This window comes from Oryzias latipes, chromosome 14 (genome assembly GCF_053564925.1).
Source record: "Oryzias latipes strain Hd-rR chromosome 14, Olatipes_Hd-rR_3.1".
In the NCBI taxonomy this organism is placed as follows: domain Eukaryota; kingdom Metazoa; phylum Chordata; class Actinopteri; order Beloniformes; family Adrianichthyidae; genus Oryzias; species Oryzias latipes.
The window spans coordinates 6,079,540-6,151,628 of NC_136250.1; the positions used below are offsets into that span (position 1 = coordinate 6,079,540).

A 72,089-nucleotide genomic window follows, 5' to 3' on the forward strand; every position below is an offset into this window, starting at 1 on the left:
TTCAAAAGAGATTACTTATCAGTGCTTTTGTCACAATGTCTTAGCTTTTTCCTTTTTTGCCTTTTCTTTTGTAGTACGGAACAAGTACCTGTTCAAGAAATACTGCTGGAGCTTTCAAGCAAGATTAACACACAGCAGCACTGCAAATTTAACATCAATCGCGCTGCTGTTTGGGAGGGAGCCGTGCGGGGATTCCGAAGGGTATCCTACAACCCCAACTCAGCGATCTGGGTTAAATTTTCTGATGACATGGGAAAAAATGAAGAAGGAGTAGATTTGGGTGGACCAAAAAGGGAATTCCTGAGACTGCTGATGGAAACCATTGTTGTGTCCCCTATGTTTGAAGGAAAAGAAAATAGCAAGAACCTGGCTTTAAACAGCACTGGTGGGAATAATGTCTCTGTCTGTCTATCTGAACTGTTACGTTAACGGTTAATGTATTCTTTTTTTCAATTTTTTTGCAGCTTTAAGGGAGGACTGGTACTACACAGTTGGGAGAGCCATAGCAGTGAGCTTGGTGCATGGTGGTCCACCACCAAATTTCCTTTCACCTACTCTAATTTCTCTTTTGGTTGATGGTTCTGCAAATCCGGCCCTAGAAGAAATAGCTGACACCGAATTGCTTGAAAAAGTGAAAAATGTTTTTTTTTTTTTTTTTTTTTTAATTGTTTCTTGGTGGATTGGTTAACAGGCCTTGTTGCTTTAAGTCAGAGATCTAAATCATTTTAGTCTAAGGTACTCAGCACTAAAGATTTAGTGCATTTTTTTTAATGTTATTTAATTTTAAGATATGCTTATTTTCATTTCAGTAGAATAATTTACAAAGCAATGTATCTTTCTCAATCACTATATTTAACAATTGAGTGCTGGGAAAAAATTACTTTGAGCTTTATGTCCTAACATTTCAAAGCAATCTATTTAACGATCTATATACCTTGTCTTTATTCAGTTTAAAAAAAAAAAAGGAATGTCAATGTTCTTAGATTAAGTTAAACAACTACTTTGTAGCCAAAGTAATACATTAATTTCCACTCTTCATAATTCTAGGTGTCTGAGAGTACAAACATAGAGGAGCTTGAGAAGTCCCAGGCAGTCTTGCTCGATTACTTGGCCAATGCAGGATGTCTGAGGCAGATGCAGTCATTAAGACACAGGGATCTGTTGGTGCAGGACATTGTCATGTTTCAGGTCATTCACAGGGTTCAAGTCCCATTTCACAGGTATTCAGTATCAATAAGTTGTAATCAGAATAATCAGACTATGTACAAAATGCACCAAAGCTGACTTGTTAGCAGACAAAAAAATTTCAACGATATCTAAAATTCTGTCTCATTTTCAGGTTTTGTGAAGGACTGACAACTCTTGGGGTTCTACAAAAAATCAGGAGACACCCAAACTCTTTTCGTCCCGTTTTCTGCTATCAGCCATGCGTGATGACGGCTGATCAGATGGAGAATCTCTTCAGCATCCGCCTGTCCCCAGAAGGGAGCAACAAGACAGCTGCTGAGGAAACAGTTGTCACATTCTGGAGAGACTATCTCCTGGATGCTGAAGGTAAGTGACACCTTTTTGTATATATTCTATTGCTACCTCTTTATGATGCTTTGTTTTGTGTGCAGAACAAGAAGGGCCATCCAAACTGCAGAAGATCTTGGCTTTTGCAACTGGAGCCTCTGTTGTGCCAGCCATCGGCTTTTCCCCAACTCTTTCAGTGCAGTTCATGCACAATGAAGATGATGACTTTTTCTCATCAATGTTTCCTATTGCAAACACGTGTGTAAACTGCATCAAGTTGCCACTGTATACATCATACCAGCTCTTCAGGGAGAAGTTTGATTTTGCTCTAGGGAACACACATGGATTTGGAAGAGCATAAACAGGCCTGCGCTAACAATTAGTTTGTGTCCATCTTTTCTGGTTGCAATAGTTGAGTTGCACAGTGTTTTGAAAAGTGCTAAATGACAGTTTTAAATTTTTTAATTGTGCTGTCTTGTTTTTATAATAAGTTATTAAATACTTTAAAAGAAAGTCAGCTTTTATGTGTTTTTAAATATTAACATTGGAATTTTCATCTTTAAATATAGAGTTCACTAATTACATTTTTATGTTTAACCCTCCCAATTTAAGTATGAACAATTGATATGGTACGTTATGATTGAGTTGATATATGTACTAAGCCGCTTTTATCTGAAATTGGAACCAATCAGTTTCTTATAGTTCATTTTTATATTCACCTAGCCCACTAGCCCAGCTCAGTTACTACTTGCTGCTGTCTACATTCTCAGAAAAATAATTTCAAATACTTTTAGGAAAAAATTATTTATTGAAGAATGTTTTAACAAAACAATTTCATTCATTGTAGAAAGTTCACAAGTGAAGAAAAAATATCTATCCCATAGTTCCCATCATTTTCAAGAGGATTAACTTGTCGAAAAAGGTTCATTGTGGTCTCATTCACCATAACATTAATGTCAGGAACTACAACATTGTTATTAGTTTGAAGTTCAGGCAATGGTCCCTGTTCATCAATGCCATAAAAGCCAGCTTCAAAAACGTCACTCAGAACTGGATGAATTCCTACGCTGTTAATGACACCTGTATGCCATAGCTGAAAAGGTGTCTGGCCACCTTGTGTGGAGAGGCCATGGTTGTTCCACTGACTAATGAACTCTGTTAATGCCCTTTCAATTCTTGGCAAATAAACATAATGCAAGCAAAACAGATGTTGCTCATTCAACGAGTCCAATATACCCTGTGACTCCATGAAATTAAATATGTTAATAAAATGTCTGGATACTACACTATTGAGTTCAGCCCATAGTCTCTCAATCCTTTGGTTGTGGACCGAAACACCTGTAATAATACTGTTTAAGCCACGTCTTTCCAACATAAACCGGGCAACTACCACATTCTCCATGCCATGGTCACACCTAACTCTTAAAGGCAATCCAAAGTTATGTACCCCTTCCAAAAATAATGGCAAAACGCTGGAAGCTCTGTTATTAAACAAACATCGCAAATATATGATGGTCCTGCTGAAGCCATCCACGCAGCCATGGAAGACCAATCTCCATCTGACTAGCTTGTGGTTGCCATCAAAATGCCTGGTGGGAAACAGGAATAATAAATGCGATAAATCTTTCACATAACCACACGAGGGATGTTCTCACACATATGTTTGTTTACAGTCAGTCAGTCAGTTGAATGTTTATTAACAGTTTCCCATAAAAGGATTAGAAATGAGTATTAAAAACAGAAACACTTAAATGTATGTTGTCAAATTACCATAAGTGGTTGGTCCCTTGAAAGCTATAAATCTTGCGGTGGATTGCAGTACGACGCCTTAATGCTCGGCCCATAGGATCTACCTGACACAGGCTCTGTCTGACCCGCCAACGCTGAATCCTTAGACCACGTGCTCTCAGACTTCCAAGTATGTATGTTTCACCTGCATTTGGAGAATTCGGCGGCACATCAGTCACAGTCCTGTTCAGGTCTTCATTTGACAAGACTGTAAATCTTAATGGCCCAACTCCAAGAGTCTGTCTCTGTCTATACAAAGTCCTTCGACTGATTCCAAAGCAATTCTCTGCCATGTCATCCCAATAGATAAACAGTGGTAAATATGTTCGGCACATATGGCATATCTGGGCCGACCAGGACGACCAGTAGTGACTGTGGGGGGCACAACATTACTGGTGACATCAGGGGATTCCTGTCTAGCTTCATGTTCAAGCACCAAGGAACGAAAGCTGCAGTACAGTGATTCTAGAAGATCTATGACTTCCCTATTGTTACGGTCAAATCTAGATAACTGAACAAGAAATGATGATAAAATTCAAGTATAATCATCAAGCTGCCTATAAAGTCTCTACAGGGTGAAATCGTTGGGATCCTGCCTTTGGAGAGACTCGATACATTGTAGGGCACTAATGAAAGAACGTTCCACCTCTTCTTCAATGCTTCTGGATGTAAAAAATATTGATACAAATAAAAAAGAAAAAAAGAGGGCCAAACGAGCAGACATTATAGAGCACTGCCACTATCCGCCTTGGTGTTTAACAGCAGTAAACACTGATTTGCGTGGTCAAATTAGCCCCTCCTAAATTTTTAGTGCACTCGTATTCGCAGCGTTACGAGAACTGAGTCCTGTTTGGACGGATCCGTCCCTGTGTCATACCAGGATGCATTGGGTACGACCCACAATGCATTGCGTTTGAATTATTCGAAGATGGCGGACGGTTGCGCAAGAAAGAGGACATAAAAATGTAAGTGTATTAAAAAGTGTCAAGTATCTGTTGTAAAATATATTTGTAAATATGTAATATGATACTTGTAATATGTTAGATTCCTCAATCGACAACCTACATTGTTTTGAAGCTCATCAATTTCGGTAATGCTAAAGCTAACGCTAGCGCGAATTAGCGTCGAAGGCTAAAACAAACGCTGCTGATATTACATCAAAAAGCAGTGTGTTCTAACCGCAGTCATAAGTTTTTTTAAACGCTCGGCAAGCTCGTGCCGGATGGGAGAAAGAGATCACACTTGATCAGATTTGTATTTATTTATCATTAAACTGTAATCACTGTCATATTGGGGTAATTGTTTTTTTTTTGTTGAAAGAGGAGAGTAGGTAAGAGCAAGAAGGGACGAAGAGAGACAGGAGAGTCTGTTAAGCTTACATAAGTTGACAATAATGTTCAAAAAATGTAACGTCATCGTTGTTTTTGCAATTTGTTTAATAAAAAATACATGAACAAAAATCAATTATTTACATGTATTATTTAAATCTGAGCCATTTTTAACAATCTCACAAGGATTTTCATATATCAAATTTTCATATTTATAATTTCGTTTTATATGTTAACATTTATTGTTATACATGTTAACAATAATTGTGGTCCTCCAGAGTCATGTGTGTCACAGTTGGAGCTGAAAGGAAAGCAGAGATTTTTCCTCGCAGACGAATGCCACTTTGCTCGTCCTGCATGTTCCTGGTGTCGTCCTGCTGTGCCCCAACAATGCAGAGATACCCATCATCACCCAAAAGGATCCTTCAGGTGGGTAATGTTTGATTTACATAAATTGGGCTTTTACGTAGAACCCATGAATCATGGATTGATCCTGGATTCCCAACAAAAATATCTATACTTTTGGCATTAGAGTCACATACAGCCTGCATTTGAATGGAATAAAAAAGCTTCCTGTTACAATAACAAGCGGCATTTTCCTTTAGGGGCTTCATTCTTATGTGGCAGCCATCAATGCTCCCCATGACCTTTTGGAAGGTGGAAGACCAAGCGAGCTGCTAAAAAACCAGAGGTGACTAATGGTTCATTCACACTGGGAAGCTGGATGACCCTGCTCATCAGCTGGAGGATGCGGTCTATCGTCCTGTGGACAACGTCACTCACAGTGGACCATGCCATGTCAAAGGTTCTGGCTACCACACTGTAAGATGTGCCACACCACACCAGCCAGAAAAGAAACACCAAGATCTCAGTCTCCTGTGACCCCCCCCCCCCCCCCCCCCCCCCCCACAGAGTGCGAGGAACCCAAAGCTGCTCCACCAGATGCTCGATGGGCCTGCGGGACCGTCAGAGTAAAGGGCCAGGACAGAAACCTTTGTTTTGGCAAAGCAGTAGAGACGTGGAAGATCCTGTAAAATGCAACATTAATTATTTCATTGAGGAAATTAAATCTAATTTTTTGAATGTTTCTATTTATTTTAATGTCTTACATTTTAGTTTATGAAGTATTTATGAATGCTGGAAAATCTCGTGTTTTTTTCTAGCTGGGTTTTTGGATTTTCATTTACATTTTTAAAAATGAAAGTATTTTTGTATTAAACAAGTGATATGGTTTGACTCTAAATAAAAAATACTAAACTTTGAACTCACAAGTTCAAGTTGTTTCATGTAATTAGATTATACAACTCATAATCCAGTGTTGAAAAAGAATGTTAAACACTTACCCAGCAGACTGTGTAACCTTGAGCACGATTAGTAACAAATGCTTAAGTTTAACTAAAAAAAAAAACTTTAAGTTTAACTCACAAGTTGTTCATGTCTGGCCTGGGCATCCAGAGGAAATCTTCTGAGACGTCTGCTTCTCCTTGCTGTCCTGTGATACTGCATGTCTGCTCGTTTTTGGTTTGATCTCACGAAAAACGGTTGAATTATTGCCAGGAACACGGGCAGATTCATATTCAAATCCATTTTCAGTAAGGTGTAAGAAAACTACAGAAAAAAATGCCTCCACGCAAGAGCCTGTAAATCGTTCAGCGGCACACAAATAAATATTGCCATGGACTAATAACTTGGGGTTTAATTATTTATAAATCAGCCACGTTTTCCATGTTCAGAACACAGCAGATTTGAAGTCTTCGTAAAATGTTCATATTTATTATGTTTTTACTTTGACAAATAGTGTCATTCTCCACGTTAAATAGAAGTAGTTCGTCTCCAGACCAGGTGGTGGCGAAAATGCGTCACTTTGTTTTCTGTCAAGTGCCTTATGAACAACACCCGAAAGAAAAAAGTACTGAGCATGGGTGTCTGAATTGCTTTTAAAATTCAGAGAACTATATAGAGAACTATTTAGTGCTGCACTAAATAGGGTTTTAGTAGTTAAGGATTAGGGCAGGAATTCGGACACAGCCCGTGTTTTGACAGCTGTGTACGGGGTACTATCTCCAGTTACGGTATAATCCGTATCAGCACGATAATGTTGTAGTAAAAGATTCCAGGACGTTTTGCAACTGTAGCTGCGATTACAGGCGCATTGTTTACCCTTTTCTGAGCCTTTAGGTATGACTGTTCATTGTAAGTGTCATCTATTACAATGTGCACATCTATCTCAGAACATGGATGTATTGGTGGAGCAGTCCGCTGAGCCCGCTCATGACTCGGAGTGGACTCTGGAAGTCGAAAATAAAAATGTATAAAAGAAAAACAAAAATGTCACCCAGACTATGCTTTCCCTCAGGTGCACACAATCTCTGCCTTAGCCAGTCTATTATAGTTTAAAGTTGTTACTTTGGTCAAGTTGTTTTAGGCTGCTGATACACATCACCATAGCAACGCTTTTGACTGCCATCTCGCGATGATCAGCCAACTTCCGTTTCTACTGAAATACCTTCCGTTTCTATCGAAATTTTCAGTATTGAGTGTGATAGGATTTCGGTAGTGAGTGTGAGAGGATTTCGGTAGTGTGTGTGAGAGGATTTCGGTAGTGTGTGTGAGAGGATTTCGGTAGTGTGTGTGAGAGGATTTCGGTAGTGAGTGTGAGAGGATTTCGGTAGTGAGTGTTAAAAAGGATTCAAATTCACTTCTTGGCTTCACGTCTTCTTTATTCCAACGCCATCAACAACCGAAAAACACGTCTACACTTCCCCTCCCTTTTCCCTTTCACAATAACAGCACATATGTGCAACTACCATAAAACAAGTAAAGACATATTTATTTAACAGTTCCTGTATTTATAACTTAACAAACTCCCTCTTTTTTTTTTTTAAGTCTTAGTTTACCAGGTCAAATGAACAAAACAAAACAACATAATGAACTGTTTTCATTGAACTTGCTGTTACTGCATTTAACATTAACCAAGTTCCCATTGTCCTTCACTCAAGGCTTCAAGTAACTTGCATGCAGATGCACCCATTTTGGTAAGGCAGTCTGCAAGTTGTGCTTTCGTGTTGTACCACAACACGCGCTCAACTCGCTGTGCTTGGATGAGCTCCTTGATGGCACTGATTTCCAGGCGAAGTCTTTTTTCTGAGACAGATTTTGTAGATTTCAGTGCGTCAGCCAGTGAACGACTGTCTGTGACACAGATTATGGATGGAGCATGTTCAGCACTTCCAGTTGTTAGCTCAGAGAACAGTGTTGCTAGAAAATATGCATTGTCAATTCCATCAGACATTGTTAATGTTTCTCCAGCAAGTGTACTCCTCACAATTCTCTTCACTCTTTTTGACTGCCATGAGAGCGGTGAAAACTTTCCATGTTCACCCATAAGAAATATCAGGTGTCCTCCTTGAGTGCCTCCATCTGAAAGATTGCCAAATGAGGCATCGCTGAACACCATCATCTTGAGGGCTGTGTCCTTGCCAAGATGTTCAAAGTTCAGAGCCACCTTCCTGGATTTCAGTTTGCACACAGTTCTATTTGCTTCATGGATTGTGTGCACAGTTGCATCTTTAAAGCCTGATGCCAAAGTGCTTGCATCAAACAAGACATCTGGCCTACTCTGCCTTGCAACCCAGAGAATTTGTCCAATCTTGGACCTGAGTAGATCTTTTTCTTTAGCTGACAGAGGTGAGTCTTGCTGTACAGCCCGCACAGCATCCAAATGTATGGGCTGCAGATGCTGGATGTAGTTTTCCTGGTGTAGTTGAATTTTTTCTTTTAGAGACACAAAATCTATTCCCACGTAGCAAAAGCTACCATGCTGCTCAAGTCCAACTTGAAAAGCTGATCTTAGTTCAGGTATAACGGTTGTCGAGAAGCTTTGCGTACCCCCCCATATGAAGTCATCCACATGACAGGCAAGTACCCCAATTACAGTTTTTTTCTCATCAAGCCAGTAAAAGACAGCAGGATCTACCTTTGACACTTTTCCTCCAAGTGTCTGCATAATCTCCTTCACCCTGTTGTACCAATAAAGTGATGCATCAGCCAAACCATACACACATTTTTTAAGTTTCCATAATGTGCCTTTTGAATCTGCCTCTGGTGGAGGTCTAATGTAGAGGTCACGTGAGAGTTCTGCTCCTTGGAGAAATGCTGCTTTTATATCCATGGAGTTAAGTGACCACTGTCTTTGACAGATTACTGCCACAAGGAGCCGAAGAGACTCTGATGCACATGTTGGTGAATCTTTTTGCAACTCAGACACTTGTAATTCTTCAAATCCTCTTGCCACTAAGCGTGCTTTTGGCATCAGTCCAGTGTGTGTCTCTTTAAGCGTACACACCCACCTGGTGGAGATGTATTTCTGTCCTTCATCCTGAACTTCTACAAACACATCATTGTCTCTCCAATTTTTTATTTCTTTTACTTTGGCTTGGTCAAATGTTAAGTCTCCTGTCATAAATATGTCATCATTAACATCTGCTGCATCATCAACAGCAACAGTTGGTTCTATCTGAAGGCTCTCCAGTTGTGTAATGTCAACTGAACATGTGGTACCTGCAACATTACTGGGCTCCATGATTACAAGATTATACCAGTTTTTATATTTTCCTGTAGCTTTTCCTCCACGCCCCTTGACTTGTGCTGTGTATATAACACCACTGTCATCATCTTTGTATTTCAAAACTTGTCCTTTTTTGAGCTGAACATCATATTCTCCTTCCACAACTTTGTGTTGCCTGGTGTTGTCATTGGTGTTTTGTTCTGCTTCATTTTGTATCACAGATGTGCCTCCTTGGTGATCTTGACTCAACATTTTTGCTTTTTTAAGTCTGAGATGATGTACTCGGATGCATGTTCCTCCATGTCTGACAAACACCACAGCACCATCCTGGCCAATGACAACTCCTGGCCCTTTCCATTCATGGCAGTCCACTCGTTTATAGTAGACCTTTTCCCCTAGTTCATATTTTTCATCTGAGTGGCGTATTTGTTTACGCAATGCTCTCCGTACTCTTTCAGAACATTCTGCTTCTGTAAAGGCCTTCCTTGATGCATGCAGAGCAGAAATGTGTTTTGCAACCCACTCACTCTTTGTGGTGCCTTCTAAAGCTGGAGGCTTGTCAGTAAGGACAGAGGGCAGGTTGGGATTCTGTCCAAACACCAGCTGATAAGGACTGAAGCCATGTACATTCTGCATTGTGTTCTTGGCCATAAGGGCCCAGTCTAGTGCAGTATCCCAGTCACAAGTATTGGAGGTTTTTACTTTCATTAAAATCTCAGTAAGTGTTTGGTTGTGTCTTTCCATAAGTCCATTGCTCCAGGGGCTATATGCTGCTGTTGTTTTAATTTCAATGTTAAAGTTTTCTGCCATATCTCTCATTTCATCATTGTTGAATTCTCCTCCGTTGTTACTGAACAGTTTCTGAGGAGGGCCATGCACACTTATCGGGGCATGAATGAAGTGCTTCACTATCTCAGATGACTTCTTTGTGGTCAGAATACTTCCAGCACTAAATCGTGTGAACTGGTCAACAATATGAAGATACCACATACCTGGCTGGAGTTCATGAAGATCAACTGCAACAGTTTCATTGTACTGAGATGCCAATAGTAAACCAACAACAGGTCTTGGTTTGGTTCTGCTATACCTCTGACATGGTTCACATTCTTCAACAATTCTTTTCAGGATGATTTCACATTCTTTATCCTTGTTGCCTGAGCTGATCAGAAGTTTCTGAAGCCTTTCTACAGAAGCATGACCGAACTGTTGATGAAGCTTCATCAAGATCTTTTCTTTTTCTGCTGTAGTCAAGTTTTCTGAGATTGCCAGTATTTCCTCCTCATACTGACTCTCCAGTTCTTCATTTGTGTTCTCTTGTTGAATAACATTCTCATTGGCTATCAAAATGTGGTCATTGTCAATAACGTTTTAGTCTTCAAAATCCATAATGTTCACACAGTAATGACCTGAGCTTGTAAACTCAACTTTTACAGGGTGGTTAAACATCACTGCACGGTCATTTTCCATATCCAGCACAGTTCCTGCTCTTTTCATAGATTCTTATCTCAGAAGAAGGGGAATCTTGGCAGGAACAACTTCAGTTTCAATATGACATTTTGTCTGCCCAATTTTAGCAGGAATCTTTAGTCTTTTGGTGGAGTTGACCACTTTTCCATCTCCAAATCTGAAGGGTCTGCAACTGTGCATTTCCGACTTCTTTAGATGTTTTACTCCATTTTGATTTAGCTGACTGGTGAAGTTGTCCAACCATTCTTGTCCACACACCGACCGTGTGCATGCAGTGTCAATTATTGCAGAACCAAAACACTCTGTGATAAAGATTTCTGCTTCAGTGGGTGACTCTTTTGTGTACAACGTAACATTGCACTCTTTTACATCATTTGCTTTATCTTCAGTCAGTTTAATTTGCTCACCTTTGTGTGGACAGTCCTTGGCCCAGTGGAATGTGCTTTGACAAATGGCACATTTGGATCTGCGACCATATCTATCCAGAGGATTAGTGCCCGGCCATGCTGTCTTCTGCTTATCATTATGGGACCATGGTTTGTTTAACTGTCTTCTCTGTTCAGTTATATAGGCAGCATCCTGGTTAATTCCCACCGTTGAGCCAGACATTTTCCCCTCCAAAAATCCTCTTCAGTGCAGACTTCATGGCGGCAAATGTCAATTCTGCACACGCTGTTAGTGCTAATTGTCGATCTTTCACGTCCAAACAAGCAGTGTCCAGTAGTTTGAATGCTAATACTGCATCTGGAAGTTCCATACCGCTGTTCAAAATCAATTATATAATCCGTCATGGACACGTTACTGCTTCTCGTTATCCGATCAAAACTCGAGTGAGCCTCGTAGATCCTGTCTTTTTCTTCCTTGAGAAATAGATCATCTAGCTTCACGAGTAAAGTTTCCATGCCTGTGTCTTTGTTCAAATCCTCCACCGATATTTCCATCGCCACTTCTCTCGCTCGACCAGAAAGCGCCAAAGCAACGGCGAGCGCCTGCTTCTTCTTTTCAAGATCTGTAACTCGGGTCCACACCGCAACTTCTTTTTTTCAGCTTTCGTACAGTTTTTCTTCGTCAAAAGGTGGCGGGACTCTGTAGTTGCTAACCATCCTCTGCTACCAATGTTAAAAAGGATTCAAATTCACTTCTTGGCTTCACGTCTTCTTTATTCCAACGCCATCAACAACCAAAAAACACGTCTACACTTCCCCTCCCTTTTCCCTTTCACAATAAGTGCACATATGTGCAACTACCATAAAACAAGTAAAGACATATTTATTTAACAGTTCCTGTATTCATAACTTAACAGTGAGTGTGAGAGGATTTCGGTAGTGAGTGTGAGAGGATTTCGGTAGTGTGTGTGTTAGAGGATTTCGGTAGTGAGTATGAGAGGATTTCGGTAGTGTGTGTGAGAGGATTTCGGTAGTGAGTGTGAGAGGATTTCGGTAGTGAGTGTGAGAGGATTTCGGTAGTGAGTGTGAGAGGATTTCGGTAGTGTGTGTGAGAGGATTTCGGTAGTGAGTGTGAGAGGATTTCGGTAGTGTGTGTGAGAGGATTTCGGTAGTGTGTGTGAGAGGATTTCGGTAGTGTGTGTGAAAGGATTTTCACATGTGTATGTGAGAGATTTCACATGTGTATGTGAGAGATTTCACATGTGTATGTGAATGAATATATTTTCAGTTGTATGTATACAAGCATTTCACTAGTGTGTGTGAGAGATTCGATATGTGTTTATAAATGCTAATTCTGAATAATGTCCTACACGGCACCTCATATATTAAAGTGCTTTTGTGTGCTGATTTTGCTGTCAGCGTGTTGCCTTTCAGCCTCAGGCTTCAGACCGTTGTCGGAAACCGCAGTTATTTCCAGTCCGGTCCCGGTCGGGACGCAAACGGTAACTTATCAAGCGGGACACCATTGCTATGGAACAGGCTAGAAGCCGTTTATTTCTTTGCTTGTGTTGCGGAGTGGGGGCGTGTATGATGGGGACCGCGTGTGCTGTGTGTGTGTGTGTGTGTGTGTGCGTGTGTGTATGTGTGTGTGTAAGGAGAGGAGAGGGGGCATTGATATGCACAGACAAAAGCTGCACACAGAAGGACTTAAAGAAACGTTTTTGTTACAACGGCGTTGTTGACCGACACTTTGTCTCACATAGAAAACCACACAGATAATTCTGCCATTTTTAGCAGAGAGGTTGGCCACAAAAACACAATGAACATGCTCAAACCACCTCATGTCTGCAACATTCAGTCTTGTCAAAGAGCGAAACACCTACACTCTGTTTTGAAGAAGGTGTATAAGGGTTGACTCGTTTTCACTTATCATTGGTGATTTTGACCTTTAGCCAAGAACTAGAGTGCAGTTGTAAGTATAACTATGGATTTGTTTTTTCCTAAATTAATACATTACATACAAGTTTTACATGTTGATACGTGTTTTTATTTCCAGTCACAATGATTCTCATCTCCTTGATAACAGGATCTTTTGGAAAAGGCAAAAACGGAAAGGTTAAATTCAATCAGATGAAAATGGATACAGACATTTATTTAATTAATGGAACAATCAAACTGAACAATGTCTCAAAGAAAGATCCTGGAGTTTACACCCTTGAGGAATATGACTCTAATGGCACGAACGTGAGAAAGTCCAGCGTGCGAATGAAAGTACTCTGTGAGAGGAAGGAACATTTATCCATCTCACATTCGTATGTAAGTTTGTTTTAAATTAAATATTTAAGGTTCAAGGACACATGAATTAACTCAATTGTTTTGTCATCTCAAATTATCAACACTTGAAAAAAAACCTGAAGACAAGAAAAACTGCATTTCATTTATCATTTCATTGGAAAATGTAAACTAAAAACTGTTTAGCCTTCCTACTGCAACTAAAATGTGCATGCTCACACATATGTTATTGTGTATCTGTAAGTGTGTGTTAAGGATTTTGAGTTGAAATTATTTATCAGGTTAAATCATTAAAGTTTAATCCAACTGGGAATTTTACAAAAGAATGAAGGGTTACAGTATATAGACAAGAATATTTATTTTTATATACTTACTTATTTTATTTTATAGCCAATTTCTGTTTTTTAACCAGTCATTCATAAATGAATAGATATTTTTTAAATCAATTTTAGGAAACTAAAGTGAACTGTTTTATAAGAAACACAATAAGACATTGACCTGTAAACAAGACACTTTCTACCATAATATACAACATTCAGATTTTTAAGGCTGTTATTCTAAGTTTGTTACTTGATTATGTTTAATTTGTTGCAGCTCCTGTGTCTGTGTTAACGGTGTCTCAGCAGTGTTTGTCACCAGAACAGCAGAAAGTCACCTGCTTCTATGAGGGAGATGAAGCAGAGCTCACTCTGACTTTGAATGGTTTCTTACTTTTACACTCAAACAAACACAGTCAGTCCCTGAACAATGACACATCTGATAGATCCAGTGTGTTTAATGTTTCCATCATCCTACATGGACAGCTTCTTGGAAACATCACGTGTAAAGTCTGGAACGATGTCAGCAGAGATGAGAAGGTTAAAATCATCACTCCTTGCAACGGTGTAGTATATTTTTCTAACGGGGAAATGTTGGACAAATTCAAATCATCAGTTTTTTCTTTTCTTTTTTTTTCTACAGGTTCACAAGTTTCAATTTCTTTGGCCGCATGTGCTGCAGTTGTTCCACTCTTAGTTTTTGTTGCTTTGACTGCCTCTCTAATTAAAGAATGTAAAAAACAAAAAGCAGAAAATAGGTATGATGGTGACATTTTACAACATAAACCCAGAGATGACTTAGAAACTAAAGTTATCTTCATGAAAGTTAAAGTGAAATAAAAAATGGGAAGAACTCAAGCCAAACTCCAAGATAGAGCTTGACAATCATTTTGATTTATCCTTAATTTAAAGTATTGTTAATATGTCAATTTGTTCTTCTGTCTTTGCTTCACTGAATAAAATTCACAAGATGAAGCCACATTACTTCTCTTTATGAACCTGTTTAACTGATATGTTTTTTTTTAATCTTAAATGCCATTTTATGGAACTTTGTAAGGTTAATGTGTCTTTTCTCCATTAATAACGCATTGGTATTTTTGTTCCTGTTTTGTGTTTTTAATTTTGTTATTGTTGAAATGTTTGCAGAATAAAATGAAATCCAGTCATTAAGTCTATATGGGCTGACATATAAAGAAGTATTACTTTTCAGAAATTTTGAGAATGTACATGAGCCACTATTCTACACTGGAACAACTGGAAATACAAATTATTTGGTGGAATTGATCTAATGAGGCAGAAGATAAAACATATAAAAAGCAGTAAATATCACGTTAAGTCAATGATGCTGGAAAATATAAAAAGTGAATAGCTGGAAATGCATGCATATTCTATCATGTGTATTATATATGTTGTATTTTTCTTGATCTGTTACTGTTTTTTGCTTCTTTTTTAAATACAATTTGAATCAGTTATGTCTTTTGTGCTGTGTGAACTGTGTAAATCTGCCATATGAATAAATTTAATCCTAAATATATGTAAAAAATTGAACATTTAAATCTCTTCAGACTTACTTGAAACATCTTCCTTCATTTATCTTGTAGTTTCTCTGCATATTTCAGTCCACAATACAGATGTTAGTTTTAATGGTGAGTGACATTATAATGTTCCTCTAAGCACCCATAGAGAAAAAAATAGCACTGTAGACAAGACCAGCAGTCCCCAAGCCCCGGACCGCAGACCGGTACTGGACCGTTAGTCATTTGGTACCAGGCCGAACAGAAAGAATAAATAACTTACATTATTTCCGTTTTATTTGTTTCGGAAACTGAAAGATGTTTTATTTTGAAAAATTGCCTTATGCTCTTTTACATCCCTCTATGTTACTCTTGACGCAGGCCAAGGTGCTCTTCTCTGTCACTTGATAGGTTAACGCTAAAATAAAACCCAGGAGCTAGCAAAATGAATAAAACCAAATGTCTTTGGAAATTTTCTCTGCCAGGGGGAAAACGTCCAGGAAGGAGACAGAAAAGGAGCTTTCAACTTCTCGCCTTGTCACTATGGGGGGCTGAGCATTCAGCTGCTCTGCCCCCCGGCTCTGGAACTCTCTACCTCCGGACCTCAGAAACATTGGGTCTCTCTCACAATTCGCCAAAAAACTGAAAACTCATCTTTTCCAACTCGCCTATCCCCTCCGATAACTTCCTGTTTCTGGCCTATTTATATGTATATTTTATTGTGCATTCGATTGCTTTTATCTTATTTCATTTTCACTTTTATGTACGGCGACCTTGGGTTCCTTGAAAGGCGCCTAACAAATAAAATTTATTATTATTATTATTAACTACCAAAAAAAAAAGGAAAGCTACATTTAACAGACAGTACTTCTTTTTTGCACCATGAGTATGAGAAGGGGAGAGGATGATGACTCTTTTGGAAGTCTTAATATTTAATAAACAAAAATCATACACACATGTATGTTTTGCGTACCACATTTGTAAATCTGGTGAACAGCAATATGAGACAGAAAAAAATTGAAGATTTAATATTGCAACCACCAAATCCTTTCCCTCTTTATCAAAGGTCTCAATTGAAGTGAAAAAGCAAAACACCTATAAAAAACCTGCATCATTATTAATTTATTTCCCTAATAAAAATATAGCTGACATTTAACATTGTGCATTTAAGAAAAAAAAACAATGTTAAAAAACTGTTCCTGACTTTTTCACACTTTAAAAAAGGTGGTTAAAAATTGTAGCAGGCTAAATTGTGAAACTGTTTAAAATGTATACACAAACAAAGGATTTTGTTGTTTTTTAAGTAGCAGATCATAAAAGAAAAGTCAACTTTACTAAAGTGAAACTCTTTGTATAATAGATGTTTCCACAAAGACGTTTCGAGCTAAGGAAAAACCCCTCTGTGGTTAAAGTGGAGATAAATAAAGACATGTGGACTGTAAAAGTTTCCACTCATGAGAATGGTTTAGTTTTTTCCATCTTTGTGAAAGCTAAGAAATGATGTTGATTCCAAATAATTACAGAAAACTTTTTAATCAAAAGTGACAGAATGTTTTTCACCACAGATATTTATGTTTCTGTCTAAGATCACATGTGTTGTTCTTCTGGTAAACCATATTTGTTTGACAGGAAGTCAGCTTTTTTTTCTCTCTCAGATGTTCTTCACTCATGAAATGACAAGTTTTCTCAAAAAGTTGTACTGTTTTAGTGTCCAGGATGGTAAACATTGTATTGTGATCCACTAAGATGCTGTTTTGAGGAAACTTTTCTATTTCTTAAGTTGTCTTCCAACATCCATTAAACATTAATACTCACAAAGAAAAGATGCACATAGAAGGTGTGAGAGAAACGTTTTTGCTGCAACGGCCTTGTTGACCAACAGTTTTTTTCACTTAGAAAACCACGCCTCGGTTTTTTTTTTTTTTCACCGGAGAAGCTGGCCACAGAAAACCTCAAAATGAAACCCACAATCACACCTTCCTATGTCTGCAACATTCAGTCTTGTCAAGAGCAACACACCCTCACTTTGCTATGAAGAAGGTTTATAAGGGTTGAACTGTTTGATCTTTCACTTTTTGAAGATTATAACCTTTAACCAAGTAATAGAGTACATACATAAGTATAATTCTGGATTTGTTTTTCCTGAATGAGTGCATCACACATATGTTTTACATGTTAATATATGTTTTCTCTTACAGTCACAATGTTTCTCATCTCCTTGTCTTCCAGTTCCGGGTTAACGAGTGGACACGTGTGCTTTTACAATGATCTTTAAGCGACTTAAAAGTTGACTATCTCATAAAAAAAAAAAAAAAGAGAGCTGACCATAGCCCAAAAAAAACAGGCAACAAGTGACAACTATGACATTAAAAAAATCCACGACGACATCCAAGCTACGTCGTATCCTTTCATGGAGCAAGTGAATGACATCAAGGCTAAGCTAGCTCCTCTCATGGAGCTTGTGGAAGAGTTCCGAAAACTCCGAGCTCAAAACGAGTAACAAGATAACTGGGTTGACATTCTGGACGATGTAGAACAACAATAAATGATGAATAATGTTATTTTCACTGGATTATAGATCAAACCTCGGGCAAAGCTAACTGCTGCTGGAACAAGCATTGCAAGCGCTATTAGCACTAGCTATGCTAGCATTTCTTTAGAATCTGGGAGCGATGGTGAGACTCTGGAACACCAAGTGGAATCATTTCTTACGTCCAAGGGGATTTCTCTGGATCTAAATATCATCGAAATCTGCCAAACGCTTCCCAGGAGAAAGGAGACAGATAAACCAGCGATCCTCATCTTTGTAAATCATAAACACATCCTAGCTCTGATGAATCAAAGGAAAAATCTGAAGGGATCTGCTGTTTATCTAAACAACCATCCGACCAGAAGGAATGCTAAAATTTGCCAAACATGCCAGGCTTCTCAGGAAGCGCAAGTAGATTCTGAACACTTGGGTTAAAGGCTGCAGGATCTACTTCAAACCACTCGGTCCACCAGACGGAACAAGGTTCTGTTTGTCAACAACAGAAGGACTTCGAGAAGTGTTTGATGACAGATGTCTGATCTAACAAGTGTCGAAATAAATCAAAGAACAAAATATTATTTTAAGAAATATGGCGCCTGGGATCTGCACTCTCTCTAAAAGCCAACTCTGTGACCCTGATTTTCGCTCATAACAGCTGCAGAAAGACAACAAACTAAGTCTGCAGACATTTCAACAAGAGAACTTATAAACGCTGTTCAAACCAGAAGGACAGGTGTCAATCAGCAGAAAATGGGATACCAACCATGGGCAAAGGTCAGAATATAGACCCTTTTATTTCACAGCATTATCTTATAATTATAATTAATAATAAAGTCGCAAGCGGCGTTGCATGGCCCGCAGACGCGGCCCGCAGACGCAAACCGCCTTCCACGCCCAGAAAAAACACATTACCTGAAATGCTAATTATGCTAACTAAGCTAGCTTTGCTATTGTGGCTAAAAGCGCTAGCATTGCGATCAGCATAATCAACTCTCAGAAAAACACATTGCTCAAAATGCTCATTGTGCTAGCTATGCTAGCAATGCTAATGTGGCTAAAAGTGCTAGCTTAGCGATCAGCATCATCAACTGACTCAGAAAAACACATTGCTCCATTGGTGAGAGCTACATGTCACAAGTTTATAAATAATCCCACTTTTTTCAAAATGGCGGCTTTTCTGTTGATTTTATCTCCATAGCAACCATTAAAAACCATAGGAGTTATAACAGTGTGCCAATTTGCTAGCTTGCCACGTGCACACCGTTCAAAATCTACAACTTCTAATTGCAACATTATTTCCAGAGTAGCTTGCCGTTGATGCCCAAAAATTTTCGAGACGATCGCTGAAAATTCCAACGACAAGTTTACAATTGAATCCAGTGGTAGAGGTGTTTTTTATAGAAAGTTCAGGATGGCGGCCTCTTCCCGAGGTCAAAGGTCGACGAAACTCCAGTGGTAGTTGCGGACTTGCTCTAGCAACATGTATGTGAAATTTCGAGACAATCCCTGGAAAAAAAAGTTCATTTTATCATATTGTGTAAAAACGCGAAAATGGCGAGATTGCAGATTTTGGCGCAAAATGGCCGCCAAACCGTAGGTGGTGTCGCCATCCCGTAATGATTTCAAAACTTCCTTTGGATATCGTGGACAAGGGCATAAAAGTTCTGAATTTTGTCGTTTTTACCGAGTCAGCACATTTTTTTGCAACAGTTTTTAGCTTGCCAAACCCACATTCCTTTATCGATCTTGTCGTGCGTAACATCGTTTTGTTCAGCGTGGGCCAGGGAATCGCATATTGCCTCTTCACGATATTCCGATAAAAAATGTGCGAGCTAGCTAAGATGGCAACGGTTGCGAGCTCGCCACACGCACGCTATTCAAAATCTGCAACTTCTAATTACAACTTTTTGTCCAGAGTAGCTGGCCGTTGATGCCCGAAAAGTTACAAGACGATTGATGAAAATTCCAACGATGAGTTTTCATTTGTATCTGGTGCTAAATGTGCTTTTTTGAGAAAATTACAGATGACGGCCTTTTCCCAAGGTCAAAGGTCAATGACACTACTGTGGTGTTTGTAGACTGGAGTTTGCAGTAAGTGTGTGCAATTGCGTGAAAATCGCTCAAACAAAAGTGTCGTTTTCCCATATCGTGGGAACTCAATTGTGGCGAACTCTGAGAATTGAGTTCAATTCAATTCAATTGGCTGCCAAGCAGTAGGTCGTGTGGCCGTCCCATAAAGATTTCAAAACTTCTTTGTGATATCCCCAACAGGTGTGCTTTGGTTTCGCAACTGCAATTTAAAGTACATTTTGTTTGGCCCCATACGCGATTTTCGGCCCATTCATTATTTTGACGGGATCGCTGGCCGTGATGTCATCGTCTTCGGGGGGGTGATGTTGACTTTGTGGAAAATTCATTTGCAATTTATCCCAGGTGTGCACATTTTGGTGACTTTTCGAGCATGTGGCGGGGGTCACATTCTCGCTGAAAGGCAGCGAAGTCGTTCCAACTGCGAAAACAATATGGTCCTTGCAGTCAGTGACTGCTGCTGCGGGCCATAATAATAAAATTGCTTAATCAATTCCTGAAGATGGTTAAAATGATTGATCTCTAATTATATCACTTAACTTGCCCCGGTGGCTGTTCTACACTAACTTACTCCCCAGGTGAGTAAGCTGACAATTAATTTGTACAATTAAATTAAAGGTCAAAGGAAAATTGAAAAAATAATTATGTCTTAACTATTTGCACTTTTCTTTAAACAAATATAAAGAAAAAGAAAAACTTGATGGATATTTGAAACAGTAACAGCCTATACACTAACAATTATTTGTGAATCTGTCTACACAATAGTCTCTTGTTGAACATCTCAAAGACCAAGTAGATGATCATTGACTTTGTTAGGAAGCCCTCCAACCAACCAGTGATCATCGATTGAGAAAGAATCGAGCTGGTCGATACCTATAAGTACTTAGGTGTGTACTTTGACCACAAACTGGACTGGACAGAGCAGGCTCAGGCTCTGTATAAGAAAGGACAGAGTAGGCTGTTTTTCCTAAGAAAGCTAAGGTCTTCTGATATGTGTGCCGACATGTTGCTCCTCTTTTATCACTCAGTTGTGGCAAGTGCTGTTTTCTCTGGGGTTGTATGTTGGGGTGTCAGTATGACCACAAGGGATTGCAATTGGTTCGACAAAATGATAAAGAAGTGTGATGGCTGACTGACTTGACAAGACTTAAAAACTGGTGGGACTGAGGAACTCGTTGTTTGTCAGGTGCAAAATATTGGTATAAATGAAAATAAATCGGGCTTCACTGTGGCGCAGTGGTTAGCGGTCTTGCCTCACAGCAAGAAGGCCCCTGGTTCAAGTCATGGCTGGGGGACCTGAAAACAGAACAACAATGGGGGACCTTTCTGTGTGGAGTTTGCATGTTCTCCCCGTGCATGCATGGGCTTTCTCCGGGGACTCCAGCTTCCTCCCACCGTCCAAAAACATGCTTGACAGGTTAATTGTTCACTCCAAATTGTCCATGAGTGTGCATGGGTGTGTGATATGTGTGACCCTGCGACAGACTGGCAACCTGTCAAGGGAGTCCCCTGCCTTCACCCATAAGTGGCCGGGATAGGGAGCCAGAAAGGGACACACGGAAGAAAATGAATGAATAAAAATAAATAAATAGATAAACACAAAAAGTCGAAAAGGATCAGGAAAAAAATGGAAATATATATATATATATATCTATCTATATCTATATCTATATATATATCTATATATATATATAGATATATATATCTATATATATATATATCTATATATATATCTATATCAATATATACTGCAAACATCGTCAACTGCCAATTTAAGGGAGATCCCCCAACCCTATTGTGTTTGTCTGTGTTTTGCTGCCGGACACCAGACTTTCTCCCTTGGGAGATTGATAAAGTCCTATCTATCTATCTATCTATCTATCTATCTATCTATCTATCTATCTATCTATCTATCTATCTATCTATCTATCTATCTATCTATCTATCTATCTATCTATCTATCTATCTATCTATCTATCTATCTATCTATCTATCTATCTATCTATCTATCTATCTATCTATCTATCTATCTGTCTATCATCTATTTTCATTCCCATGTTTAAATCTGTCTTTAAGTTTGGATTTTTTCCCAGTTTGAATTTTTTTTGTTTTTGTTTAATTTTTTGGGCATGTCCCACACGTTTAGAGGAATAGGCTAAATATAAAATGGCAATTTCTGTACTTAAAAATGGAACAAACATCTGTCAAAGACAAACCTATCCTAAAACTCTGATAAATAACAGATGGATGACTGAATAGAGGTAAGATCTGGCCTAAAAAATCCAGCCTGACCCGACCCAGGCCCATGGGCATTAAAGCCCAACCCAGCCCGAGCCTAACCAATTAACCTGATTTGCAGGCCCGGGCCCGAAGCAAACCCGAAATTTCAATTTACCCCATAGTATTTTTGGCAGAAAAAAACGCTAGATTTCTTAAGGTTAAAAGAATCTACATATTTTTTTGATCATGATAAATGCATTTGCACAACGAAATGAATCTGGCCAGACAAAGAGAGTGAAAGAGAGATCTTGATGCACACTAGCTTAATTACGTGGAAAAATACTGTTAATACTTCCTGTTTAGTAGTAGTTATATAGCAGTTACCTTACAGTGCCTTCTCTGTTTTAACCAAATTATTTATTTATAACAAGTATTCCTTAGTTTAGTATCCACACATCGTTTTAGTATACATTTTTATAAACATATATTTATTTAAAAAGCCAGCGAGACAGAAGCCTGGCCCGACCCGACCCGAATGTAATGATTGTCATTTTAGTCCCCGACCCGAATTTCGGGCCAGGTCGGGTCCTGACTTGGGACCGGCACAGAAGCAGAGAAGGGAATAGGGAGCAGCCCGGATTCAAACCTTGGTTTAACGGACGGAAGGCGCCGCAGACCAGCACGAGCTAAACCGGCTCCCACCAAAAGCCACGGTTACATGTGCAAAATATCTTGATTGGATCAATGGTCAGATTAGAATTCAACCGTGATCATGGGCCCAGAAAACCTTTTTCTGATTAGAACAAACATTCAAATGGGGCACACTTTCGGTCGGAACAAATCATTCGCACATGCGCAGTAGTGTTTGAAATACCGGAAGAAGAAATGAGTTCCGCTGAGAGGCTACATACATAGATATCTGGCAGCTCTGTAATATTCTAAATGATCTACTAAACGTGCTTTTATTAATGCTGCAGTTTTTATGAAGCGCCTAATCTCTCATCATTTTAATTTTAATCCGTGCGGTCAGTGCTTTTTCTGTTGAAGAACGGAGCCGGAAGAAGCCAGGACTAAGAGAGGCTAACACGGGCTAACAACATTTAGCCTTTGATGAACATAAAATCCATTCGGGAAATGCTGCAATCTGCAGCTTGGCTGCACATATATATGTGGGAATGACAGCAGCCTTTATTTTGTCGGGACACGACTGGAAACACAAATCCAGGTGATTGTTTGAACGGTTTTTAAGGACTGAGTGGCATTTCTGCTTTGAAAAGCTCACACACCACCCCAAAGCCGCTGTCTGAGCTGACGGTCCGAGCTCTGCCCGGACACACACTTTTACCGGGAGACCCAGTTCTCCTGAGTTTGGTAGTTTTGGTTGTTCACCTAGAGCTGCGGGACGGATCACAGTCCGAAGTCTCCATAACATTGCACACACGTAACAAAGTGTCCTCCCTTCCCCTCAAATACAAAGTCCAGCTGCTCTGCTCAGAGACACGGTTGCTGAGTCCACCGGTCCACTTGACTAATCAAGTGCAGAAGCAGACTACTTCTCTATTTTGTTTATTTTTATTTTTTGTTAAAGTCATTTCCCTCAGTTTCTACTATGGAAACGATTCTGAAGCATAATTAAAAATAAAAGTCAATTCCAGAAATGCTTTTTCATTTTCTAAATGAAGCTGCATTTGTTGACTCAAAATTAAAAAGAGAGCAATCCGCCAAACCGGTTTTTATTATTATTCTTCAGCATTGCTTATTCTGTCACTTAATTAAAATGATAAAGAAAATGGTATTTGACATTTTATCTTCCAAAGGTTCTCTAGTAAATGTGTTGCAAAATTCATTTAAAAATATATAATTTGATCATTAAAATGGATTAACAGAAATGCTTTTTGCATTTTAAAATATAACTGCATCAAATGACTCAAAATTAAAATGAAAAAGCAATCCTTGAAAATGCTTTTTCATTTTCTTCTTTACTATCGCTTATTCTGTGACATAATTAAAGCGAAAATGCCAAGAGGGTATTGCAAATTCACCGCGCAAAATCTGAAGCAAAATTCAATACCAGTGAGCATTTCCAGGGGGGATGGGTTAATGATGTCCAAACAAAGGCCCCGACCTTTGCACATTTCACACAACACACGGAGGGTTACCATGTTTGATGGTGAGGGCTATGAGTTGGTCCAAAGATAATCCTTCGTCGCGGCACACAAGTTTCCCCTGCAGCTCTGGGGTGAGTCCCTCATAAGCCATCACCAGCGGACTGATTGTCCAGTCTGTGCATGCTGCCAGAGTCCGGTTTGGTAGTTAATAGGCGGCTGCGGTCTGCAACAAAGTAGCAAACCCCGCCAGGGTACATCAGGCCAGGAACTCCTGCTGCTGTTGCTGGGAGATACAGTGCATTCAGAACTCTGGAGACGGTTTCAGCCTGTAACCAGATGGGGAGACAGAGTTCTGACAAATTGTATGCTTAGGTGTTTTTGCAAAGACTTTTCACGACTGTTGTGTCATGTTTCTCCAAGCGGGAGGACCCAGATGCTGGAACCCAGAGAGAGGGAGACTGGTAGTGACAGGTAAGAAGAAGTTTATTTTGATTCCTGGGAGAACTGAGGCGTAGACGTTGGTCCAGAGGCAGCTGTGGCTAGTGGCGAGGCTGGAGGTACAAACGCGGTCAGCGTGGATGACGAGGTCCGGTGGGTTGCTGTGAATGGATCTGAGGTTCCAACTGACGTCACTCGTGACAAGGGTTTCCTGGAGCAGGAGATCAGGGTTAGTGTCAAAGCGAGGGTTAAGACAGTAGCGAGACTTCTTAACATGACATGAGACCAGACTAGTCACCATAGAGGTTAACGAACTGGCGTTGGGTCTCCTTTTAAGCAGCAGGTAGATGAGATGAATGGTGTCAGCTGGAGGTGATTAGAAAGAGCATGGCTGGCAGTGTTGGAGGGGGAGGAGTCCGACAGGCACCATGACAGTAGACCCCCCTCAACGACCGCCCCCAGGCGGTCCGGGACGCCGATCCGGGTGAGCGCGAAAAAAAGTCATCAATGAGGGAACGTCCAGAATGAGGGAGCGGGAGACCCAGGAGCGCTCCTCTGGACCGTAACCGTCCCAATCCACCAAGAACTGATGGCCACGACCCCGGCAGCGGACATCCAGGACACGAGAGGCCGTGAAGGCGGGGGCGCCGTCAATGAGCCTGGCGGAGGGGAAGCGGAAGGCGGGCAAAGCGTGCCGTCCATAACTGGCTTGATCTGCGAGACATGGAACGAAGGGTGGACCTTGAGGGCCGCCGGGGGCCGAAGACGGACACAGGTGGGGTTAATGATTTTATCTATGACGTAGGGCCCAATGTAACGGGGAGCCAGTTTACGAGAAGTAGCCTGAATCGGAATATTCCGTGAGGACAACCATACCCTCTGACCTGGTTGGTAGGTGGGTCCCACCACCCTGTGGCGATTGGCAGATCGGCAATAAACCTCCTTAGTACGAAGGAGGGCGGCCTTGGTGTGCTGCCAAACATCCTGGCACCTCTGGAGATGGTCCTGCACGGAGGGTACAGCCAGATCCAGTTCGTGGGATGGAAACAAGGGTGGTGGGTACCTGAGGGCAGCCTCGAACGGAGATAGACCTGTGGCAGAGGAGGGATGGGTGTTATGAGCATATTCGACCCACACAAGGTATTTTGACCAGTCCATGGAGTTCCGATCGGCCAGACAATGGAGGGATGTCTCAAGCTCCTGATTGGCCCTTTCAGCCTGTCCATTCGATTGAGTGTGGTACCCTGAGGTGAGGCTGACAGTGGCACCCAAGGCGAAACAGAAGGCCTTCCACACTTGGGACACAAATTGGGGCCCTCGGTCTGACACGATATCCGAGGGGATCCCATGGTGGCGGAAGACAAACTGGACCAGAACCACAGCAGTTTCTGCGGCGGAGGGGAGCTGAGACAGGGGAACGAAATGCACAAATTTAGAGAAACGGTCGATAACGGTAAGGACGACGGAATTACCCTGAGAGGGGGGGTTGTCCTGTGACGAAATCGACCGCGAAATGAGACCACGGGCAACTAGGAGTGGACAGTGGATGGAGCAGACCAGATGGCGGAGAATTTGGAGCGAGCACAGGTGGAGCAGGCCGCTACGTACTCCTTGACGTCTTTACCCATGGAGGGCCAGAAAAAACGACGACGGAGTAGGCTGAGAGTTCTCGCTATGCCTCCATGGCACTCTACTCGAGATGCATGAGCCCAAGTTATAGCCTCAGACCTGAGGGAAGAAGGTACATACAGGGTCCCAGCGGGAGGGGCAGGATGGTTGGGTTCCTCACCTTGAGCCTGTAGTACCTTGGTTTCAATGTGCCAAGTTAAGTTTCCTATTATGCAGGTGTCGGGGATGATGCTGGTGTAGGTGGTGTCCTGATTGTCAGTGGAAGAGTACATCCTGGAGAGGGCGTCTGGGTTTACATTGCGGCTTCCTGGTCTGTAGGTTATGACAAAGTTGAACCGATCGAAAAACAGACACCAACGAGCCTGGCGAAAATTTAGTCTTTTGGCAGATCGTAAGTACGCAAGGTTCCTGTGGTCCGTCCAGATGATAAAGGGATGGACCGCTCCCTCCAGCCAATGACACCACTCTTCAATAGCCAACTTGATTGCTAGGAGTTCCCGGTTGCCAACGTCATAGTTGCGCTCTGCCGGCGTGAGCTTTTTTGAGAAGAAGGTGCATGGTTTAAGTTTGCCAGTCTTTTCCTCAAGCTGCGAGAGTACGGCCCTAACGCCAGAGTCTGAAGCATCCACCTCAACCACAAACTGTCTGGTAGAGTCTGGTTGGATGAGAATGGGGGCTGACACGAACAGTCCTTTGAGGGTTTCAAAAGCGCTCTGAGCTGCGTCATTCCAAACATAAGCCCTAGTAGTGGACGTGAGTTGGGTGAGGGGGGCCGCGATGGCACTATAATTCCTGATAAACCTTGCGATAGAAATTGGCAAAACCAAGGAACTGCTGGAGCTTTTTACGAGAGGAGGGTGCCTCCCACGAGGAAACTGCCACAATTTTAGCGGGATCGGGACCAATACAACCTGCCCCGAAAATATAACCAAGGAAGGGGATGACAGAGGAGTGGAATTGACATTTCTCGGCTTTGACGAATAACTGATTCTCAGAAAGTCTGTAGCACCAGACGGACATGTTGCTGATGTTGAACCGGGTCTGTGGAATAAATGAAGATATCATCGAGATAAACAAATACGAAGCGGTTGATGAAGTCGCGTAGTGCGTCATTCACAAGGCGCTGAAAAACAGCGGGGGCGTTGGTAAGCCCAAATGGCATAACAAGGTACTCGTAATGCCCCAAGGGAGTATTGAAAGCGGTTTTCCACTCGTCTCCTTCTTTGACCCGGACGAGGTGGTAAGCGTTCCGCAAGTCTAATGTGGAGAAAATACGGGCTTCTTGAATGGAATACAATACGGAGGAGATTAGAGGAAGGGAGTATTTGTCCTTGATGATGATCTGGTTGAGTCCACGGTAATCGATACACGGGCGCAGGGTCTTATCTTTCTTTTGAACAAAGAAAAAAACGGCGCCAACGGGAGAGGAAGAAGGTCGAATGTGTCCCGAAGAAAGTGACTCATGGATGTAACTCTCCATAGCTGCTTTCTCGGGACCAGAGAGGTTAAACAGATTACCTTTGGGAAGCGAGGCACCGTCCAATAAATTGATGGAGCAGTCGTACGGCCGGTGAGGAGGCAGAGAGTTAGCTTTAGCTTTGCTAAAAACAGAACGCAAATCGTGGTAGCATTCAGGTACGTGAGATAAGTCTACCTTCTCAGGCTCAATAACGGAGAGATTGCTAATAGTAGGAACGGCCGATTTAAGACAATTAGCAAGGCAATAATCACTCCATTTAGATAGTGTGGCGGCCCCAGAGTCGATTAAGGTTCGTAACTCTATGATTGTGGTAACATGAACGAGCTTGACAGGTAAGTGGAGGAAGGCTTTGGAAGCAGAGTCAACATCAGCCACCCGCGGCCTGTCTTCTAGCGGGGGGGGCTCCGCAGTTTAACCGGGCCCTACATTGATTAACCTGGTGTCCGATCTTGCCGCAATAGAAACACGCACCTTCTTCCCGACGTCTCTGTCGTTCTTCAGGAGTGAGCCTGGAGTGTCCCATCTGCATAGGTTCATCCATCTGGTTATGACGGATCTCGGGAGGGGAACCAGAAGTGAATTGCTGTGCAGCATTCTGCGTAGGCAGGACCGGACTCTTGCGAGATGGAGGGGGTCTTTCACGGTGTCGTTCCCGCAGGCGGGCGTCGGAGCGGAGGGCGGCTGTGACGAGCTCCTCAAAAGTATTGGTCTCGGGCTGCGTACACAGATGATCCTTTATGTTGTCGTTGAGGGACTGGTAGAACACTCCCTTTAGCGCTGGATCTGACCACCCGGTTTCCACCGCCAGAATTCTGAAATCAATGATATGGTCAGAAACAGGACGGTTGCGTTGTTTTAAGGCTAGTAGCTTACGTGTAGCTTCCTCCTGTTTCTTGGTTTGGTCAAAAACCAGCTAGAATTCATTGATGAAACGTTCGAAAGTGAGGTGAGAGATGGGGTTGACCGCTAGGAAAGCCTGAGCTCACTGTAAGGCTTTGTTACGAAGTGAGTTAATGATAAGTGTTATCTTGCTGTGATCGGATTGATAGTACCTTGGTGCTTGTTGGAAGAGAAGGCGGCACTGGAGAAGGAATCCGCCACAGGCCTTAACGTCGCCAAAAAACGGCTCTGGCTGTATGCGGAAATTTTCCGGTGATGAGCAGGAGGCGGAATTGACGATGTTACCGAAGGCCGGAAGTGATGCCGAGGTAGCCGGCGGAGCTAACTGCCTTGAAATGTCCATCAAAGTTTGCGTGAGACCGTCTAGCCGTCGAAAGAGTTCCTGCTGGGCGGCAGCGATTTGGGACAAGGCGTCGGCTTGGCGGCCCAGGGCGATGCCCTGTTGGCTGATGGCGAAACGCAGTCCTTCCGGGTCAGCTGGGTCCGGGGTTGGGCCAGTTCGTTCTGTCATGTTTCTCCAAGCGGGAAGACCCAGATGCTGGAACCCAGAGAGAGCGAGACTGGTAGTGACAGGTGAGAAGAAGTTTATTTTGATTCCTGGGAGAACTGAGGCGTAGACGTTGGTCCAGAGGCAGCTGTGGCTAGTGGCGAGGCTGGAGGTACAAACGCGGTCAGCGTGGATGACAAGGTCTGGTGGGTTGCTGTGAATGGATCCGAGGTTCCAACTGACGTCACTCGTAACAAGGGTTTCCTGGAGCAGGAGATCAGGGTTAGTGTCAAAGCGAGGGTTAAGAGAGTAGCGAGACTTAACATGACATGAGACCAGACTAGTCACCATAGAGGTTAACGAACTGGCGTTGAACTGAGGCGTTGGGTCTCCTTTTAAGCAGCAGGTAGATGAGATGAGTGGTTTCAGCTGGAGGTGATTAGAAAAAGCTTGGCTGGCAGTGTTGGAGGGGGAGGAGTCCGACAGGCACCATGACAGGTTGTGGTTTAAAACCCTCTGTGGTTAAGGTGGAGATCAATAGAAAAATGTTGCCTGTTTAACCTTCCACTCATGGGAATGGTTAGTTTAATCTGTTAAGTTAAAGTTTAGTATCATCCTATTGAATTCTATGCATTTATGATCCTTTTAGATTGTACGTTACCTTACATTTACCGGTACGAAGCCCATTGAGACGACTGTTGTTGTGAATCTGGGCTATATAAATAAAAGAAGAAAATAAATAGTTTAGTTGTTTCGATCTTTGATTTTTTTATGAAAGTTAAGAGCTGTTGTTGATTAAGAATAATTACACAAAGATTTTTAATGCAGAAGTGTAAAACTGGTTTTCACCACATCCATCTGTGTTTCTGCATCAGATTACATGTTTTGTCCTTCTGAGAAAACATATTTTTTGGTAGGAAGTCAGTTGTGCTTAAAAACACTTTAAGTGGAAGGAGTTAGAGAAACGTTTTTGCTGCAACAGCCTTGTTGACCAACACTTTGCCTCACATAGAAAACCACACAGGTTTTTTTCTTTCACCAGAGAAGCCGACCACAAAAATACAAAAGATACACACAATTTCTCATGTCTGAAACATTTAGTCTTGTTAGTCAAAGAGCGAAACACCTTCACTCTGTAGTGAAGAAGGTGTACAAGGGTTATGTAGTTAGATTTTTTTCCTTATCATTGGTGATTTTGATCTTTGATCTTTGCTAGAAGACACTGGGAGCCGGTTTAGCTCGTGCTGGTTTGCGGCGCCTTCCGTCCGTGAAACCAGGGTTCGACTCCGGGCTGCTCCATGTTCCCTTCTCTACCCCTGTGCCAGTTCCGAGCCCGGTTTGAGAAGGTTGCGTCAGGAAGGGCATCCGGCGTAAAACATTGCCAAATTTACCATGCGACTTGTTCGCTGTGGCGACCCCTGATGGGAGAAGCCGAAAGTGGAAGATTGGTGATTTGATCTTTGGCCAAGAACAAAAGTACACTTGTAAGTATAACTATGGATTTGTTTTTTCCTAAATTAATACATGACCTATAGGTTTTAGATGTTGATATGTGTTTTTTATTTCTAGTCACAATGATTCTCATCTCCTTGATCACAGCAGCTCTGCTACCAGGATCTTTTGGAGAAGGTACATTTTAGAGTGAAATTATACTTTTGAAGAAAAACAACAAAAAAGACAATATTTTTGAATGGACCAAAGTCCAAAAATACTTTCAATTTCTGAAATAAATGTTTTAAAGTTTTAAAATAACACTTATTTACTGCCTAATCAATGTTTTTTTTTTCATTGTGTCTTCCTGGTTTTACAGGTTGCAGCTTTTATGAATCAAAGGAAACTTCATGTTTCGCTGCAGATGGAAAATCTGTTAATTTTTATCAGTTTGATAAAAACAATTGGCATTAGGCTCCTAAAGAATAGCACATCCACAATCCTAAAAGATGGCAAGTCCGTAATCTATAAGACGGCCAAAAATGGAAATATTATATTGAACCAGAGAGATATAAATGCAGACTATTCTTTTATTAATGGGACAATCAAACTGAATAATGTCTCAAAGAAAAATGCTGGAGTTTACACCCTTGAGGAATATGACTCTAAAGGCAAAAAACGGAGAACTTCCAGCGTGCAAATTAAAGTTCTTGGTAAGAGAAAATAACATTTATCCATCTCATATTTTTATGTACATTTGTTTTAAATTACATATTTAACATTCAAGGACAAAAGAATTAACTTAATTGTACTGTCATCTCAAATCATCAACATTTTAAAAAACATGAAGACAAGAAAAACTGCATTTCATTTATCATTTCATTGGAAAATGTAAACTAAAAACTGTTTAGCCTTCCTGCTGCAACTAAAATGTGCATGCTCACACATACGTTATTGTGTATCTGTAAGTGTGTATTAAGGATTTTGAGTTAACATTATTTATCAGGCACAATAATTAAAGTTTAATCCAACTGGGAATTTTACAAAATAATGAAGTGTTACAGTACATAGACAAGAATTGTTTATTTTTATATACTTACTTATTTTATTTTATAGCCAATTTCTACCTTTTATCATTCATTCATTCATGCATTATTCGAAATCAATTTTAGGAAACCGAAGTGAATTGTTTTATATGAAATACAATAAGAGATTGACCTGTAAACAAAAAAACTGTAGCTTTCTACCATAATATAGAAAATTCAGATTTTTAAGGCTGTTATTCTAAGTTTGTTACTTGAATAGGTTTTATTTCTTGCAGCTCCTGTGTCTGTGTTAACGGTGTCTCAGCAGTGTTTGTCACCAGAACAGCAGAAAGTCACCTGCTTCTATGAGGGAGATGAAGCAGAGCTCACTCTGACTTTGAATGGTTTCTTACTTTTACAATCAAACAAACACAGTCAGTCCCTGAACAATGACACATCTGATAGATCCAGTGTGTTTAATGTTTCCATCATCCTACATGGACAGCCTCTTGGAGACATCATGTGTAAAGTCTGGAACGATATCAGCAGAGATGAGACGGTTAAAACCATCACTGCTTGCAACGGTGCAGTATACATTTTCCACACAGAAATGTTGGACAAATTCAAATCAGTTTGTTCTAATAAATAAAAAAAAATTCTCCAGGTTCACAGTCAGTTTCTGTGGCTACATTTCCTGCAGCTGCTGCAGTTGCTGCATTCATCTCACTCCCACTTCTTGCTGCTTTGATCGCCGCTTTAATAAAACTTTGCCGAAAACGAAGAGCGGCAGCAGTTAATGCAGGTAAGTCACTATGGAATCCTAAACTGTTCATAATTAAATAAATAAATATTTAATTAAATAAATAAATATAACCTCTGTTCATAATTAAATAAATAAATATTTAATTAAATAAATAAATATAACCTCATGCAAATACATAATCAACCAATAAATCTCTCATAAATATATAAAAAGATCATGAAATTTTGAAAAACCTGCATCATTATCAAATATATTAAATTTTTCTTTTAAAAAAAAACTGTTCATTATTTTAAAACAGCATTTTAAAATATTCATTTTAATAATGTTGAATTTTATTATAATTCTGTCTTTTTTCAGAAGCTCGTATTTCAAAATCAATATTTTTCAAAGTAGCTTTGTTTTATTTCATGTTGCTGTTTTTCAGAATGGCGTATTTATTTCATGAAGAGCTTTTTCAGCAGAATGGGTCTATGTGTCAATCAGTGAAGGTGGGCGGGATCTAAACGCTCATTGGCTCATCCATGGAAATCGACTCATATTCCTGGATACCTGCTCTGCGGTGTGCCAGTTACAAACTAAGATGGCATATTCTGGCGACATCCGCAGGGCTTTGTTGACATTAGCCGATCAAATGGAGGGAAACAATCTTTCGACAGACGCTATTTTGAGTCGTTTGGATGACATATTTGAAATGCTCAGCTTAATAGTTGCTGCAGAAGATGCAGACATTGACGATTCAGTTTTTGCTAGTTTAAGAGCAATTGAGCACCGGGTTCACGTGGACCGCACCACGGAGGAGCTTTCTTTAAGCACCGGTCGTCCACGTCTTGAAGTTCCCGTGGAAACCCTCAGGAGTCTCGTTCTCTGTGGAATGACCACTAAAGCTATTGCTAGCATGTTAGCCGTGTCTGAAAGCACTGTTCGGAGGAGAATGCTTGAAGAAGCCTTAAGGTGAGTTCACAATTATTTAATTGTTTTCTACTTAAGCACAGTGGGTTTTTTTTTTAAAGAAACATTTAATGTTTTAGTCCCGGAAATGCATCTTTCATTTATAGTTTTACATTAGCCTGAGTCTGATTAGTTATTTGCCTTTGAGCTGTGTTGAGTTTTCTTATAGCACAAATCAAATGATGTACAAATGTGCATGCAGTCTGTGCTTCTGATTTCCTATTGAATTCTATATATTCATGATCCTTTTTGATTTTATATTTTACTTTTTCAGTTACTGATACAAAGCCCATCGAGACGACTGTTGTTGTGAATTTTGGCTATACAAAAATAACATTGAATTTAACTGAATTTGGCCACCAGGTCAAGAGCAGGTGAAGGGTCTGTGTCTAGTTCCAAACAAGTAAGAATTTAATGTAGGGTCAAATTAAATTAACAAAATTAGTAAACATTACACATGTAGTATAGCATCTCACTCTGACATACTATACATCTTTGAGAAATTAAAATTTGCTTACTACTTGTTTTTCCCAACAGGAATATGTTATTGAAATTTCTCCATTATCTTTTTTCAGTCATGGCAGATTTTTTGTTAGTTGCATCGTTTGCATAAGATGCTTTAAGAAGCAATATAAAAAAATTGTTGTCAGTACAGGGTAGGATGTTGCTTGATATTTGTGTTTGATGAAATATATTTTTGAATGTTTATTTCTCTATCGATCTGTAACAAAGTGGTGTCATGTGAAGGAAATCTGACAGGTATTCATCAGTTGGTGATGATGAATTGGATGCCATAGTGTTGGAGATTCAGCATTGTTACCCCAATGCTGGCTGCAGGATAATGATGGGACATCTCCGATCCAGAGGCATACATATTCAAAGTAAGGTTGGACATCCAAACAGCACCAGTTATAAAAGTATTTCTCTTTCCCTGTTAAACTAGTTTAGTGGTGGATAATCCTGGTCCTCAAGGACCACCATCTTGCATGTTCATATCTTTCCTGCTCCAACAAAGTGTTCCAATGTTTGAATTATCTCTTCAGCATGTTCTCAAGTGCTAAAGAAGCCCGTTAATCACCCACTGAAATAAATCATTTGTGTTAGAGCAGAGAAAAATATTTTGCAACTGTCATTTTCATGTTTCTGAGGAGCCTGATGAGCTAAATCAGGTGTGTTAGTTACACAGAACATGCAGGTAAGTGTGGCCTGAGGATCAGGGTTGTGTAATTCTGATCTTGGCAGTAGTAATAACTTCCTAAATTGTCTCACCAGGATCTCGACTGGCAGATTCACTCAGACGTGTCAATCCAGAGGGAGTCATGATGAGAAGACTGTCCATTCAGATTGCAAGGCGCCGTCAGTACAATGTGCCAGCACCAAATCACCTCTGGCATATAGATGGAAATCACAAGCTAATCCGGTCATTATTTTGTTTTACGACTTCAAATACATCTTAAAAATTAATTTAAATTTTATGTAAATATGTCAAATTTTAAGCACATATCTGGTTTTGACTTGGTTGACAGAATGTCATTTTTTAACAAGACTGACAGATATGACAGTTAAGTTTGTCCTGTAAACTGTACAAGGTTAGGTTTTTCTGCGACGAAGAAAACAAAGACTTATCTATTTCTCTGCAAGTGGATGTATCCGAATGGAGCAGGGAGACTTTGGCCCGCCCATCGCAGTTTCTGAATCACAGCCCCTAGCTTTTTTAAACTATTTTTTTTTAAATCAAGATCTGAATTTCTTTTTTTTTCTTTTTATTCAATCGCAATTTTAATCTTAAATGTGTTAAAATGCGTCCGCCATCATGAGAAAAACATTTTAAAAACACAAGTTTCATTGGAGTGGGTGTTTAAGATATTACCCACACTTATTTCACATGTGTGTCTCAAAGCTAAAAGGGGGGTGTTTAAAATACTTTAGCCTAGTCTTCCAAATCCTGACCCTAACCCTTCCTCTGGGTCTAGGGCCATCCTGACCCCAACCTTATTCAATATAAGTGCGGCAAAGTAAAAAGTTCAGCACTAACCATACATATTTGGAAAATTACCTGAAAATAAATAAATAAATAAATATTCTTAACTATGGTAAGATGACAATATTTCCCCTTTTCCTTTAACCAGATGGAGAGTAGTCGTCCATGGTGGAATAGATGGTTTTTCAAGGTTGGTTGTCTACCTTAATGCTTCTACAAACAACAAAGCCACAACTGTTTTCAATGGGTTTTTGACAGCAGTCAGCCAATATGGAGTACCATCACGAGTCAGGTAAATGTTACAAAATCACTTATAAAACATAATCTTTGGACTTTTCAGTACTGTTTTCCACCTCTTCCCTCAGGTCAGACAAAGGAGGTGAAAATGTGAAGGTAGCTCATTTCATGGTCCAGACAATGGGGCAGAACAGGAATTCTCATATTACTGGCAGAAGTGTGCACAATCAGCGGTATGGGCAACTGAAACCACACAAAACTGCACTCTTGGAACACAAACCTCTGCATGCACTGCAGAATACTTCCAAAAAATTCCTGGATCTGGACCACTCCAAAAATTTAATCATTTCTTCCTTGACCCATTTCACACACATTCTAAAGATTGTATGAAAAGAAATTTAACTTTGAGTTTTGTCAATGGCCAATTCCTGGTAAAAACATAGCCCTATTGGCAGTTGAAATAACCAACTTGTATTAGTACAAGTAATGCCAGTCAGATATTTTTGGTCATTTTATGGGCTTGTTTAAAATTAAAAATGATTACTAACTTAAATTCATTGGCATCCCTTTATGACCTTCCCAATAATTGATACACAAGGATGTTTTTAAAATGATCTTCCATTTCTTTACAGAATTGAACGTCTTTGGAGGGATGTGTATGAAAATGTCCTGGACCTTTTCTACACAATCTTTACTGAGCTGGAGATTCAGGGACTGCTCAATCCTGGTGAAGAAATTGACCTTTATGCACTGCACAGATGCTTTCTTCTTCACATTCAACAGCATCTTCACGCATTTGCACAAGCTTGGAACCATCATGGACTGAGAACGGCAAACAACCGCTCACCCCTGCAACTCTGGCTACAGCATAGAAGAGAAGGGCATGACTTTTCACAGGTACAACTGTGTTTTATTCAAATTTTAACTTTCATGAAACCTTTTTCTTATGACAGCAAATGAATTGGCTTATGTTGGCTTTTTTGTGGCAAAGCATATTTTATGTTATATACTTTATTTATATATTTTTTTTTTTACAAAGAATAGTTCATAAATAAATTCTAGTTTGGAACTGCTGTGTAAATCAATAGTAAGTGGGAGCTTGTTTTGTAGCATCAAGTGATAACAATTTGTCCCTCTGACAAAATTGATTTGCTCAAGAAGATGCAGCAACATGCGAAGGGGGGGGCTGATGAGATTTTTTTTTACCCCGATCAGTGATTGGGTATCTGCTTACTCTGAGTTCTTATATGATGTTTTTGTAACAGATTTTAAAAATAAATTACGGTAATTCTAAAAGCAGATGCAGATTAACCTCAATTAGTATTCTTAAATAATTCTTTTATCATTTTACACTTAAACTTTTTTAAAGTACCAGTAGTTTTAACCATGAAATAAGAATAGTGCAACTGTCAAAAAAAAAAAAAATTAACTAGCCAATTAACTAATAAAATTAGGGGATAATTAGTCATGTGAGAAAGTTTGGTTACTTACTTTTAGGATTGAACATTTTCATTAGATGTGGTTCATATCCCCATTAAAAATTCTTACAACTAAATGATTTTCTTTTAATAAGTTGTAACATAAATGAGTATTCACAATTAGCTCACATTATTCGTTTTGGTTATTCTTTTTTTTTTTGAGATTATGGGAATCTTTTTTTGACCTCTAAAGGTCTGGCGTTTACCTAAATTGAGATCACATTTTAGGTTTCAGTACCACATTATTTAATTCTGCTTAACTGGAGCTCAGTCAAAGATAAATAAAAAAGGCATATCAAACAATAGCAAGTGCCTTAAGGGGTTAAATCAACTTTTCCCTTCCCTTCCTACTTTCCCGGTTTTTTTCCATTAAAAAGGGAAAAAAAAATATTTCCATGGAAATGCCTTTGTAGGTCATTGTTTCCATTAAGACAAACAAATGCACACTTTGTCAGTTTAAAGCATTTATAAGGAGTTTTTGATCCCGAAAGTCTGAATCTGTGAACATTGCTAACTTTCAATTTTCTTTGCGGCGTATTTTTCAGCAATACAATATTGTGATCTGTTTATGATATGCAGACTTCAAGTAGAGTATTTATCTGGAATAATAAAGATAAAACATAAAGCATTCATAAAAATAAATTAAATGATCCCTATTGGTGTACAAAATCCAAGATATATAGACTCTCCAAATATGTGATCAGGCCCATTTCTGATCACGATTTGACTGGGACACCCATAAAAACACGCAGCAGATTGCAAAACAGAAAAATACAGTTCTTCCGCTTAGGTTTTATCATGTGTCATATTTCAGGTGAATGAGGACTATGGCGTGGACTGGACAGGACCATATAATCACCGTCCATCCACTGAGGTCACTGTTCCTGAGATCCAGCTTCCACATACATTGACTGAACAAGAACTTTCAGCATTGCCAAATACCAATGTTCCTCTATCTCAGTCTTTGCAAGTTTACTTGGAAACTATTCATGCACTCAAAATGATGTTTTAAAAACCTTTTATTTGTGACACAAGTACATGTTGAACCACTGTTGTCTTATATAATTCAGTTCTATCTTGAACTTTGATTAGTTGTAAATGTTATTTTATGTGTTTTAAAGTAAAGAAACAGAGTGTGACCAGAAATTCTTTTTAATAAATTTTTAAAACATACAGTGATTATTGCATTTTTTTCTGGAATTGACAAAAATTACTGCCTTAGGAAAAAAAACGAATTCAAATGTCATAACATTTTCCCCCTTCAATAGTTCTGTAATAACAAAATATGCACATAATCACAAAATAGGCTCAGCTGATCACAATTAAGTTTGTCTTGTAGACTTGGGCATAATGGTGTATAAATGGGGAAAGTCATCATTTTAAGACCTTCAGATTTTTTTAAACCTAAACTCAAATTCTGTCGTATTTTTTTAAAACGTAAAACCTAAATATTTATCTGGAACTTAATGTGACTATATCAGAACAAACAAGCAAAACTGCATTGGAACCTAAATCAGACAAGAATATGGCAACACGCAGTGTAACTTCAGAAGAACTTGTAGGTCGTAGTCCTCCTAAACCAGACCAAAACCCGTGTCAGAGGAGGTGAGACATGCCTGCATGTCCACCAAAAATGACTCGTAGTTTTGGTAATGTGCAGGAATACGTAGAACCTCAAAACAGGTGGAGGACTTTGGTAAAGTTTGGTCGTTCACCACTTCAACAGTTATTTCTCTGGGCAGTACTTCCCATCCAGTCCAGAATTTGAGAAGGGCTTTTCGTTGTTCACACGATGCTGCAACACAGACAGTTTCGGACAATATTAGCTTAATGCCAACGTAAAATGGAATTTGCCATAATACGTCTAATGCCTGGTCGACCTAAACATTGCTGACTAAGGTAACAGCTTTAAAGACTCGCAGGCATGGATTTTCCAAACTATTTTTAAGAAACCGTTTCTGGTCTATACCCAAGTTTTTTTCCCCAATCTTATGCAATAAAGTATAATGCTATAGCGCCAGCTCCACCTAGTGGCCAAACTGAAACGCCCCCTAAAACAGATTAGATAATAAGCCAGTTTAGAAATTTTACAATGTTAATGATTTGCACATTTTTGTAAGAGCTTCTCCATTTTAGAAATTATGTAACACTGTATGGTTTATTATATTATTGGTTTATTATGTCACTAATTCATTTTACAAAGTGTGAACTGTATCAAATTAATATAAATATATTTAAAACATATATGAATTATGACTGTATTTCTATTCAAATATCTCTAAATTTGTAAACCACGTAAATTCAAAATTGAAAAGAATCGAGTGGATTGAACAACTGAAAAAACCTTGGCATCAAATAAAATTAATTCTGAAAATGATTGGTGATACCCAACCCCAATTTAAAAATGTACAATAATAATATGCCCATTTAACATTCCCACCCTAATTACTAATGGATTGTTTTAAGAGACTTACCATTTTCAATAAAAGAGCGCAGGTACCCTGCTACTCTGCACTGGTCTTCAAGCGAGCATTCATCATCGTCGTCATCATCATCAAGTTCCTTCCCAGGCCAAACTATCCTTTCAAGGATGGACTGCAAACAAAAGTATCTTGTTGAAACATGTTTGCCTTAAGCATTGTAAAATTTGTTTGGATTTTACTAGAGAGAGAGAAATTCTTCCATTAATTGAATTGTGCATTTTTCTTAAATACTTGAGACAATTAGGACAGCTGGATTTGTAGTTTGGCTTCTGTGGGGATAAAGTAATAATCTTAAAACCAGATATTTTCGAAATTCTGATCTAAAAGAGGTAGCACTTTACCTCACCGGACGGAGCAGTCTCTGAATCCCTTGGTAAAAACAAGGGTATGATGTCTGGTCTTTCTGTCAGTAATGGCCACACCATGGTCTCCTTCAGCCCTTTCCTCAGCTGCTTGACTTGACGGCTTGTTCGTGTTATGACCTGCAATGTTGAGAAGGAAACCAAAATCATGAAATTTGTAGTTCAGATTAGATACTCCAAGGAAGGAGCTTTTTTCATGTTCCAAAAGTACTTTTTATTTGGCAAATGTTATTCACACATTTCTATACGACTTGCACAAAAACTGATGGAAGTTTATGTTGGTCACAGGTAATACATGCAGCCAAGATGTGCATTGCTCACGTATTTTTTTTTTGGGCCCTAGGTCAAATTTTGTTGTTGGGCACATGTATTTAAAGTTAAAGTACCATTATTTGTCACGCTCTTTGGTGTGTGAAATGTGTAATACGCATTTGATTGACTTGATTGGCTGCACGTATTTCGAAAATTAAGTGTAATTAGTCCCCTTTTTGGTTTTACATTTTTGTTAATGTCACATTTAGTTCATAACAGCTGATAACTTACAGCATGGAATAAAAGACGTTCACACAGCCACTTTCGATTGGTTTGTGAGACACCTGGAAGGTCCCAGGACAGGGCCAGCTCAAGAACACTTGCTTTTTCCTGTTCTGTCAAATCAGCAGTACCTTCAAGCTGGAATACAAAGACAAAAACCTAAAAACCAGTAGTAAGCGGTGAAGTGGAAGAATTACAAATTATTTTAAAGAGTCATTTATTTCTCAAGATCAAAAGGTAGAAAAGTACAAACCAGCTGAATGGTGGTACGGATATCAATATCAGGACAATCCTTAATTTGAACTGTCACTGTTTCGGGTGAGCCACCAAAAAGGACATGGATGATAGCAGGACTAATTCCTGACAGACATGGTCCACCATGAAGGAATGCATGGCCCATCATTCTTCCTGTATTTAAAAAATAAAAATAAAAAACAAATTGTATTTAGAATAGAATAGAATGGCTTTATTGTCATTGTGCATAGTACAATGAGATTTAAGCATCACCATCAGTGCAAGAACAGCAAGGAAGGGAAAAGTAATAAAAAACATCGTAATACAAAAAAAAAAATCACACAAACAGTATATACACAAGTGTGCATATTTAGTACATTAATACAAAGTTAAAAAAGCAAACCTTCAAAACTGCTGTTAATAATTTTGTACAGTAAATCTAGTATGTTGTAATTCATCAAAAATTAATCTAAACAGCAACACTAAATTTGTTTACCTGCAGAGACATGAATTGTCGAATACTTTTGTCTCCTGTTAGTTTAATCCTGATAGTGGTTGAAAATCCCAGTTTATCTACAGTTTCTGAAACATTCAGACCAGCCCGTCTGGCACCAATAATCTTGTCATGTTCAAGGTCACTTCAATCACCTTTCTTCTCCATTCTGACGATCGGTTTGAACCGCAACAGATTGTCTTTACCATTTCTACATTCCTAAATGTATTGAATTCTTGCCATGTGATTAGCTGAGATTTGTGTTTACTAGCAGTTGGATAGGTATGCTTAATACCAAAATCACAGCTTTTTATTGGGTTTTTTTCTAACTACTTATGGCATTTCATTAAAATAAAAACAATTTCTGACCTGCCACCAAGAACATGTCACTCTCCAACAAGGTTTGGGAGGTGGATGGAGTCAGATGATCTGGTTCACCATCAAACAGTCTTGAAACATCTGTGTTCCCTGCACATAGTAAAGGTGAATTATCATGTAAATAAAATCTTAAACTATGATTTACTCTCTTAACTATTTATGGTGGAACAAAACCCCAAAATGAAGTATTCACATTTTAGACTACACTATTTTTGTGTTATAGTGAAATACATACATTTAGATTTTGATGTGACAGTAAAATACATACCAAAGTTCAAATGAAAGCCAAACTGAATAAGGGACATTATTTTTGAGAAGAAGAATCTCTTCACCCCTTCCCCAACAGCAGCATCCCCTGGAGAAATAAAGATTAAATCAACAAAAAATTAAACATATTTCCATCTACTTATTATTTTTCATTTGTGTGACATTACCTTGCAGTTTGCAGCAGACAGGGCTTGCCCACTCTACCTTTGGGACTTTGTAAAAGGAGAGAAGGGATCTCTCTTGATCCTCAGTACTTTCCCTCAAATCCATTTGCAGTACAACTGCCTTCCTGGTCTCATGCTGTGACAGTAGGTTGGACTTGTAGAGACTGGCAGCTTTGGTTCCATCTGGTTCACATTTCCACTCTGAAAGACAGTCATTTGTGTAGATAACTAAAATTAATAAGCACAATTATTTCATCACTAGTTGTGTATACTTAGCCAAGTAGTTTACAGAATATGTCCCTAGCTACATTTTGTGTTTCAGCTACCTGGTGCTTCCCCTGCACTTGACTTTTCTCCTTCTGGTTGAGTTGCTGCTTCCTGCAGTACCATTTCATCTGAAGAATGCACTGCTCTAACTGGCACAATGTCAGGATCCAAAATGGTAACATCTAATTCTTCTGCTTCGTTGCAAATATTCTGGGCATTGCTGTAGCTACAGGATGGCACCTCTATCCCTATCATGGAATTATTATTCTGCCTAACCTGGGCATCTGTTTCCAACTGAGGTGCTGTCTCACTCAATGGACTGTGATGAGAATAAACAAAGGTTTTAACATTCAGATATACATACAATATATATAATAAATTTTATTTTTTACAAACGCTTTAATAAAAAATTGAAACAAAATGTGTCTACCTTTTGCAGTTGATAATGTGGGTTTTCATTTTATTTAAAGGAATGTCTGTGTGACAACTTAGACATTTTGTGAGGGGCCCTTGTTGCTGGAGTATAAAGGAGCCCTGCAAAGAAGAGAAAAGAAATGATCCTCTGATTATTACAAAAACAATGTGAATGTGAATAGTTTGTCAATGCAACTAGTTGATTTGGTGAATGAAAATACTGATAGATTCAATGTCTCTGACATTTTTTTATCATAAAATTGTAGCTGCCCTGTTACTTGCCACTCAACTACATAAAACCAACACATTAAGAAAGATATAACCATTTGTAACCCCATTTATTACTCACATCGTCCACAGGAATACTCTTCTGCAGAGGTCTTATGTAAATTGTTGCCTGTCCAATTCCACATATGGGGCTGCGGATATATCTCACTGTATATCCAGTGTCTGGACATGGGATCAAGCCCAGGTTACGGCTTCTGGTTGTGCCAGAGATTCGCAGCAGTTCAAACCCTCCTGTGTCTTTCAGCTGAGGGAAGTTCTCCTCAATAGTTGATTTGAAAATGTGTGGATCATCATCCCTTGCTGCAAAATAAATGCATCCCCAAATAATAAAATAAGTCAAATATATTTATGTTGATAATTTCCAACCTAAGTTTAACAGCTAAACTACCAAAATACCTTGAAAAGAAATCCGTCTCTCCCCAAGTCCAGCTGCGGTTAATTCAAACTTGGATGTTTTGGATGGCACTGTGTCTGACATGTGATCACTCAAGCAGAAGAATGAGTGTGTGTATGTGAAGCAGTTGGGTTTCTTCTTGGAAGATGGTGGGGTCAAAGATGACAATGATGTTGAGGAAGATCTTTGTCTGTACGGGGCGAATAGTCTTGCAACCTCAGCTTTAAAAGAAAGAAAGAACACTTAAAACTATGAACAACCTATAAAAACATTTTAATTTAATTTTCCAATCTTGGCTTTTTTTCAAAATTGTTTTTATATATGTATATATAAAAAAATCTAGCCACAGGGGTTGCGAATCTAGCCACAGGGGTTGCAAGCCAGTAACTTCTGTGCCGGTCCCAAGCCCGGATAAATAGAGAGGGTTGCGTCAGGAAGGGCATCCGGCGTAAAAAATTGCCAAAATAACCATGCGAATCATCCACAACACTTTAGACATACCGGATCGGTCGAGGCCCGGGTTAACAACGACCGCCACCGATGCTGTTAACCTACAGGGTGTCGGTGGAAATTTGACTACTGTTGGTGGAAGAAAGAGGGGAGGCAGAAGGGTCCGTGGCCAGAGAGAGAAGGGAAAAGGCAGGAACATAGGTTTGAGAATAGGGACTCTTAACGTTGGCACAATGACAGGGAAAGGCAGAGAGCTGGCAGACATGATGGAGAGAAGGAAGGTAGATGTACTGTGTGTGCAGGAGACAAGGTGGAAGGGCAGCAAGGCACGTAGTATTGGAGGAGGATACAAACTTTTCTATCATGGTGTTGATAGGAAGAGAAACGGGGTAGGAGTGATTCTGAAGGGGGAGTTTGTAAACAGTGTTCTAGAGGTGAAAAGAGTCTCAGACAGGATGATGAGCCTAAAGTTAGAAATTGAAGGGGTGATGGTGAATGTAGTCAGTGGGTATGCGCCACAGGTTGGCTGTGAGTTAGAAGTGAAGGAGAGATTCTGGAGTGAGTTGGATGAGGTCATAGAGAGTTTTCCCAGAGGAGAGAGAGTTGTTATTGGAGCAGACTTTAATGGGCATGTTGGTGAGGGCAACAGAGGTGATGAGGAGGTGATGGGCAGGTTTGGTGTGAAGGAAAGGAATCTGGAGGGACAGATGGTGGTGGACTTTGCGAAGAGGATGGAAATGGCTGTAGTCAACACTTACTTCCAGAAGAGAGAGGAACATAGAGTGACATACAGAAGTGGAGGTAGGAGTACTCAGGTGGACTACATCCTATGTAGACGAGGTCATTTGAGAGAGGTTAATGACTGCAAAGTGGTGGTAGGAGAGAGTGTAGCCAGACAGCACCGCATGGTGGTGTGTAAGATGACTCTGGAGGTCAGGAAGAAGAAGAGAGGGAAAACAGAAAAGAAGACCAAGTGGTGGAAGCTACAGAATGAAGAAACTTGTGAGGAATTTAGGCAGAAGTTGAGGCAGGTCCTGGGTGGTCAGGATGAGCTTCCAGAGGACTGGGAAACTACAGCAGAGATTATCAGGGAAACAGGTAGGAAGGTGCTAGGTGTGTCATCTGGAAAGAGGAAAGACGGTAAAGAGACTTGGTGGTGGAATGAGGAAGTACAGGAATGCGTCCAGAGGAAGAGGTTGGCTAAAAGGAAGTGGGATGTAGAAAGGACTGAGGAAGGTAGACAGGAGTACAAGGAAGCGCAGCGTAGAGTGAAGAGAGAGGTGGCAAAGGCCAAACAGAAAGCTTACGATGAGCTATATGACAGGTTAGACACAAAGGAAGGAGAGAAGGACTTGTACAGGCTAGCCAGACAGAGAGACAGAGATGGGAAGGACGTGCAACAGATAAGGGTGATTAAGGACAGAGATGGAAAGGTGCTAACAACCCAAGAGAGTGTACAGAAAAGATGGAAGGAGTATTTTGAGGAGCTGATGAACGAGGAAAATGACAGGGAAAGAAGGGAGGAAGATGTGGTTGTTGTGGAGCAGGAAGTAGCAGAGATTGGAAAGGATGAGGTTAGGAAGGCTCTGAAAAGGATGAAGAGCGGAAAGGCCGTTGGTCCTGATGACGTACCTGTGGAGGTATGGAAGTGCCTAGGAGAGACAGCAGTGGAATTTCTAACAAGGTTGTTCAATAGGATTTTAGAGAGTGAGAAGATGCCTGAGGAATGGAGGAGAAGCGTTCTGGTCCCAATCTTTAAGAACAAGGGTGACACGCAGAACTGCAGCAACTATAGAGGAATAAAGTTGATGAGCCACACAATGAAGCTGTGGGAAAGAGTAGTGGAAGCCAGGCTTAGGAAGAAGGTGGAGATTTGTGAGCAGCAGTATGGTTTCATGCCCCGTAAGAGCACCACTGATGCCATTTTTGCTTTGAGAATGTTGATGGAAAAGTACAGAGAAGGTCAGAAGGAGCTGCATTGTGTGTTCGTAGATTTAGAGAAGGCGTATGACAGGGTGCCGAGGGAGGAGCTGTGGTACTGTATGAGGTCGTCTGGAGTGGCAGAAAAGTATGTCAGAGTAGTTCAGGACATGTATGAGAGAAGTATGACGGTGGTGAGATGTGCTGTAGGTCAGACAGAGGAGTTCAAGGTGGAGGTGGGACTACACCAAGGATCAGCTTTGAGTCCCTTTTTGTTTGCTATGCTGATGGACAGGCTGACAGACGAGGTAAGACAGGAATCTCCCTGGACAATGATGTTTGCGGATGACATTGTAATTTGCAGTGAGAGTAGAGAGCAGGTGGAGGAACAGCTAGAGAGGTGGAGGTTTGCTCTGGAAAGAAGAGGTATGAAGGTCAGTCGTAGTAAGACAGAATACATGTGTCTGAACGAGAGGGATCAAGGTAGAAGCGTTAGGTTACAGGGGACTGAGGTGAAGAAGGTGCAGGAGTTTAAGTACTTGGGGTCAACAGTTCAGTGTGATTGGGATTGTGGAAAAGAGGTGAAGAGGCGAGTGCAGGCAGGTTGGAGCGGTTGGAGGAAAGTGTCAGGAGTGTTGTGTGACAGAAGAGTGCCAGCAAGACTCAAAGGAAAGGTGTACAAGACAGTGGTGAGACCAGCTCTGCGCTATGGGTTAGAGACGGTAGCAGTGAGACAGAGACAAGAGGCTGATTTGGAGGTAGCAGAGATGAAGATGTTGAGGTTCTCCTTAGGAGTGACCAGGTTAGACAGGATAAGGAACGAGTACATCAGAGGAATGGCTCATGTTGCCTGTGTCAGCGACAAAGTCAGAGAAGCCAGACTGAGATGGTTTGGACATGTTCAGAGGAGGGATAGTGGATATATTGGTAGAAGGATGTTGGAGATGGAGCTGCCTGGCAGGAGGGCAAGAGGACGGCCAAAGAGGAGATACATGGATGTCTTAACAGAGGACATGAAGTTGGCTAATGTTAGGGTAGAAGATGTCCATGATAGAGTGAGGTGGAAAAGGATGATTCGCTGTGGCGACCCCTGATGGGAAAAGCCGAAAGAGAAAGAAGTTTTTATATATGTTTTTGTTCATTTGTACATTATGCATTGATAATGTAGTCAGTCAGGAATTTGTTCTGCTCTGTGTGGCAGAGGTTCTCTTTGAAAATCAATTCACTAAGCTTAGAGTTTATGTTGAACTATAATCATCCTCTTTTTTGCATGATTGGCCAGTTTTCATAATCAATCACAGACATAATTTCTCTTAACACGTTTTCTTTAACCCTTGTGCCATCCTAGGCACTTTAACATTGGGAGTTGGGTCATCTAGACCCACTAGACAGTGCTCTGAACCTTTTTTCTTCAATGATTTGTGATCTTCACTGGTGTCCATGGATTACATGAAATCTTTCCAACTTTATCCACCTTTGTCATGGTAGGGAGAACACGTCAATGGAAGGGGGGGGGGGGGGGGTCATAGCACAAGGGTTAAAGCAAGTAAACAAGAAAAATAGTTCCTCACCCTAAATCTCTGAGCTGTTAAACACTTTAATCTGCTCAGAAGATAAACATACCCCCCAACATATTATTTTAAACGCCCTTACCTTGTACTGGGTTCAAACTAGTGTGGGCACGACGATGGTGGTTGCCGCTAGCATTAGCGTTTGGTAACGCTCCCGCTGGACTGTTGTGACGGGAACTTTGGGCAGAGTCTTGATCAAAAGTTGTCTGCTGAGGTATTATTGTTTCAGGTAATTGCACAGTGTTGCTGTCTAAACGATTAGCAACCTCTCTTAGCAACTCCGAAACGGACTTATCTCCAGCAGCCATTTTTCTCTCGGCTCGTAACCCGCCAGCTATAAATTGGGTTTGGAGCGTCACTCGATTGTTGAGGTGCATACCCCCCCCTAGTGTTGAGGGGTGGGCATTACGCCGTCACGTTTGCTGAAGCATCTCCGTTCGATGTAGTCAGGGTGCTGCTGCTCATGTCTGAGTAAAGGAGTAGCCAATCATAAAAGTGTCTCCGCCTTGTCTGGTTTGATTGACAGATGAACTCATTCTGCTGAAAAAGCTCTTTATGAAATAAATAAGCCATTCTGAAAAACAGCAACATGAAATAAAAACAAAGCTACTTTGGAAAATATTGATTTTGAAATCCAAGGTTCTGAAAAAAGAAGTAGAATTATAATAATATTCAACATGAATAAAATGAATATTTTAAAATGCTTTTTTAAAATAATGAACAGGTTTTTAAAGCAAAATGAAATATATTGAATAATATAATGGCTAATTTAAAATCAGTGTGCAGGTTTTTCACCATTTCATGGTCTTTTTATATATTTATGAGAGATTTATTGGTTGACTGTGTATTTGCATGAGGTCACATTTATTTATTTAATCAAATATTTATTTATTTAATTATGAACAGTATAGGACTCCATAAGTCACTAGTAAAGGATTTTGGGGGAAAAAAAATCTAACATAACTGTCTCTTAATATATATTTCCTCAGGTGATGCAGAACCTGATGTTATCTACACTGAAGTAAAAGTTAGAAAAAAGAATAGAAAAACTTAAGCCGGACAACAAACACGGCACCCAACAACAATTTTTCGTTCTGCTTATACTAAAACTTAAACTATACTAAGCGTCATTTTGTTCTGCTTCTTTACTGAGGAATTTTTAAACATTGTGAAAATAAAGTTTATCCCACTTTTCAGAGTTAGTCTGTAACATACTAACATCCATAATTCCATTAATAATTCATTATTATGTGCTTTATTTTTTTATCTAAAATGATTAACCATGTATAACTGAATTTATTTTGTAGTTATTCCCATTAAATTTGCTTTTAATCATAAGTAACCGTTTTGTTTGAAAAAATGGAATAAAACAGGATTACTAAAAAATCTGAGGAAGTTTAACACTTTTTAAAAGTTGTCTAATAACATGACAGCACACAATACATACAATCTAATGTATTTGTTTTCTATATAAAATGTTAAAGAGAAATGACCTACGTTATAATGGCATGAATTACATGTATTTGAATGTGTATAGAATTTCTATCTATTTTACTTTTATTTTGTTGTTTTTTAATCAAATAATGGCTAACCATCTTAGGTCTGCCATATCTTTGCATACATGTATTTGTTTCCTTTAGTATTTCTTGTTTTGATTGCTTGAAATAAATCAATTAAACAAAAAACAATCAAACCCAAATCTAATGTGTTTTTTAAAGGTTTTGCGGTTTCAGATGTTATTATGAATTACTGTTTCTTAACATTTACATTGCTTTTGCTGAGTTTTAAATTCAGATTTACCATTGTACGTGTAACCCTTGTGCTATCCTAGCCACTTTAACCTTAGGAGTTGGTTCATCTAGAGCCAGTGCGCTGGACCTTTTTTTTCTTCAATGATTTCTTCACTGGTGTCCACGGATTACATGAATCTTTCCACCCTTATTCACCTTTGTCATGGTAGTGTTTTTTTACATTTCTTTATTTTATTGAGTTTCTCAAAACATGAATTGATATAAAAGTACTGTGATGTATTGTGATGTGTAATATTTTTAAATATAAATGAAATCTTTACTGTCTTTAAATGTAAAACAAGTTTTTTATTTCATGTTTACAGAGTTACTGAGGCAGACTGAGTACTGAGGTTGAGGAAGGATCTATGAATAGCCTTTACTGTGGTGGAGCTGTAGAAGATTGAGTTGAACAGTTGAACCACGCTAATAGTTTTACTTTATGTAAAAAAGAATCCAAGATCTGTTTAACACATAGCCTGTTCTGAGTCTGCAGTAGCTCCAATCAGAATAAACTTTGAAACACCTTTGATCGACATATCAGTTCTCATCTCTTCAGAATTACAATATAGAAATACTTTTCTTCATTCTTGAGAAATCTTACAATTTATGTTCATTACTCACGTGTGCATCTTTGTTGTATCGCAGCGTTTTTGGTTGAAAACATTCCCATTCACCAGTGGCCCCCAACCTTTTTAACACCATGGACCGATCTGACGTCATACAAAGTTTTCACGGACCGGTCTTTAAGATGTGGCGGACGATTGTTGTAGGATTGCTATGATTAAGGAGGAACAGAGACATGACAAGATGAACTTTGAGCTTTTACCTTAACAGGCATGTCATAGTACATCGCACAGGTGTCATCATCCTCTCCCCTTCCCACACTCATGGTGCATAAAAGTACTCTGTTAAATGTAGCTTCCTTTTTATGGAAGTGGAAGGCTCCTCTTCTGTCTCCTGGCTGGGCGTTTTCCCCTTGGCAAAGAAACTTTCCAAAGAAGTTTGTTTTTTTACTCATTTTGCTAGCTCCTGGGTTTTATTTTAGCGGTAACCTATCACGTGACCGAGAAGAGCGCCTTGGGCTGCGTCAAGAGTGACATAGAGGGATGTAAAAGAGAATCAGGCAATTTTTCAAAATATAACATCTTTCAGATTCCGAAATAAATAAAATGGAAGTAATGTAAGTTCTTTATTCTTTCTGTGCTGCCCGGTACCAAATGACCCACAGACCGGTATTGGTCTGCCGCCCGGGGGTTGGGGACCGCTGCCCCCACACCATTGTCTGTCCAGTGACACTACAAGGCTGCTGTGATTCACAATGCTGAAGTTGGCTTACGATTGGAAAGGACATTAAAGGAACATTCCACTGCATTTTTACCCACTAAGATCGCCTAGAACCAGGTCCTGTTCAAAAACCACAGGACCTGAACTGCTCAAACCTGGATTATATTATGCAAACTATATTATTCAAAACAAATAGGTTGAGAACCATAAAATGTGTAAAAGACACATCATGGTTTCCAGACTTCCACCCAAATTCCATTGATGGATTTTTCATTGCTGCATTATGGTTGCCCTTTTTTTTTCAATATACAAATTTCCTGTATTTGTTTGAATCTTACCATGTTTATGTTAATTCAGGAAAAAACATATCTTTGAGCTGTGTTATCTGATGTATTAAATATGATATAAATGAAAACTCATTTATGAAAAATCGTATTTGAATTTTTTTTTTGATATTTTTGTTCAGAGGGACCAATAAAGGCTCCAAGTTCAAAGAATTTGAATTTTCTACTAATTATTTAATGGTTCAGGCTTTACAGGGTTAGGTACACATTGCTAATACTGGGTTAGACCCCTTTTTGCCTTCAGTACTTTGTGGCCTAGATTCAACAAGGTACTGGAAAAATTAATCAGAGAGTTTGGTCCATATTGATAGCATCACGCACTTGTTGCAGATTTGTCAGCTCCGCATCCATGATGCTATTCTCCTGTTCCACCACATCCAAAAGGTGCTCTAATGGGTTGAGATCTGGTGACAGTGGGGGTCATTTGAGACCAATTAACTCTTTTTCGTGTTCAAGAAACCATCCTGGTGGAAGTAGCCATCAGATGATGGTACGCTGTGGTCATAAATGGATGAACATATTCAGGATTAATATTCAGTTGGGCTGTGGTGTTGTAACCTTGCTCAAATGGTTCTAAGAGACTCAGTGTGACAAGAAAATGTCCCTACATGTCATAAATCAGGATAGATCCATGCTTTCATGTTGTTGATACTAAAATTTCACTCACCATCTAAATATTGTAGGGATGGAGACTCATCAGACCATACAACGTTTTTCCAAACCTTCAATGTCCAGTTTTGATGTTCCTGTGCAAACTAGCCTCAGTTTCCTGTTCTCAGCTGACATGAGTGGCTACCGGTGTGGTCTTCTGCTCTAGAAGCCATCTGCCTTGAAGTTGGACTTCTGCAGACCTCTGTTATAACCAGTGGTTATTTAAGTTACTGTTGTCTTTCTATCAGCTGAAACCAGCCTGGCCATTCTCTCTGAACTCTGGCATCAACAAGGCATTTACAACCACAGAACTGACGCTCATTTTTTTAGGACTATTCTCTGTAAACTCTAGAGATGGTTGTCGGTGAAAATCCCAGTGGATCAAAACATCTTAATCCCTCATCAACACAGCATCATCTCATTGCTGATTTTTGCTTCAGTTGTTAAAAAGGAACATTATCAGAAAGCTTTATGTTTTGTGGTGAATGTAGAGATAAAGGTAGTAAAGGGCATCACTCTTAACATTCAGTTTTACAACAATTACATTTAAAACTGATTTCTTTGCATTGTACAAACAGTGTTGTGTCAAAACTGGTTTAAACGTCAACAGCAGTGAAGAATGTTTCCACTCCGGAAACTGTTTAGCTACGGCTCTGTAGGTACACGCCAATGCAAAACCTCAGAGAAAAACAAGCGAGACCTTGTACTGCTTTAGCACGAAGCAGTAATAAAAGAGCGCATGACACAAACAGACTTCAAAAGACTGGACTTGACAGATAAACCACATAAAGCAGGTGACACAAGACAATTAGAGACAAACCATAAATGATCATAAATCATACATTTTTATCTCACAAAATTGAAAGGAAAGCTGACAATTACTAACGTGTGTTTTAGAGGAACAGAAGATGAAAGTTAATTGAACTTTAGATTCATATAAAAGCAAAAAATGAGGTTTAGCAAGAACAAGTTAAAGCAGCTGGATGCCTGAGTTGGGTGGGTGTAGGAATGGTGATCAGGAAATCTGGGGGGCAATAACCAAAAAAAAAGAAAAATTCCAGTGTGGGTCCTTAGGAAAGGCCCTTTGCACTGTTATCTATCTGGGCCTCCGTGCTCCTTGAAAATAAAGGGTTGTGCCAGGAAGGGCATTTGATGTAAAAACTCTCTGCCGGACCACATGTGTAAATCTGTGAAAGCCAATTCGCTGTGACAACCCCTGATAGGATGTGTCGAAAGGTGAACAAGAATATGTTAAAAAGATGCAGCAGAGCAAGAATGGCTACTCTGACAAATAGGAAATACCTGCAAGTCCTGAGAATCCAAAATCCCATACATTTCTAAAGAGAAATAAACAGCTATTAGACAGTCATTCTATTTGGAATGGGGGGGGGGGGGGGGTGTCTCAGTTCGGTTCTCATGTTCGATCGATCAACAGTAAGAGCGTTCCCAGTGGTTGTGGATTATGTTGTTTTTAGAAAAAATTTAAAAAACAAAAACAGTGGAATTTTCTAAGACAAAGTTTCTGCAGAGCAGCAGGAGTTTGAAGATAGAGTTAGATATTCACCTCTGAGTTGTGGACAGGACTGTTGGTGGGTAGTAAGCCTGGCTCTGTCATCCATTTGTTCAGAAGCTAGCGGGACAGATTGTAACCTGACAAAACCAACCATCCATCCATCCATCTTCTCCCGCTCATCCGGGACAAGGTCACAGGGGCAGCAGTCTAAGCAAAGATGTCCAGACCTCCTCTGCCCCGGCCACTTCCTCCAGCTCCTCTGGGGGACTCAGACATTCCCAGGCCAGGTCAGAGACATAGTCTCTCCAGCGTGTCCTGGGTCTTCCCCGGGGTCTCCGCCCAGTGGGACATGCCTGGAACACCTCCCCAGGGAGGTGTCCAGGAGGCATCCGGACTAGATGCCCAAGCCACCTCAACTGGCTAACATTACCAGTATAGAAAAAAATGGTGAGCAATATCCATTCGTACAGCTTAGAGCCACATGCCGGCTTGGATGAGGAAAACGTAGACATTCATGGATCTACATATCTGCAAGTGAATGGATCAGATTGGATTGGAGCTTGTGGCTTGGCGTTGTAGGTTCGACATCACACCTACAAAAAAATTTTTAAACTGCATTTTGTTTGTCTGCTACTGATTCACGACAATTTGACAAAAAACTACTCAAAGAATGCCACAAGAACATGTTAAAAACACCAAAAACACAACTTTTATCTAAGTGGGTCTTTAAAAACAAGATTGTTAGCTTTTGTTTTTGTCAAATTTATACACTAACTACTTAAGAAGACAGTTGTCCCCAACTTACCCCCTTCCTCATATAACCTCATAATAGGGTGAGGGGGTGGGGGGCTTAGCCTGCGATGAGCCTTGGGGGGGGGGGTTTACTAGGCAGTGGCCCCCCTCCCATGGTTGCCGTATGGAGTGGGCCCCCCCTCTTTCGGTTTTATTTGCACCTTAGACATGTAGGGCCCTTGGTAGGGGGGGTGCTTGGACATCACTGCCAGCAAGCAGCGGATGTCCTCCTGGCACCCTACCCGCCAATTTTAACCACACCTTAGACATTTAGGGTCCCTTGGTGGGGAGGGTGAGGGGACGTCACTGTGAGTAATCAGGAGATGTCCCCTCAGTGCCCTACCCGCCAATTTTAACTGCACCCCCCTTAGCACACACACCCCTCCCCCCTCAATATATACATTCCAACATAAACACACACACATGCACACACACACCCTCTCAAACACACATACACGCACACACATTTTGCAAGGAAGGTGGGACCTAGGACCATCTGTCCCCTGCCTCTTCCCTGGTGGGGGGTACGGGCCCCTTTGCAACGGCGGCCGTGTCCCCGGGGTGCCGGCTTCCTGGGCCCGGCGGTGCTCTCTCCGCGCGGCGGGGGGGTTCACATTACATCTGAGCCGGGAGTGTTCGTGTCCCTGGGGGGTGGGTTCTGGTCCTTGCTCCTGGGCGCTGGGCCCCGCCATATTTCCAACTGTGGCCGAGCCTGGTCGGGCCATATTTACAACACCCCTTGTGGGCCCTCTTTTTTTTCCCCGGGGTTCCCCCCCTCTTGGGCGGGGGCGGCGGGCCCCTGCCCCGCTCCTCCCTGGACCAGCCGCGGGCCGGGCGGATGGCTGCCTGGAGCGCGGAGCGGGTCTCCCTTGGGGGGTCCTGGCTCGTACCTGGGGTTGGGGCGGGGGGATGCCCGGAACTCCTGGGTGGTGGTGGGGTGCTCGTCTGGGGCTGTGGGCGTCCGTCTCCGGTGGGGCCCTGCGTTGGGTTCTCCCGGCGCGGCGGGGGGGCTGCTCTCCTGGTTGGGCTGGGGCGGCGCTCTCTCTCCCTCCGTGCTTCCCTGCTCTCTGGCTCTGGGGGCCTTGCGGCGGTCCTGCTGGCCCTGGCCTGGGTGGCGGGCTTGGTCGCCCGGGCGGCGGTTGTTCCCTGCCGGTTCCCGGGTGGCGTTGGGGGGATTCCGGCTGCCGCTGCTGCTGCGGTGGGGGTCTTGGGGTGGGGATGGCTGGGCACTCTCCCTCCTTCTTTCCACGTTCCACCATCCATTTTAGAAGAACATAAACACTCACCTGAGCACAGGTGTTAGCTCACCTTTGCACTTACAGTTTGCATGACTGAATGACTGAAATATTTCACACTAGTTGGTTTTAAGGCATAAGTATGCGTGTGAACACTATATGTTTTGTATATATGTCGACAGGTGGACATTTTTTGCAGCTAGCAGGTGTGTTTATAACATTTGAGTGTGTGTGTGGACAGGCTCCGCCCTTATTGTACTACATTTGAACGTTACCATAATGATTAACAACCAGTAAACTTGTTGCTTTATGCTGCTTCATGGTCTTATCCCCCTTCCCCTCCTATTATCACCCCCTACCCCCCCTCTCTCTATCGTCCCTCTCTCTTCTTCCCCTCTTTCCTTTTCCGTCCGGTCCAACACCAAAGATTTTCAGACATGATTGAAATTAATAAAGTTTGGCCTCAATTACAAAAGGGGTTTATCCAGACATACCTTTGGTTTGTCTGAAGATTAATAACCCCTCTTGTTAAAGTAAAATCTGTCCAACACAAGAGGCCCTCAGCTCTCATCTGTCTGCCCAGCTGTTGGACAGGACAAGTTTAAAAAAAAAAAAAAAAAAAAAAAAAAAAAAAAAAAAAAAATAAGAAGACAGTTGTCAACAACAAACATGCATTTCTATTTTTTTATTCTAAAAGTTTTATAATCCAGTGTTAGTAAAACTAATGGCTGAAGGGACTTACAACTAAAAAACTGTGGCGTACTTTACAATTTCCGAAATGGTAGGAGCTCTTCTTTTTTGTCTGAAGCTAGCCACAAAAGACACACAACCCATTCTACTGTCTGCCGCATTCAGTCTTGTCACTCAAAGGGTGAAACATCTTTACTTTGCTGTGAGGAAGGCGAACTACGACTAGTTACTTTGCTCGGTACATTATTGACTCCTTCAGATTTTTACCTAAAACTTCTGTGCAATTGTAAGTATAACAATGAATTTCTTCATTTCCCTACATTAATACACCACATTCATGTTTTACATGTTGATGTGTTTTTGTTTTCCAGTCACAATGATTTTCATCGCCTTGATCACAGCAGTTCTGCTAACAGGATCTTTTGGAGAAGGTTTATATAGTAGTATCATCAACAAACAACCATTTCTTTTAATTTAATAAATGCTTTCATTATATTTTATAATACAGGAAAACCCATTTTTTCTTTGTGTCTTCCAGGTTTTACAGAGTGCAGCTTTAATGAATCTGAAGAAACTTTGTGTGTTGCTGCAGCTGGAAAATCTCTTCTTTTTTACTTGTTGAACAAAGACTTTGTTGACCTGAGGCTCCTAAAGGATGACAAGTCCAGAATCTTTAAGACAGATACAAATGGATCAATCAAAATTGATGATCAATATATGAACACAACCATTTACTTCACCAATGGAACAATCAAACTATGCAATATCTCACAGAAAGATTCTGGAGTTTACACACTTGAGGAATACGACTCTGATGGGAAAGCATTGAGAAAATCCATTGTGCATCTGAAAATACTTGGTAAGAAAAAAAATCGTTATCTCACAGTTTAAAAAAAGTTTGTTCAAATGAAAACTTTAAGTCTTAAGAAGATTTCAACATACAATAGTAAACTGTCCAACCTGTTATTAACTTACATTTAAAAATAAATAAAAAAAAGAATACTATAAATTCTTTTTTATCATTATTTTTTATTTATTTTTTAAGAATTAGTTAATAACAATATTAGTTAAAAGAATATTATAGGCTGCACGGTGGTACAGTGGTTAGCTCTCTTGCCACACAGCAAGAAGGCCCGGCGTGGGGACCTGAACCAGAACATCAATGGGGAACCTTTCTGTGTGGAGTTTGCATGTTCTTCCCGTGGATGCATGGCTTTTCCCCGGGGTCTCCAGCTTCCTCCCACCATCCAAAAACATTCTTCATAGGTTAATGGGTCACTCTAAACTGTCCATAGGTGTGTGTGTGAATGGGTCTGTGATTGTGGCCCTGTGACAGACTGAAGACCTGTCCAGGTCCCTGCCTTCGCCCCGTGTGGCCAGGATAGGCTCCGGCAGCTCCGTGACCCCGAAATAAAACGGCAGAAAATGAATGAATGAATATTATATAATTATGTATATAATTATGCATACAATTATATAATTATATGTTATCTTTAATAGCTAATTATTTTTGATCAGTTTTGAAGAAGAAAGAAGTAAAAACTGAGCTAAACTTTTTTTTAGGGGCTATAATTGTCCATGTGAAGCAGACACTGCAGCTGCTTACCTGCATTATAGAATTTCAGTCTTTAAGACTGTCTTTGTGACTCTGATAAAAGTTAAAATTCTTTTTTAAATTGTTTTACTTGTTTGGTATGTTGTTCCTTGATTTTTGTTTTACTTTCTTGCAGCTCCTGTGTCTGTGTTAACGGTGTCTCAGCAGTGTTTGTCACCAGAACAGCAGAAAGTCACCTGCTTCTATGAGGGAGATGAAGCAGAGCTCACTCTGACTTTGAATGGTTTCTTACTTTTACAATCAAACAAACACAGTCAGTCCCTGAACAATGACACATCTGATAGATCCAGTGTGTTTAATGTTTCCATCATCATACATGGACAGCTTCATGGAGACATCATGTGTAAAGTCTGGAACAATGTCAGCAGAGATGAGACGGTTAAAACCATCACTGCTTGCAACGGTGCAGTATACATTTTCCTCAGAGAAATGTTGGACAAATTCAAATCATCAGTTTGTTCTAAATCTATAGGTAATAATATTTTATTTCTTTCAGGTTTAAAACCAGTTTATGTGGCTCCAGTCATCACAGTTGTCACACTCTTACTTCTTGTGGCTTTGAGTGTGGCTCTATTAAAACTTTGTAGAAAGCAAAAAATGATAGCAGTTAATGCAGGTAAGTCACTTATTAAGAATTCTTTAAAAAAAGGAATCAAAGCAGCCTTTCTAAAACAATTTCTATTTCCATAGGTGACGCTGAAGCTGATGTTATCTACACAGAAGTTAAAGTAAGAAAAAAGTAGACAAAAACTAAAGCCAGACAACAACGCATTGTCCAATAATATTTATCCTTCTGCTAATAATAAACCCTTGTTGATGTATTGTTTTTATTTTGTTTGCCATTTTTTTCACTAAGAAATTTTTTAAACATTGTGTAGATCAAGTCGTCTGTGCTTTTTCAAGTTAATCTGTCAAATGCTAAAAACGCATCACTCCATTATTAAATCATTTGTGTGTTTTATTCTTTCTACATGTTATTTTTTATACTTCACTCAATTTAGGTACACCGTTGGAAATTCTCAGAAACATTAAACATTCAATCTGAAGTTTATGATACCTGTGAGAAGTGTTACAAATAAATAAACAAAGTAAATTATTGATATTACTTGCCTCAGGACAGAGTTTTGGGGCACACCGGGAGTTGCAATAAGGTACTTCCAGCACTAAAGGCTCTAAAACCTTTGAATCTTAAATGTGTCAAAAAAGTAGAAAACATCCAAATGTCATCATGTTGCTTAAATGCATACATATATCACAGGGACTCAATGTTTGCCTGAACTCTGCTTCTGACGTGAAAAGGATTTCTGTAGTTTAACTTTGTAAACATATTTAAACACCTTTTTGACCTTAAAGTAACTCAGAGAAAACTGTCATTGACTTTCTAGTTTTTAACATTTTTTGTCTATTTGTGTTGATGGGTGTAACTCAAACAAATAAACAGTAAAACAAAAACATCATGAAATACACGTAACCCTTGTGCTATCCCAATAATAATAATAATAATGAATTTTATTTATATGGCGCCTTTCTAGACAACCAAGGTCGCCTTACAGATAGAAAACAATAAAATACAATTAAAAGAAATACACATTAGTTAAAAACAAACAAAACAATGAAATCATAAAATTAATTAGGGTGGGTATGCTTGTCTGAAGAGGTGGGTTTTCAGATTTTTAGTGAACTGCGGAAGTGAGTTCATGTTCCGCAGACCTGAGGGACGTGAGTTCCAGAGCGTCTGACTGCTCTGCCCCCCATAGTGACCAGCCGAGCAGTGGGTGTAACTAGCTGGAGTGAGGAGGCAGACCTAAGGGAGCGGGTGGGAATGGCAACATGGATAAGGTCAGACAGATATGGGGGGGGGGCGAGATTATGGAGGGCTTTGAAGGGCAAGATAAGGATTTTATAATTAATCCGGAGAGGCAGTGGTAGCCAGTGAAGCTTCTGCAGGACGGGTGTGATATGCATAGTTGAGGGGGTTTGTGTTATTATCCGGGCAGCAGAGTTTTGGAGCAGTTGTAGTTTGTGAATAGTTTTCTGAGGGAGTCCAGATAAAAGGGAGTTGCAGTAGTCCAGACGGGAGGTGATGAGACTGTGGACTAGAATGGCCGTGGAGTGAGGATTGAGAGAGGGGCGGAGACGGCGGATGTTTCGGAGGTGGAAATAGGCCGTCCGGGTGATGCTATTTATGTGGGCAGTAAAGGAGAGAGTACTGTTGATGATGACACCCAGACTCTTAACTTGTGGGGAGGGAAGGATGGAGCAGTTATCGAAGGAAATGGAGAAGTTAGGGAGTTTATTCAGGGTGGTCTTTGTTCCTACAATGAGAAGTTCAGTTTTGTTGCTATTTAATTTAAGGAAGTTTGCAGTGAACCAGGATTTTATTTTAAGAATGCATTTGGAGAGGGAGGCAGGTGGAAGAGTGGAGTCAGGCTTGGAGGAGAGGTAGAGCTGGGTATCATCTGCGTAACAGTGAAAGTGGATGTTGTGTTTACGAAAGATATAACCAAGGGGGAGAAGGTAAATTATAAACAGCAGGGGCCCTAGGACAGAGCCTTGGGGCACACCTGTGGGAATTGGAACTGTGGGAGAGGTGAATGACTTTAATTTTATGAATTGCGTGCGGCCTGAAAGATAGGACTGGAACCAGCTGAGGGGTAAGTCAGTGATGCCAATGGTTGAGAGTCTTTCCAGAAGGATGGGGTGTGAGATTGTATCAAAGGCATCCTATGCACTTTAACATTTGGAGTGAGGTCATCTAGACCCACTAGACAGTGCGCTGAGCCTTTTTTCTTCAATTAATTAGGATCTTCACTGGTGTCCATGGATTACATGAAATCTTTCCACCTTTATTCACCTTTGTCATGGTAGGGAGAACACGTCAATGTAAGGGTGGGGTCATCTAAGGTAGCACAAGGGATAAATATAATTGACAGTTTTAACTAATACGTTTCTAATAAAGGATGAGGAATCACTCTACAGCAATGAAAATAATTTAGAATCTCTTTTTGGGTTTTAATTTCACATTTAAAAAAAAAAGATTTTTATCTATTAAATTACCAGAGCAAACACTCAATTAAGCTAAAGCTATGTGCTTTCAATATTTCAATTCACTTAAGTGTTTTTAAGAAATATATTAAATTGAAAAAATCAATGATTTTAGGGTTTTTTTTAAGGCATCTCTTTCCAAAGCGGAATCATAAATAACTTTAATCTTTTTGTTGCCATAGAAGTAATTTGGCTGTTGCTTTTTTTTCTTTTTTGCTGAAATCCATGGACACAGAGAATTTAAGTCATATTCCAGCTATGTTATTCATAAATATTTCCATGAATGCTTCACTGGAGTTGACGTTTATACTTTTCTAAAGTTTGAGCTCTGTATTGTGTTTGTTGAAGCATCAGTGGTTTCTCTGCTGCTGCATTTGAGTTTTGAGATAATCTGCTCAACTGTCAAAGATAGTTCAACATAAATTTTTCTTATAATGTTCTTAGTCTCAATGAAAATTATGATTAATCTAATATTTTCGTTGTATTCAAATATACAGTACTTTGTAAAATGAATAAAACATAATCTCCATTTGCGTTTTGAATGCAGCTCAGTAGCTCAAACAGAGATCATGCACACGGATGTGAGTGGTTAGATGTGTTTGCCGGCTGAACGGTGAGGCTGCTAACCACACGGATGCAAATACTCAGACCTCGGTTAGATTTACTGCCAGCAGCGACCTTCGCTTTATCTAAACAAACCATGTTTCCTGGAGCAACAGAGTGCTTTCCCCTATAGAAAATGGCATGTTAGATTTTAAAAACAAAAAAAAAAAACTATGAAGTTGACACATTATGGTTTTTTTCCTTAAATAGATTTTTTTAAATCATTAAATATGTTTTTTGTTTAAACATTTTTGAAAATACTGTCGAAAAATTTTACTTTGTCAGATGTTATGAAATACTGTGTTTTTGCTGATTTTTTTTTTCATACACATTTTCAGTAGCTTTATATTTCACAACATAGGTCCTGGGATATTTTGTACCTGTGCAGAATTTAAAACAGGTCACACTTTTCTCTTGCTAGTTCGAATCTAACACAAACTAACAGATCCAGAATAAAGTAAGTTTTCATTTAAAGTAAAAAATGTTCAATTATATTAAAAATGAATGGATGCATTGTCTTGACCTTGTATTTCTTTAGAGTCTTTTGCTCCTTGCTGACGTTTTTACAAAGGTCAATCAACGTGGATGTTCATGATGTTCTCCATAAGGATTGCAGTAGCTGTGCTTGACCACCAGGTGGAGACAAAGGGCAGATTTTGGTGGAAGTCTTTTTGTTTCAAGAATGTTTCAGAGATCAACTGCTAGCGTCCCTGGACCAAATATTTGATTTCTTGTGTATCAATTTGAAATGACCTGCAGTTATTTCATCATCTACTAACACAAAATAAAATAAAAATATTTAAAAAACTCAATTCTGCAACCATAATCCTAGTATTTTTTTATTGCCAATTTTTATTTTAGGGAGTAAAGCAGAGGATGATGAAGATTTTGTGTGTAGGTCTGATTCAAGACCCATCATAATGCCAAATGACAAACCTCTTCTCTGGTGCAGCTGCAGGAGCTCATGATGAACAGTTTTACTTTTACTAAATGAACTCAAGTCCTGTTTAGAATACAACATTTTTTGAGTCAACAAGTAGCTGGCACTGGACGGAAACTGTTTAGCTTGGATATTAGGGTCCCAGCCAAATAACGTTGAACTATAAGCAATTAGAAATCGCCTGAAGCTTGCTTTTTAAGAAATTAAAATCTCCAAAAGGCCCTTTTTACTTTTTTTTAAATCATAAAAAAGGTCAAGTATGACAAGCAAGATGAAACAAACCAGTCTTGTTTGCTATTGACTCCCAATTATGTCTATGTTAGTCATCATAAAAGTATTTGAAGATTAAATTTAAATATAGAATTAAAAAATATATTAATTCTACTAAACATTTTGCAAATAAAATAAATGAGAAAGACAACAACAAAAAATAGGTTCATACCAGACAAAAGTTAGAAAGCTTTTCACATAAAACGTTCCCCGTGGTTTTAATGATGACTGAAAACTGAGATATTTTAAACAGGCTCCTATATTTAGGTGAAATGTAATAAAGAGTCCCTACTTTCCCCACCAGTCACACCTCCACTCTTGTTGCCTGCTGTGTTTTTATGGGGTGACTGAAGGAGAAAGTAGGAGGGCTCACACCTCATGCTCCTTTTTAAAAAAAAAGAATTTGTGACCTGTTGGTGATTGGTTTACAACAGCAGCAGCCCAGTGAACTCGCCTGCCTTTTGGAGAATGACTCCCTGTATTTCTTCCCTGCATCCACAGCTGAACGTTTATCCTGCAATCAGGACCCAAAATACACTGAATAAACAGAACAGCAAGATGCTCATGCAAAATGGAAATAAATTACTTTGTCAGACTTTTTGGGGTATGAAGACATGAATATGCCAATCTTTTTTCTAATCATGGTTGCCATGACAATGCAATTGTTTTCTTTAAAAAATGTGGATGTCATCAACTCAGCTGTGCATATAACAGAGGAAGAACATTTATCCCAAGGTATTTCCTGATTTTATCTGAAAACAATAGGTGATTAACCATGTAACCTTCCTCCTGAGGCGTTGTAGAAATGATGCTGCTTCTTGGTATCATCCTTATTATTTTCCTTCTTCTGGAAACATTTTCTGAAGACCTGCCTTTTCACACGTCCCTCCCACATTTTTGACATCAAAGGTCAAGATGTGGAGAGATCAGCCGATATCATTGGATTTGTTCCTCACATCTTTTCCAACAATGAGTACTTCACGAGCCAAGGTTGTGGCAAAAACTTCCTTCCCACCATTTATCTCTCTAATCTCAATTTATTTACTGAACCAAAGCAGATTCCCATTTCCCCCTCTTGTTCCTTTATTACAACTGATTGGAACAAACTGACTTCCTTAGCTGAAAATTAGATTAAACAATAGGAGAGGTCTGAGAAAACTTTGTTCAACATGACTTAATTGATATTTAAAGCACAGGTTTCATGGATCTGCATCATAAGTCTCAGGTTCAGGAAAAGAAAATTAATTTGAGGACAATTTATTCAAAGATGTTATGAAATATGAAATATTTCAAATTTAGAGTTTTGGTCAAAAGGAATAAGTTGGTCAAAACTTTAGAATTTACCATTTAAAAAAAAGTCCCTGCATTAAACTTGACCAATTTTGAAGCAAACTTAAATTCCAAAGTGCTGCAGCTTTTCCAATGGCCACTAGAAGCTGCTTTTCTTGACTTCTACGTTGAAAAGTTCAGATTTAACCCCAAATAATAAACATATGCACAGCTGGTGTGAACAAACTTTTGATGTCTTTTGCTTTTTTGTTATTACAATTACATCTAAAAAGAAAAGTTGAAAATCAGTTATTTTTAAAATAGTTACTAAATTTAAAAAAACAATCTATGCAACTTGAGGTATGTCTTTAGTTGATACATGGGTTGATTTAAGGATGGACTCAACAAAACATCACTTTGTTCTGCCCAATTGTCCAATTACAGGATTGCTTAAGACCTCCTTCAATAATATTGTGTTTCTGGTGTTTTTAACATTCTCTTATTACATTTTATAATGATGGAGGACATACTGTACAGACGAAAAGTTAGGACACACCTTCTCATTCAAAGAGTTTTATTTTCACGACTATGAAAATTGTAGATTCACACTGAAGGCATCAAAACTTATGAATTTACACATGTGGAATTATATACATAACAAAAAAGTAAAAAGTAAAACAACTGAAAAAATGTCATATTGTAGGTTCTTCATAGTAGCCACCTTTTGATTGAAAACGACAAGTTTTTTTTATTTTGGCTAAAAATGGCACAATCAGAATTAAAAGACCACTGGAAACACTTTCAAGATCAAAAGATGATCGGAGTGGGTCATTAAGGTGGGCAGACAACAAGTACATTTTGCTGTTCAGAATTCTATGGCTACTAGAATGTATAAGTCCAGTTTATAAATGTTTCTGGTTTAAACAAATACTTTCTATACGTATTGCTCATTAGCTTTTCAGGGTGAGTACCCTGCATCCCAGTGCACTAGTTAAAAAAGTACCACTTTGATGTAGAAGTAAGACCTGCTGGGAAAAGATTATGTATTTTTGAACTTGTCAGCATTGAGCCAATGAGTGAAGTCACTTTCCAAGTGGTTTGAATGTTGGACACATTTTAGTTCAGTACTATTTCAGTAGACCAAAGTGATTGGCCATTTAGTCAAACCCACACAAGGCTAAAACCACATGCACTAATGTATGCATGTTCATGTAAGTAAATATGTGAACACTGCAAAAAAATATCAGTTTTATTTTCAACATTCCATCACGTTGCCTCACCAGTCTCCACACTGTGTCTCACACATCCACCTCCTTGATGACCCTGTCCACATAAACCATGGAAATGCCAAGTAAACGGGGCAGTTTTCTGACCTCTGCTGTTAGATGCAGAATTGAGCATTTAGACCAAACTCAGCCATGAAACTGGATGCTATCTATTGTTTTGGCCAACATTTATAATTTAGGGCAAACAGATTTACAGCCGCTTTATGTTTCCTTTAATTAAACAAAATCTTGCTTTTATGTCGATCTACATAAATCTGAGCTATGTTTTTGGCCAACAAAATAAAATAGTGCCAAGAACAAAATTATTGGCTTTGGAAGATTTTAAAACATACTTTCCCCTCAAAATCTTTCAAATCTTCTTTTATAAGCATTTACAAGAAAGGCTGTGCCGGGAAATAACTATACTGTGGTGGATGAGATTCATCTCTTAGATCATCAGGTGAATTCAAAGAAAGCTCTGTTCTCATGCAACGGTCAGTCTCTTCACTTACCATAGAAAAACATTGATCGCGATTCTTGGTTTGAACTGCATGATCAGAATCCTCATTTTTGAGGCCTTCAAGACATTTTTTTCTGCCCATAATTGGCTTCATGTTGTTCTTTTGATTATTTGGTTTTGGCTTTTGTCAATAGTGCACTTTAACAATGTGGCTTAATGTGATGACTAAGGATAAAAAATGTGACGGAACCACTTCTCCTTCTCCTTAATGGGACCAACATATGTGGTTTTTACTACACTCCCATAATATTTCAGAAAAAACTAACAAATATGAAGTTTTTGCTTTTCTCAGACTGACTTCCCCAATTTTCTGCAGCTGAAAGCATGATGTATTCTTTTTTTTTTTTAAGCTAGTTAAACCTTCTTTTGATTAAAAAATAAGCTTTAGGGGATTTCAGCACCATCATTTATGACTAAAAGAGTTCGGTGGGTTTTGTAAAAAAAAAAAAAAAGAATAGAAAGATAAAGCAGTAAGTTAAAAACAAATTTTGTCCAGTTCAAAAAAAAAAATGTCAGCACTCTGCACAAGATGGATATTGTAACGCATCCATTAAGGTTACTTTAAAATACTCCAGATGTTGTAGTTACATTTTTCTGTCAATGCAAAAAAAACATACAAACATACTTGTGCAATGTTATGACAGTACAATGTAGATTAAATGTAATTTAGGTGACAAAAAACAAATATAATGGCAGAGGTGGAGGTATCGCAAGGACTGGACCTGACACCACCTACACCACAGTTGGAGTAATAACGCAAAACAGTACTCCTTGGAGTTTTCTTATAGTTTTTATTTGAGTTATTTTATTTCTAAGAACTTTATTCAATCGGTTAAATAATTTCATGGCTCATCAAAAGAATTATTTTTACCTGAGACAAAGAGAAGCGTCTTGGTCTGCAGATAGATCATCTCTTGAAGTAAGTATGAATTTGAAAAGAAGAGACAGTAACAGAGTGAGAGATTCAGCTCTTTTTTTTTAAGGTCATCAATCATCTGCAGAATGGGCTGGTGCATCTGGACCACAGATCCCACTCTGATCCTTCCACAGTTATGCCAAAGTCTTGATTCTTAAATGAAAGCCAACATATGCACTGTTAAAACAGCCATACCCCAAACTGCTCTGTGCATGTATGAAAAGTAAAGTCTGTCGGACCTGTAATGACATAAAGTCTTTAGTTGTCTTTTTTTGGTTTGCAAATATTCTGTTGTTTGTGATTTACATAAATTTACGGGGAGAAACTGCACATGATCGTCTATGAATTCACTGGTTTGGAATGTTGCAAAAAAAGAAATATAGTTGTTTCTTGTTACTTTACGACAAGCCGTTTATACCCACAGCTGGTGAGGATCTGCTTCTGCTTTCAAGTGACATCCTTCCTTTTATCATGTTTTTTTTTTTTAAACGCCCACAACAAAGAAACTTTGCATCGGCTCCATTAGAAAGGAAGGCTTTCTTTACATGTCACTGAGGCGTCCACTTGGTTGCAATTTGCAGCTTTTGATGCCCCAAAATCCTTCAAATTGCTCATATATTAGTTCACATCAACGGTAAAGACTGTCCTTCTTTATTTACGTACTTTTATCTCACTTGAAGCTTAATGTTTCTTGTTAATTCTACCCATTTTACCCTTTAAATAAAGGATTTAAAGACGAACTGCAATGAAAATCCTGCTTTTGGTGTTTTTAACATGTTCTCTTGGAATTGTTTCATGATGGAGGACATATTTAAAGAAAATTGAGCTCAAAATTTGCTTTTCTGAGTATTTATTCAAATTGTTTGTCATGGTTTGAGTTTGTTGTGTCGTGTTTTTTCATTTTAGTTCTTGTTCTGTCTTGTTTGATTCTGTTTCCTGTTATATTTTGAAAGGTTTCCTGTCTTGTTACTTGTGCTTTACTTCCTTTGGTCCCCATCTGCCCTGATCGTGTTCACCTGTGTCTTGTCTGCCCTGCTTGTATATAAGTCTTGTCTCTGCCTTCCTCTTGTGCTGGTCCATTAACTTCTGGTCGTGTGTTTAACGTCTTCATGTGTCTTCGTCCGTTCATGCCATGTTTCATGCCACGCCACGCCACAGTGAGTTTTTGTTTTGTCATCCTGCTCTGCAGCGCCTTTTGTTTGTTGTTTATTAAACCCCCTGGCCTTGGAACTGTTTGCCTCCGGCCTCTGCTTCTGGGTCCAACCGGCTCTCGAGCCACCCCCCTCACATGACAGAATGGACCAGCCCTATTTTCTGGACCCAGCAGAGCGGGACATGCGGCTTCTGGAGGCCTACTGCCAGGAAGCAGAGCATACGAGGTCTTATTGGGTCTTCGACCAGGCCCAGTTCTCCTCGTATGCCTGGAGTGAGAGCCCCCTGGACTTTTCTGGGAGCCGTCTTGCCCTGAGGGGGGGGTCGTCGTCGCCGTCGTCCCCGCCGTCCCCTCCCTGTTCCAGAGGTGGTCCGGCACGCACCACATCCCTTTCCAGTGGAGGTGCCGGATGCACCCCATCCCCGTCATGTTCCGGTGGTGGTCCCGGATGCACCACAACCACTTTCAGTGGTGGTCCCGGACGCACCCCGCCCCGTCCCGGCTCCCAGGGGGTTGCCGCCTGTGCCCCGACTCGTCCCGGCTCCCAGGGGGGTGCCGCCTGCGCCCCGACCCGTTCCGGCTCCCAAGGGGGTTCCGCCTGAACCCCGACCAACCCCCGCTGCCAAGGCCACGCCTGACCCGCCAGAGCCCGACTGCTGGCCCGACCCGCCAGAGCCCGACTGCTGGCCCGACCCGCCAGAGCCCGACTGCTGGCCCGACCCGCCAGAGCCCGACTGCTGGCCCGACGACGCCTCCGAGCCTGACGACGCCTCCGAGCCTGACGACGCCTCCGAGCCTGACGACGCCTCCGAGCCTGACGACGCCTCCGAGCCTGACGACGCCTCAACACCTGACGACGCCTCCAAGCCTGATCTACCTCGCCGGACCGCTCGGCCCCCCGGCCGTCCTCCGGACCTGCCTCGCCGGACCGCTCGGCCCCCCGGCCGTCCTCCGGACCTGCCTCGCCGGACCGCTCGGCCCCCCGGCCGTCCTCCGGACCTGCCTCGCCGGACGCCGCGGACCCCCGGCGGCCGTCGAGGCCTGTCGAGGTTTGTCCTCCAGGGCCCCCCCCTCAGTTGACTGTTGGAACCTCAGAGCGGTTCCTTGAGGGGGGGGGGGGGGGTACTGTCATGGTTTGAGTTTGTTGTGTCGTGTTTTTTCATTTTAGTTCTTGTTCTGTCTTGTTTGGTTCTGTTTCCTGTTATATTTTGAAAGATTTCCTGTCTTGTTACTTGTGCTTTACTTCCTTTGGTCCCCATCTGCCCTGATCGTGTTCACCTGTGTCTTGTCTGCCCTGCTTGTATATAAGTCTTGTCTCTGCCTTCCTCTTGTGCTGGTCCATTAACTTCTGGTCGTGTGTTTAACGTCTTCATGTGTCTTCGTCCGTTCATGCCATGCCACAGTGAGTTTTTGTTTTGTCATCCTGCTCTGCAGCGCCTTTTGTTTGTTGTTTATTAAACCCCCTGGCCTTGGAACTGTTTGCCTCCCGCCTCTGCTTCTGGGTCCAACCGGCTCTAGAGCCACCCCCCTCACATGACATTGTTGTGTCTAAGGTGAAAATAAAAATTCTTTTGGAAAAAAGTTTGTAGCAGTGATGTAGAAGCGACAAATCAGCGGGCCACAAGCTTCCTGCTACGCTTCATTTTGATGCATCCACTTGTAGACGAACAGATCCGTGTACGTCTGAGCTGGCATCCGGCCCAAAACTGGACAATTGGATAGCTCAATATTGCTCGCCATTTTTGTTGCACCGTTAATGTTAGTTTGGGGTTTCTGGGGCTGTAAGCTAGTGGGAGAGCATGAGGGATGATGGGATACGGGAGCGGGCTTACTCTGCATCAACAGTCCCACCCACAACTCTGACGAATTTCTAATTTCCTGCTCTACAGAAACTATGAAATAGAAAACAACACAGGTTTTTTTTTTTTTTTTTTAGTAAGTCTAAAAACTGCATAACCATAATTAAAAGACCACTGGAAACAGACTCAAAATGAAACAAAAAAAACAAAACTGCAAACTATTCTGTCAGAATAAACCGGTGATAAAAAAAACATTGTATATTTATCTAGTTTCTCTTGGATTACATAAAATTAAAAAAGCAAGTTTTAGTGGGGTTTTGTGCTAAAGTAAGTCTTAACTCCTAAATTAACTGACTTTCCCAGCTAATTCCTTGGTTGTAAAGCAAAAAAACAAATAAAACAGCAACATGGAATCCAGACTTTTGGATGACCATAAATTAAACAGTTGCACATTTTAATCATAAGCCTGGATGGAGGATGGATGAGCTCATGTTTACTGGTGACAGGCTGTAGTGCCGTGGTTTTAAGCAAGCACTTTGCAGAAAACAGTCGAACATCTGTGGATGCATCAAACATTATGTCATATTAACACAGCTATAATTACACAATCCCTGTCACTTAGAATGGGAATGGATTGCTGTAAACTCACTGTATGGGAGTAGATGTTTGGGAGTTGTCAGCTTTCTTATAAACTGTTTACAAAAGAGTATGGGACATTAAGACAATATTTGTCTTGACCTGGTTTCTGAGTGTTTTCCACAGCCCCCAGTTTCCACTGACAATGTTGCAGAGGCAAAATGGACCGAATGTGAGAGCAACATACCCAGACGTGGATTTGTCAGGAAGATCTTGGAGAATTCATTCTTTAATCACAGAGACACCTAAAAAACACACACACACACAAAAACACATCTTCATAAACATGATAAAATCTCAAGAATAGTTGTCAAACCCTCACCTTGTTCAACACTGGAATGAGGCATGTCTGTCATGATGTAAAGCACATCAAACGGGGCATGCTTCATGGGAATGTAAAAATGATGCAATCTTCACCGTACCATCACTTCTTCAGTCATGGTATCATGATACTAAATGAAGCATTCTCACATTAAAGATGTCAAAAAGAAAGGTATTGGTTTTTTTCCAGTGGTATTTCATAGTGGACGTGTATCCCCTCATGAGACATTGAAACAATAGCTGGGAAAGACAACATTAACAACAAAATTAAGGTGATACAGGTAGCATCAAACACCAGAATTTTATGATACTTTTAAGGAAAGAAATATCTTCAATTCAAGCTCAATTGAGTTTTACAAACCAGGTTTCAATTAAACATGCAGTAGGTGAGCAGCTTGAATCACTTGTGACAGTGTCTCTTTCATGTACTTTTATTTTTTATAGTGTTACACATAGATTGAAATATTTCAAACTTTTATAAAAAAAATTGAATATGACAGTTGACTAATAAAAAAGGATTGTTTCAACCCCAACATTGTGCTTTGGAAAATATGTTCATTTCTCTTCTTGCATGAATTTCTTCATCCATGCACCATAGTATGAAGGTGATCAGCCTGTTAAATTGCCTAGGTGCAATGGAAGTACAAGTTACTTTACTTTATATGCATTCAAGTTATCTGCATTATTGGGTCTGGAGCCTCATCTTGACAACAGTTCATAGATTTTCTGTGGGGTTCAGGTCAGGTGAATTTACTGGCCAATCAAGCACAGTGACACCAATCAGATTTAGTACCTTTGGCAGACTCTGCAGGAGCCAAGTCCTGCTAGACAATGCAATCTGCATCTCCATACATCACTTTAGCAGAGCAAAGCCTGAAGTGTGATAGAATCTCCTGGTAGACGTGCTTCTTGACAGTCGACATCAGAAAACACCACTCAGGTAAGACAGGTTTAGGGTTGTCCCTGAGGTAGGGTTTGGGGGTAAGCCCTTGTTCAGTTTTCATCAGCATGTCGTGACTTTTGATGTACTGAGTCCAGCCTAAACCCACTCCTTGCATTGTCTCACTGAATTCTTGAGTGGATTTTTGCATAAAAATATTTCAAGGCTGCGGTTGTCCTTGTTTGTGGCGTGCCTTTTCCTACCTAACTTTCTTCTTTCACGGAACCTCCTGTCAAGTTTGAACACTGCACTCTGCAAACAACCAGCTTGTTTAGTTCTGACTTTTTGTGGCACGCCCTCCTGGTGAAGGGTGTCGATGACTGTCTTCTGGATGTGTATCAAATCTGAATTGATCTCCAGGATTTTATGTCTTACAGTCCCAGGCTAAAGACAGTTTTAAGGTTAACAAACATTTGAGTATTTTGAGTTCATCTCAAAAAGTAAAATAAGAAAGAGCAAACCTGATTAAGTCCAACTTTGACCAACCAAGCAACATAAAAGACTGAAAAAAAAAAAAAAACTTTGGCCACTTTTTTTCATGGCTGTGCAAATTACCTGCCATTATCATCTAATCGAATAGGTCCCCAATCATTTTTGTGAGTCATACCATTAAACGTGATGCACCATTCAAAATAGTAAAATTAGAAATAATCAAACTTGTGGGCATCTTTGTGCTTTTTTTCCATAAAATTCAAAAAACATTTGCATTCAAATTCTTCACAAGTTTGCAGCAAGTTGAGTGATTGAACTACATCTACTTCTAGTGACCTCTTAGCTTATTTGTTTGGACATGTGTAGGTCATTGTCCAAACATTTAACAAGTAGTCTCTTGAGCAACTTAGAAGTGAGGCAAGATGTTGCTTCTCAGCTCCTTTTTTAAACTGTACAATTAGATGTAGAGCTGACAGTTTGTTTTACTAAACCTCTGATTTAATTATGACCTCACCCTTATTGTTTTTTAACTTGGTCAGTTTTACATTAATCTGTTTCATTCAGGAGGTCCAGACTCCTTAATTCACAAAAAAAGCCCCGTTAACTCAGTTAGCCATGGCTGCAAAGAATAAAAGACACAAGAGAGAAAGAATAAAGTAATGGAAAGAAATATGTGAGAAAGCAGGGACTTCTTTGCAGGGTTTGCCCTCTGCTGTGAGTTTTCTTACCGTTGCCATGGTTTTCATTGAAACGTAAAGGGCATCCGACACTTGTTTTTGAGGTAAAGAGGAAGCCTTCAAAAAAAAAAAAAAAGAAATGAAAGGAAACGTCTGTACTATTAAAAGTCTGTTGAAGGGTGGAATGAAGCAAAGTGAAGCCTGAACAGCATGCCCAGTGAGCTTAAAGGAATAAAGAAGAGACAGATAAAGT

At 40.1% G+C, this 72,089-nt stretch overlaps 2 protein-coding genes and 2 long non-coding RNA genes across 6 annotated transcripts in view; 3 read left to right on the top strand and 1 right to left on the bottom strand.

Annotated features, from left to right (window-relative positions):
• The window catches only part of LOC110014529 (uncharacterized), a 6,131-nt gene extending 1,094 nt beyond the window's left edge, over positions 1-5,037 (top strand). The window contains exons 2-4 of one of the 2 annotated variants that reach the window (XR_013647532.1): positions 75-1,220; positions 1,340-1,554; positions 1,620-5,037. This is a non-coding gene — a long non-coding RNA (uncharacterized LOC110014529). Of the gene's footprint in view, positions 1-74; positions 1,555-1,619 lie in introns of both variants that reach the window. The other variant, XR_013647531.1, reaches the window with a different exon arrangement.
• Positions 5,038-10,637: 5,600 nt separating this feature from the next.
• On the top strand, positions 10,638-14,835 carry LOC144983793 (uncharacterized). The gene is made up of 2 exons (XR_013647602.1): positions 10,638-14,200; positions 14,304-14,835. It is a non-coding gene; the product is annotated as an uncharacterized LOC144983793 (long non-coding RNA).
• A 17,570-nt stretch (positions 14,836-32,405) lies between these two features.
• Positions 32,406-38,090, top strand: LOC105358284 (uncharacterized). Of its 2 annotated transcripts, none has more exons than XM_078930980.1 (7): positions 32,406-33,224; positions 33,969-34,102; positions 34,494-34,641; positions 35,351-35,494; positions 35,568-35,672; positions 36,223-36,336; positions 37,732-38,090. In XM_078930980.1, the coding sequence occupies exons 1-6, from the start codon at positions 32,854-32,856 to the stop codon at positions 36,263-36,265; spliced, it is 945 nt and encodes a 314-aa protein (XP_078787106.1). In that variant the 5' UTR covers positions 32,406-32,853; the 3' UTR covers positions 36,266-36,336; positions 37,732-38,090. The 2 variants fall into 2 exon arrangements, with proteins under 2 accessions (XP_078787106.1, XP_023818518.1); XM_023962750.2 differs by having other exon boundaries at positions 32,549-33,224; positions 36,072-36,336.
• On the bottom strand, positions 38,054-43,493 carry LOC110014152 (uncharacterized). The gene is made up of 12 exons (XM_023962749.2): positions 43,198-43,493; positions 42,863-43,101; positions 42,530-42,633; positions 42,159-42,418; positions 41,836-42,033; positions 41,670-41,756; positions 41,393-41,491; positions 40,550-40,704; positions 40,306-40,434; positions 39,742-39,882; positions 39,392-39,512; positions 38,054-38,712 (listed from the first exon to the last, which is right to left on the bottom strand). The coding sequence occupies exons 1-12, from the start codon at positions 43,277-43,279 to the stop codon at positions 38,492-38,494; spliced, it is 1,836 nt and encodes a 611-aa protein (XP_023818517.2). The 5' UTR covers positions 43,280-43,493; the 3' UTR covers positions 38,054-38,491.
• Between the last annotated feature and the right edge of the window lie 28,596 nt (positions 43,494-72,089).

Coding starts and splice junctions, on each gene's coding strand:
- LOC105358284 (XM_023962750.2), top strand. CDS start 32,854: ATGGCATATTCTGGCGACATCCGCAGGGCTTTGTTGACATTAGCCGAT. Junction 35,673..36,071: donor AGAAGTGTGCACAATCAGCG/GTATGGGCAACT, acceptor ATTTCTTTACAG/AATTGAACGTCTTTGGAGGG. Junction 36,337..37,731: donor AAGGGCATGACTTTTCACAG/GTACAACTGTGT, acceptor GTCATATTTCAG/GTGAATGAGGACTATGGCGT.
- LOC110014152 (XM_023962749.2), bottom strand. CDS start 43,279: ATGTCAGACACAGTGCCATCCAAAACATCCAAGTTTGAATTAACCGCA. Junction 42,419..42,529: donor CACATTATCAACTGCAAAAG/GTAGACACATTT, acceptor TTCTCATCACAG/TCCATTGAGTGAGACAGCAC. Junction 38,713..39,391: donor GCGCTCTTTTATTGAAAATG/GTAAGTCTCTTA, acceptor TCTGTGTTGCAG/CATCGTGTGAACAACGAAAA.